The sequence below is a fragment of the Ambystoma mexicanum genome, chromosome 8 (genome assembly GCF_040938575.1).
Source record: "Ambystoma mexicanum isolate Mex_15411 chromosome 8, UKY_AmexF1_1, whole genome shotgun sequence".
Classification (NCBI taxonomy): domain Eukaryota; kingdom Metazoa; phylum Chordata; class Amphibia; order Caudata; family Ambystomatidae; genus Ambystoma; species Ambystoma mexicanum.
In genome coordinates, this window is record NC_090929.1 from 1,206,713,954 (window position 1) to 1,206,786,042 (window position 72,089).

Consider the following 72,089-nt stretch of genomic DNA (forward strand, 5'->3'; position numbering starts at 1 on the left):
TTAAACAAGGCATTAGGAAAAGGGGTATTGCCGGAATCCCTTAGGGAGGCAATCATCATCCCGCTCCTTAAACCTGATAAGCCGAGCATGGATTGTGGGTCGTACAGACCGCTATCCATGCTCAACCAAGATAGCAAGATACTCACCGCAGTAATGGCAAACAGGTTGAGAAGGGTAATTAATAGACTTAGACATCCTGATCAGACTGGGTATGTCCCGCAGAGGAACATATCTGATAACCTCAGAAGGCTCCATCACATCATTGCACAAACGGAACAGGACTCACAAGAGGTTGCAATCATTTTGTTAGATGCGGTAAAGGCCTTCAACTCTGTCAAGTGGCCTTGGATGCTGACAGCCTTAAAAGAATATGGGATGGGGCCTGTATATTTGAGGTGGGTACAGTTGCTATACAGCGCACCACTGGCTCAAGTTAAGACAGGGGCGAACATTTCTGACCGGTGGCAGCTTGGTATGAGCACCAGGCAGGGATGCCTGTGGTCCCCCATCTTGTTCATTCTGGCGCTGGAGCCCTGGCGATATATTTGAGGCAACATTATGGAGAAGTGGGAATTCCTACAAAGGAAGGGCTACATCTGATATCAATGTATGCTGATGATATGCTGCTGTATCTGAGATACCCCAAAGAGAATCTAGAATACATATTAGAAGTGATGGATAGATATGCTGCATTTTCGGGAATATCATTGAACCCCAAGAAGTCATGTATATTTCCCCTGGGTAGGTATAAAGGGACACCACGGGAGGAGTTGCCGGTACTCCAGATACATTGGGAGACCGTGACATTTAGATACCTGGGGATACCATACGACTGAGGTGGAATACAAAAATAATACAGAGAAGGCAGTGACAAACATCGAACGCAGTATGAAGTTCTGGGACAAGCTCCCCTTGATCATGATGGGGAAAGTGGCATTGTTAGAAATGGTGGTGTTACCTAGGCTGTTGCACTTCTTTGGGAACATACCTTATATGATACCCAAGCGATTCTTGTCAAATTCCACAGCCTGTGCAGGGGATTTATATGGCACAACACCAGAAATAGGATAGCACTGTGGAAATTGCAAAACACATATGACATGGGGGCCATTAAGTTGCCGAACCTTGAGATTTATTTTCTAGCCAGGCAATTGCAGTAAGTGGCCAGGTGGTTATCGGATGATACAACACCAGAGTCCAGGTTACTGAAGGCGGAATGTACCCCATTGTTTTTGAAAGAATGGGTTTGGCTGCCAAAGTCACTACAAAAGGGATGCATGAAAATGCTAGAATTGGGGGGGAGGATATGGCAGAGGGCGTGCCAGGTTATGGAGAACCCTGCCCTGTGTACCCCACAGATGCCGCTGGTGGCATTGTCTGGGGTGGATGGGCAGCTGAGGAAGATAATCCGGAAACTTTGGGAACCGAAGGGCATCGCAACGTTGGGGGACATGTGGCAGGATGGGATGGTGATGGAGTTTGACACGCTAGTAGGAAACACTGGTCCATGCCGGGGTCAATATATCACTTATACAAGATTGGTGTGGATGGTGAAAGATACATGGTCAGACATAGTACTGGAGGGTCAGCCCGACACAGTCATAGAAACAATCTATGATGTATCAGACGGAAGCCACAAGGTCTCCCGGATTTATGAACCACTCATGTCCAGGGTGGGTAAGGAAGTACTCCAGTTGAGACGGGATTGGAAGGAGGAACCTGGGGAACCAGTGGGTGATGGGTTGTGGGTAAGAGCCCAAAGATATCACAAAAAGGTGTCTAGAAATGCGAGACTGCAGCAGATCCAGTTGTATGTTACCCACAGGGTGTACTTGACCCCTCAGAGAATTGCAAGATTCAAGAATGCAGGGATACAAACAGGTCCTAAATGTGTAGAGGTGAATGCGGGCATGATACACATGTTTTGGGGATGCCCTGAAATACTGAGATTCTGGAGGGAGGTGGCCCACCGCCTGAATGAGAAAGGAATCAAACTGGAAGTGGAATCTTTGTGGGCGTGCATGGTAGGTGGGTTTCCCAGGCCGCGCAAGATGAGACATGTTAGTAAGCTGAAGGACTTGGCCTACAAACTAACCAAGTGCAGAATTGCTATGGGCTGGAAGGCTACCATTAGACCGAGAGTGGAAGTGTGGTGGCGCGATCTCCAGAAGTGGGTGGAGGCTGCAACAGCGGTGTGGGGCGAAGCAGTTAATAGGGGTGGGGAGCACCTAGGCAAATCTTTAATGGTCTGGAGGCAGCTGGTGGCAGAACTGTTTGAGTCGGCACAGACCGACTCTGGAAAAGAGGACTCCTCAACGGGGGTAGAAGGGGATACACCCTTAGAGGATATGATAGAGAATGGTGAAAGGGAATAAGCTTGGGGGGGTAACAGGAAACAATGAACATATCATGCTATTGTTATACCAATGACTGGTGTGTATTGTTTGGTTTAGTTTGGCTGGTTTTGTTGTTTTTGTTATTAAAATGAATACAAATATATATTTTTTAAAACAATGCGACCCTTCATCCAGCGTTCACAGCGTGTCACAGGGAGTTTTGTTTTGGGAACACATGACACAAAATTGAACAATAATAATGGCTAGCTGTGCAGTGAAAAACGATGAAGTATCCCGCATATGAAAATATTTACTTTCATTTGAATAATATAAATGTGCCTGGTCCCACAACATTTGCGTATTCTTTCAAAGATGACCCTGGGCAACATGAAGACAGGCTAGGATTTCCCTATACTTCAATAGGGCATGCGAGACAATTTTTTTAAAAGCAACACTGTGATGCAATTTGTGTGGCCAAAGTGGGACACTTCTTTTCTGAAATGAACAGTATTTGAATTCAAAAGTGGTGGGTTAATATATAGAGATGGCACGGACGGAACAGGAAGGAAGAGGGGGAGGGGCGATTTTGCACCAGGCTGGGTGAACTGTTGCAGCCAGGGTAACACGTGCAATGAGCAACAATAAAAAGAAAGTGGAGTGTTGGCAGAGGGTGGCAGTATACTGAAGGAGCAGCAGCGTTTCTGCAATTTCCCCAACCTCTACTGTGTGTCCAGTCTTTCTTCTCTGGCCTTTGCTTGGAAGCAGCCCACTAATACCTACAAATACCTCATTCCTGGAGCGTCGCAGAGTGTTGGCAGAGATTTTGCAGAGGGGGTGCCGACGGTGCCATGGAGCTGCCTCACACGCAAAGTAGAAAAAAAACTGCAACTACAGATGAGTTACTGGACTCTGCATGCCCCGACGGAGCAGGAAGATGCCCAGATGTCATGGCTTGCGTCTCGCATACACGTGGAAGAAAATCCCAAAGGTCCTGAAGGTACTCCCCGCACCCATTGTAGTCATTCCCATTTTTCTACTCACCTGGGAGAGCCTATGTCCTCTCATTCTGCATCTCCCTCCCGCCTACAAGCCGACGGCTTTGAAGTGGCTGTGTGGAATCGATGCACAGTGATTGAGCGAGATGCAGGATTGATGTCTTGGGTCTGGCGGGAGAAGGAGAGGGCGCGGAGGATGCTGAGCCCATAGAGGATGCGAGCCGTACGAAGAAAATTAACGAGGCAAATCTCATAAAAGAGCGGGATTTTGCTCAGATACAGTCTGGAAATGTGCCCAGTCATAATCAGCCCCGCCTGCGAATACAAGATACAGAACATATGGTTATACCTGGGCTTAACCACACAAACGCTTGTACAAATGACTTTAAATATCAAAGTTAAATGCCACAGTGTGAAAAAAAATATCAAAAATCACACAATAGTTTTCAAGGATCTAAACCATGAGATGTTCATTAATAAAGTTTTAAATGCACCACCTGATGAAAGAAATACAAAAATTAGTGCATTAGCAAAAATGAAGGGCCTGATACAGATATTCTCAATGGGCTCGAATGCAACTACAGCAAGCAACGTCGTGATTCAAACAACAAGAAAAATGAACGATGTAAGACCTGAAATAAAGACAATCAGATGGCACTTCAAAGCAAAGGAACCTGTTGCTAACACAGAGAACCTGCCTCCTAGTATGAACGACATGAGAAGCACTATAATGCGAGAAACTACTGAAGACACCTGGAAAGGAATTTCTGTTGCAGAACTCTTGACAGCATCGGGCTGTCGAGATACAATGAGAGAACAAATTGGGGGCTCCATGATAACAAATCTGGCAGAGCACCTCCTACCTTCAACGAAGGAATTAAAAAATAAACTCTGACTTGCCCAGAATATTTAACAACAAAATGTTGACAAGGGAACTCGACAACAGGTGTCTACCCTCATCAAAAAGTGCCGCGTTAAGTGAACTGATGATAGAGAATTTGATAGAGAGCAATAAAAGTGAACCCCCACATGCGGAATTACAAGAAACGGGAGAAAGCAATAGCGGGATAAAAATTCAAAATATATCCCGACAGCAGCTCAAATCAAAAGTGCCCATACAAGAGAGGGAGCTAGATATAGAAGGATGTACAAGGCACAAGCAAATCAACCTAATGGGGATAGAAAAACACACCCAGGATAATGTTCAAGCACCGATTGAAATCTATAATAGCTAGCAAAGTACTGAAAGTAATTTACCAATTAAAAGAGGAGAAAAGCAAGCAATCGCAGAAGTAGAAACTGATAAGTCCACCCTGATGATGGCACCTGGAAAAAAAGTAAATCTAAGAATAATTGGAGAAAGGGACATTGAAATGCCAATAATGAATAAAGACACGAGTGGAAAAATAGGAAAAGGCAACAAAATACCAGAAATAGGAGAGAGGTCAAGTTCCATCTCTTCAGATGACCCCGAAGATTATATAAGAGTCGAACAGAGATAGACTAAATGTTGAGATACGAGCAAAAACTCTCTAAAGAAACACTACCTAAAGGCAAGTGATGCAACTGCGGCAAGTGGAGTACTTCAAGAAGGACAATGTTCTAATCTACAAGCTGCCATGAGTTCTATGAAAACAATAACACTCGTGCCATTCCTCAAATTATACGAGGAATTGCAGGACAATTATAAAGATCAGACGTCCTTGAGTGCTCTAATGCCGTCAAAATTAACATTAATTGAAGGACACATCGAGGCCACAAGGGAAAAACGAGCATGAGAAAGAGGATCAGAAAACATCATATTTAAAATGTTAATCGACCTCTAATTGTAGAGGCAAGTGAAGATAAAAATCCTTCCTGGCCTGCTTCAGAGACACAGTCAAGTTATTAAGAAGTCAAAATGTGGAAAATACTAGGACAAACGTCCAGGACCAAATAACACCAGAAACAGTTCAAAACTGTGCCTTGCCACAAGTTGAGATAATTGACATAGCACTGGCTCCAGCAGCAGTGCTGGAACGAAAGGCACCAACCTGAGAAAAGAACGTGCAAGTACTTATCCCTCAACAAGCAATAATGCTGGAATGAAACACATTAACTATAGAAAAGACCGCACAAACATCAACCCCTCCCACAGAGGGGGACCGCGGTAACAAACAAAACTGTCAGAATCCTTATGGTTGAGCTTGTCGTGAAGAAATTAGTTCTTCCTACCAATGTGATTCTCAGGGGTACGAGAGGACAGACTGAGAAACCAATTGGTCGGAAGATGTTATAACGACACTAGGAGACCCCGATGACGGCACGATGTTATGGAGATACAGGAAACTCTCGATGGCTGAAGAGGAAGACACAACTAATTACCAACCATGTCTGACAATCTCCAAACAATACCTAACAAAAGTCAAAACACTGACCTGCAAACGAATGTAGAGTAAGCCAAAGTCTTGCAGTCAAAATCAATCATCAAGGAGGATGGGTTCTGCAGACCACAAAGAATATGTGTAGCGTAGCAAGTGACTAAGGTACCAAAGGACAGGAAGAAGAGTAGAAGCTCTTACAAGCGTGCACAGAATGCGAGTTGTTACCATCTGATGTCGTGGTCATGAAGTCTCTGTAAACTGGATGCAATCCGAGGACAACTTGACTCCAATGCACCTACACCGACGACACGAGGACGCCTACGGTGCCCAGGAAGTCTCTAGTCCAGCACCAATCCTGTACCCACCGGCACGAGGACGCCTACAGTGCCCAGGCAGTCTCTAGTCCAGCACCAATCCTGTACCCGCCGGCACGAGGACGCCTAATGCATTAACCAAGCCAGACCGAGATTCAGATAATAGGGGCGGGGAGAGTAGTAGCAATAGAGGCAAGTGGAAAAAAGGTCAGAAAAGATAGACAAAAGATGGGCCCAGAGAGCACCAGATGAGCTGGTGGTCAGGAACCCACCCAGAAAAAGGTATGTGAACCAGGTAAACACTGAACCAAAATGCAAGCCAATCCGGGAAGCAGTCCGAGGTCGAGGTATCCAAGAAAACAGCAATACAAGGGATGATCCAAGCCAAAGCCAGAGGAAACAGGCCGAGGTCCAGAATAACAAAATAATCCAAGAAAAACGCTGCTGACGGAACAACGATTAGAAGCGCCGACTGGAGAGCGAGGAGGAATTAAATACCGGAGTTCCGGTACTATTCCGATCACATGATCCGCAGCGTGCAGGGTCACGTGATATGTGACGTGACCATTGCCCCAGTCGCCATGGCAACTGCCAAACCAAGTGCCGAGAATGCAGGCCCAGACGGGAGCGTCTGTGAACGCCAGCTTGCAGACGAAATGCCGCGTTATGCCAGGTGACCGCGCCCGCTGTTGCCTACCAGAGGAAAAGGTACCGGGGGGAGTGTTATGTGTCTGGGAGCGTTTCCTGACAGTATCCTCCCCTAAAGGTACCCCTAAACCCCAGGATGCCAAAAAACGGGAAACCAACAGGGGGGCATGAATGTTAGCCTCCGGTTACCAAGTACGCTCCTCTGGACCATAGCCTTTCCAATCCACCAAGAAGAATCTCATCCCACGAGAGACTCCACGCCCTGGACTACCACCGGAGAAGGAGGAGCAGTAATCCTAGTCTGGTCTATGCAAGGCTCGACCAAAGATACATGAAACACTGGATGTATCCTCCGAGAGTGGGGCAAATCCAATTTGACCACCAAAGGGTTCAGTACGTCCTTGATAACATAAGGACCAACAAAATGTGGGAGAAAACATCGACGTCCCGGAATACGAAGATTTTTTGTGGAAAGCCAAACTCGCATTCCCGCGATGTAATTAGGTGACTGACGGCGTTTACGATCTGCGTATAACTTGGTTTGCGCTTGGGCTTGTACTAAGTGTTCCAAAACATTAGCATGAACCACTGATAAGTCTCTGATACATGAATATACAGCCAGGCAGTCTGCGGGGAGCACCAAGTCCAAAGGCAGGGTGCGAGGGTGCTGACCATATAATGCAAAAAAAGGTGACATTCCAGTAGAAGAATGGACCGAATTGTTATAGGCGAATTCATCCATAGGGAGAACCGTTAAGCAAGATTCTTGATGCTGGAGAATGAGGCATCTGAGATACTGTTCCATTGTAGCATTAACACGCTCAGTTTGGCCGTCAGTTTGTGGGTGGAAAGCCGAGGAACACTGGTCATCCAGTCCCAATGAGGACATGAGATGTCTCCAGAAACGTGACGCAAATTGGGACCCCCTGTCAGAAACCACTACTTCCGGAAGCCCAAAGAATTGGAACACATGTCGTAAAAACATTTCTGCAAGCTTAGGAGCCGACGGTAATCCTCGGCAAGGAACAAACAAGGACATCTTGGAAAAACTATCCACCACCACCCAGATGGCATCGTACCCTTCGACCAATGGAAGTTCCACTACAAAATCCATAGATATAATAGTCCATGGTTTGGTTGGTATCGGCAACGGTTGTAGCAACCCCATTGGCTTTGCCGCGGTAGACTTACACTGGGCACAGATTGCACAAGTCGAAATGTATTGGGTGATGTCTCGCTGCATTGAGGGCCACCAGCACCAGCATTTGAGAAGCTCCATGGTCTTGTGCGAACCGGGGTGAGCTGCGATAGCCGTGTCGTGATATAATGCAATAGCTGCATAGTGAGTATCATGATCGGGCATATAAACACGACCTTGGACGTATGGCAAACTCTGAACAACGTCCATGTTGTATTCCGCTATCTCAGCTTGTTCCTTAGCTACCCAGGCTTGGAGAGCTGTCTTTAAAGTAGGTTGTAACACACAACCGCAAACCACTTGAGTAGGCAACATCCGCAACCCATCCTGTACACGTGAAACAGGTTCCCCATGGATTCTAGATAAAGTGTCGGCCTTGGAATGCAACGCTCCTGGACGATAGGTCAAGACAAAATTGTACATAGAAAAGAACTCATACCAACAGGCATGCCTGGCAGTGGTACAAGTCAAAGATTGTAAAGCCAGTAGGTTTCTATGGTCAGTACATACCTGAACCGGAATATCCGTACCCAGGAGAGGATGCCGCCACACTGTGAAGGCTTCTCGAATCGCCAGTAATTCTCGCTCCGTGATAGTGTAGTTTTGCTCATAAGGTGTTAGCTTACGTGAATGGTAAGCAACTGGGTGGAGGTCCCCTGAATCAGAACACGGCTGTGACAAAACCGCTCCGATGGCAATATCGGAAGCATCAGCCTCAACAAAAAAAGGTCGCTTGACATCTGGATGTAGTAGTACAGGAGCAGAGGTGAAGGCTGATTTCAAAACTTCAAATGCTTGTTGACCCTTATTGCTCCAAACAAACGGTTTCATTTCTACTAGTTAGTTCAGTGAGTGGGGTTGTGATATTCGAGAATTGCCTGATAAAGCGGCGATAAAAGTTGGAAAAACCTAGGAAAGACTATAACTCCACTCCCGGGAGCGTCTGTGAATGCCAGTTTGCGGACGAAACGCTGCTCTTTGCCGTTTTATGCCAGGTGAGCGTGCCCGCTGTTGCCTACCAGAGGAAAAGGTACTGGTGTGAGCGTTACGTGTCTGGGAGCGTTTCCTGATACAAAACAAAGAAAAGGGTAGACTTGACCAGGATAACAACACATTGATAAAACCCCTCCAGCTAGATATACAAACAAAAGAAAGCACAGTACCAAACAATGAGGTCTTTGCAATTTTTGACACACAGGCCCCTCTGAATCATATACCAAAGGATTTGGGAGCTAGAAGAAAAGTTGTAGAGCCACAGTTTAAAAAGACCATGAACCAGCCAAAAAGCAAAACAACGACAAGTGGCAGTACTCAGAACTTCATACGAAATCTAAAACCAGCAGTAGCACAAACACAAAACAATGTGCCAATAACAGCAAAAGGAAAAGAGCTCTCGGTGAAAGTAGCAAAGAGAAAGTAAAATGATGAGATACAGATGGAGATGATTCTGCCACCAAGGGCTGGAGGAAGAGAGGATAATGAATCTGAAATGGCAGCACTACTACAACTATCTACCTATGAAAATATAGACTGCTCGGAGACAGAGAGTGACGACGCTAGTAATAACACCATAACGGACTCAGAGACAGACGAAATGGTTGAAATAGCTGAGGATGAGTATGCTAATTTCCAAACTCTAGATGTGAGACGAACACTGGTGGAGGCCAAAGCAGTCAAAGAAAATTCAAAGCATTGTTTGATGGAAAAAATGATCGGATACTCAAAACGGGAAAGACTAATTCAAAACAGACATGAAGGCGTACAAGAAAAAACAAACCAAACAGAAAGACAGTGGGGTCGAACATGGGCATGCACAGACAAGAAGCTCAGGATTGACAACGCTTCTTATCAAATCTGCTTAGAACAGATACTAAACGCAAATTATGTGCTAATTATGAATCATGCAAACCTACTGATACTTTTGCGTACCCAGATTGAGAGTAATAGAGCATAGAGACATCAAGATTGTGGCTTTCCCTAGAGAGTCGGAAAATGATGAAATTTGCATCCATATCACCACACAGGCAGTCATAAATCTCCTAAGATCAGACACTGATGAACTCAGAGCCCAAAGATTTGATCTTAAATCGTGTGCCGAAGATGAAATAGTGTACCCAAGGAAAAGGATTGACTCTAAAAAGGATGTAAAGCCAATAGCTCGAATAGGAAGGGATGAGGAAGACTCTGATAAACCAGGTAGAATGTCACCAACACTCCTTCGGGGACCAGACACTATATGCATTATCATAAAAGGCTGTACACGAAATGGACCACCGATGCTAGATGGAAAAAAGAATCACCTGGAAACTAGAATAAGACCACAAGAATCACGGAATTGGCTGCCAGCAACTTTGGCACATCGTAATTTAAACTAGATCGAAGATATTGGTCAAGGGAGAGGCTGGAGTATAGTCTCAAGGAACATGCGCAGATTCAAGGATTTGTTCCAACACCTAGATATGCAATTAACAAAGTAATTTGTATACAGGAATTCTTGCTATGTGAAATATCAATATTAGATGGCTTCACTGGATACCTGAATAAGGCAACGAAAGGGAAAGCTGGGAGACTGTCGGCTGGCTTACTTATGTTCCTTAAGAATAATATAGCTGGAAAAGTTCTGAGAGCGACAAATCCGTCGCTGCTGAAACTAATAGCTATAATCCAACATGAAAAAGATGCACAACCTTTCAAAGGTATTCAAGAAATTATCAATGTGTATTGGAACTCCAAGATAAAGGAAGAGTGAGAGCTTCCTCCGAATGGTCATGGATTGCATTGACGATCTGAGAGCGGAGTTTGAAGATCCGAGCATAATAATTTGTGGAGACCTAAACATTGATTGCCTAGAAAACACAAAGAAGGACATTAAAGCTTGCTTGAGTATCAAGAAAAAAATAAGAATAGAAAAATGGTTAGCAGAGACAAAGAATAGAGACATATCTGTAGTCAATGGAAAGCAGATGGCGACAAAAAAGGAGCCAAAACATGGGTCTCTGATAGAGCAACTGCAACCCTTGATTACTTTTTTGGGAATATATCAACCTTTGAAAAAGTGACTTCATTAAGGATTTTGCCTCTACTCCAAAGCGACCACAGACCCCTAATTTTACTGCGTGCAAAGGCAATCCAGAATGATCACACAATTAAAGGATAAACGAAAATAAGAAGCAGTGGCCGCACAAAGTAGAGCTTAATAACGGCCTAAATAGAATACAAATAAGTGCAAAATCTATCCCAGTACTAACTACAGCCATAAGGAAATGGCAGGCCCTTGCAGACTCAAGTATTAATTATGAATCGTGCCAGTTTGCCTTTAGAGTAACCCAAAATGGAAAAAAAAGCCGACTTATAGGCGCCTGCATAAAACCGAAGTCGGGATAATGGAATCGAAGAAACAACTCGCCATAGTAATATGACAACTAAAATATGAGCCGCTTGCTACTAGAGTGCAAAAAAAGAAAATTCTGAAGCAAAAACATCGCAACTGGGTAAAACTCCATCAAGCGAGCCTATATCAAAAAGACTCTTAGCAAATACTAATGGCCCTATCCACCAAAAACGCCAAATCCGTTTGGTCTTTGGTGAATGACAAGACAAATAACCTTGGAGCTCCCTTGTTAAACCTGATACAACAAAATGCATGGATAGATTATTTCACACAAATTTACAGTCACAACATCACGACAAGCTCAGAACCAAAGGAGATTCGGGCCAATAAAGTCTCCTCCATAGAATTCACTAAACCAGATATAAAGCTGCTAATAACAAAGGCAAGCACATCAAGAGCCCTGGGACCTGACGGGATGACAAACCTAATGCTAAAGGAAGCTCAAGATGTATGGACAGACTTTTTTTTTAATCTCTTTACTAGAATTAACAAATGCAAAAACGTACCTGAATCATGGAAAAGGGCGGTGGTAGTACCGATTCTCAAGAAGGGAGACAAAAGTAAACCAGAAAACTACTGCCCAATTTCCCTCCTAGATGTTTTGGGGAAATGATATGCTGGAATACTCCTAAAGCGACTAAAGGAGTGGATAAAGATCAGTGGAAACTACGGCCAGAGACAGATGGGTATTGTCAAAAACGTGGATTGTGGCTTAAACATCTTTCTAATCAATTTACTAAAAATGAAAACCCTAAAAGACAAAGAAAAACTTTACATAGCATGTATCGACATGGCAGCAGCTTTCGACAGAGTAAACTGGAGCATCCTATGGGCAAAGATACGCCAAAAAGGTTGTCCTGAAGATCTTCTAGCAGCAATCATAAATCTACATACTGAGACATCCCTGCCGGTCCGTCTAGACCAAATAGGCAAACTCACAAGAGATATACCAACTAGAAGGGGTATAAAGCAGGGGTGTCCGCTGGCCTCAGTACTGTATAATTTTTACATCTTTGACATGAAAGACATCTTCGAGAAAAATTATCAAAAAATAAACATGGAAAAATCAGAAATCTTGATCATTAAAAAGCCACTAGAAAAGGAATAAAACTCATTCAGATGGCGCATTGGAGACAAGATCATACCCCTAACAAGAGTGACAAAATATATGGGTATAATGATCAGTGCAGATGGAGGGGAAAAGCTCTGGATAGAAAATCTGGAATTGAAAATGAGACAGCTAACTGCACAAGCCCTAATTGTAATGAGAACATTTGGGAAGTTCTCCTTGCAGCCCACTATTGACTTTTACAATGCAAAAGTGGTACCCACGATTACCTATGCCGGCGAAACAGGACTAAGAATCCCATGGGACACCTGGGACAAACTTGAGGGATCATTTTGGAAGAGAGTACTTAGATTACCAAGATCAGTCCCAATGAGTGTTATACTACATGAATTGGGCTTGTAATCTCTGCAATATCAAATTATCTGGAAAGATGGAATCGACTGTGTGCCCGCCCCTATATTCAATTATCAACACAGGAAGCGAAACAAAGGAATACTGGCCACTGGTAGTATGGCGAGAAAGGTGTATGGAAATCTTAACATCCATAGATGGAGACTTAATACTCTTACGCGATAACCCGCAAAAGGTAAAGCTACGACTTATGAGCATGGATTAGGCAGGAACAGAAGCCACACAAGCAAATTAAAAAATACACACTCTCTCAAAGAATCTATTTGGCTTAATGGGAAGCACTCCAGGATACTTAAAACAATTTCCAAACCCTTAACATCGGAATCTAATCCTGAGATTCAAGCTCAATATACTAAGAACTAAAATGAACCTTTTTAAGTACGGCATAACAACTGACAACAGATGCCAACTATGTGGATCAGAAGCAGAATTGTTACAACGCCTAACTATATTCTGTAATGAACTAAGGCCACAAAGAATAAAGTTATTGCAGGACAATCTGCCAATCTGCCATCAGAATGTGGGCTGGTTTCTGATCGATGGCTGGAAGCAATCTATAATGGGACAAATCAAAAATCTATAAGAATGCTGGGCACATTCTTAGAAGCGATGCTAGCTATCCTAGAAGCCAAGCCTATAGACATGAGGAAAGCCCATACAAAGTAGAACATTAACATAGAGCCAAGAGTGATGATGGACTATGAGGATCAAAAACTTTGCATCATACGACTCTGGACTCCGATGTGCCAAGGGAAACAGACATAGATGAACAAAAACAAAATCATTGTGCTTTTCTATGTGGGAAATGAATCAAAGCAAAAAAAGTTTGTTTTTTAACTGAATGCTTAATAAAAAATAAAAAAGAAAAAAGAAAAATAAAGAAAAAAATGTTGACATCACTAAAATTCCAGCAAGCCTCGAATGAGTTCCGTTTTGAAAGGCTTACTGGCCTCTGTGTATATCTATTCCAGCAATCATATTGAATTCTGCATTGATGCATGCATGCCTGGTTGTCCTTCACACGTGGGCCTTCAGAGTAAGATGTAAATGTGCAAAGGCCACAGGCACTTGTTCATAGTGCACATTGGCAAGACATATTCCTTTGCTCGTTATTTCAATTTTTGCTAACACTGTGCAACATAAACCTTTGGTCTATTGCTATCTGCAGCCACTTATTATGATTCCTGGTTAGACTTCATGTATTTATTTAATGGCTATTTGTAAAGTGTCTGTACAAAAACGTATGTTTCAAGATACCACAAGACAAAAGGGGGTGGGGCCAGGGATGAAAAAAACAATAACGGTCCTACTAGGCCTTGTGGTATTTGGATCATGCAAGAGCAGTAACAAGAAGTTCAGGGGGAAAGAGCAGGGAGGGGGGAGGTGTAGGTTGGGGCAGAAGGGAGAATGCTAGGGTGGGAGGGAGGTGCAGGGCACGAGGAGGTATACAAGTGCAGGGGGGCAGGAGGAGGGGAAGAAGAGGGCCAAAGCGGCTAGGCAAGTGCTAAGGGGAGGCCAGAGGGAAAGTGACAGGGGAGGTAGGGAGTAAGGACCACATGTGAAGCGAAAAGATGGGGGTGGACCAGGCTCAGTAGCGCCGGAAACCCAACAGGCTTGTCAGGGGAAAGTGGCCCGCAAAGGCAAGTGCAGGTTGGGGGGGGGGGGCAGGAAGACAGGGTGCAGGGGTACTGTGGACGAGGAGGGCCTGGTGCCCTGTGGAGCTCAGAAGGGACCAGGCAGCCAGTCAATGTGACAGGGGGGCATTTGCAGGTGGGAGGGAATAAAGAAGAGAAACGTTCCACCTTGAGAATATACCATAACTTAAGGAGATCAGGCAGTAGCCTGAGAGGGACAGGTAGGCCATTACAGAGGGATACGCCTGCATACGCCTGCCGAGGAAAGAGATCTACCCCACAATCTCCACTTGGAATAGCGTCTGATCTGCAGAGAATTGCAGCTAGATGACTGAAGATCTCTAAGAGGGAGGTATTTATGGAAAGAGTCAGATGTAGTGGGTGTCCCTGGCCCCAGAAAGCCTTGTGGATAATGCAGAGGGTCTTGAAATTGATCCTCGCAGCCACCGGGAGCCATTGGAGATATTTTTGGGCTTGAGAGATGCGTTCCTAGGCTTGAGGCCAAGGATAAATCTTACAGTCCTATTCTGGATTAGTTGAAGTGGGTGAAGGGAGGATTTAGGCAGATTGAGGAACAGGTTGTTGCAGTAGTGCAGCCTGGAGAGGACCAGAGTTCTGGAGAAATTGATTTTCTATATTTTTGCTGCTCCAATTTTCTACTTAGATTCTTCAACTATTGTGAGTTAATTACAAATATGGCTCGAAATTAGGATTGGATAAGCAGAAATTACAAGCAGTGCCTGGCTATCCAGAAGTAACTGGTCATCAGGAGCTACCACTATGTAACACGGAGCTAGTTTATAGCATTACCCTGTACCTGTTCAATCCAGTATATCAGATTGGAACTGGGGTTGTTTTCCCTTAAAGCTATGATACTAATGCAGAGAGGTCTCCTCTCCTTCAAAGCGCTAACCCATCCTCAAAGTCCAGTACTACAAAGTGGCATATATACAGACCTATATAAAGAACAAGTAAATGAACTGTATTCAGAATTACATTGGTCTACGAACTTAGCGCGTTGTGGAAATTATAACATCTTGAAAGGAGCATTTATAAGAAGACTTTAGAGGTTGGATTGAGTAAATAATCATCTGAGTAATCTCCAAAACTATATACAAACAGAGGTAATTGTACATACCTATTTTCGTTTCCAAACTTATCTGTTAAAGTTTACAGATCAGCAGTCCACAAATTCTGATAACTTCTGCACACAAACCAACTTCCTGTAAGAGCACTATGGGGAGAAAAATGGGAATTATCCAAAGAATAAAGATTTTGTCGTATGTGCAAAAGTAACACTAACTTAGTCACAGCAAAACATGTACTAACAGTGTGCCTGAGTTTATGTTCAATCTATATGACGCTATATGCTAGATTTGTACATCCCTATGACATGATCAAAACTGTGATTTTTGGCAATAGTGTTTGGGCACTGATTAGGGAGAGATGCACATTGCACTTTTTAGAGTATGGCAAAATGTCATAATGCTTTTAAAACACAAATGTTAAAGAATAAATGAAATGATGAAATGTAAAAATGAAAAACCGATGACAATGATTTTAAATTCTCTATTTCATACTTTTGTTAAGATATAGATTCATATGATCTAATGTATTTGTATGTATTTTACTGCTTGAGTGAATATTTTAATGGAAATAGGAATTTTTATTTTAAGTTGTAAAAGTTAAATTTGAACTACATACAACTGTAAATAAGTAAATAAATAAATAGTGTTACATTAGTTGGCCTGGGGAGCCAAATGTAGCTCCTGTTGACAGGTGGTTTTAAGCTCACAAGCCTCTTTTTTTTTATTTCTTTATTTATTGCATAATAGACGAATATCTCGACTTTTCACAATTTTGTTTATCTTCAAACATACACATTTTTAAAACAATTTCATAAAACAGCACAGAAGTTAAAACACATAAAACACACAAAACTCAAATCAGTGATTATTTTACCACAATGCAACCAAGAGCAAACATTTAGGACGTCTATCATTAACACTCTTTTTATGTCCTGCTATCAAGAGTTCCCAAAAAGAGTCTATTGAAACCCAGTCTATGGACTCCACAAACTTTCCCAGTTGGACTTCCCGAAGGGTCTGAGTGCCTCTGCAGGATATCAATATATGGTATAAAGATTGTACTGAACAGTCACTACAGAGATTGCACATTTGGGTTCTTAGAGAACCTCGAGCACAATAAACCTTGGCCGTCTTCACTAAGTGTAAACGTACCCTTAAAAATTCCATCCTTAGATAGGATCCGGGAACCAAGTCAAATAGTTTGGTATGAAATGTTTGGGTTTATCTATAATTGAGAGACATTAGAATAATGTACAAACTCTCATTTGTGTTATGTTGAAATGCAGTCTGCTTGAGACAAGGCCAACTTAACTCCAACCGGGTTCATCACATCCCTCTAAGATAATAATCACATAATGTTTTTATTTAACTAGAAACATATTAGATCCTCCCTGCAGTTCTCGTAAAATGTTTCTGTATAGGGAATCCTCAGGGGCAGTTAATATGCATCTAAATGTCATCAGAATTCTCCAATCGAGACACATTTTTAAGGATGAAAGCCCTAATTCATATCTTAAGGTTCCCATAGGATAACTCAAAGGCACATGGAGAACCTGTTTCTGCTCTCGATACAGACCCGTTTTAGTATCTGGGATTTGGAAATTGTGTCAAAACCGTAGAATAATGATGCTAACACTTTTGATTTGTAGTATTTCAACAGCGGACTTATTGAAAATGTACATTAGGTCCCATATATTTTTTCATCTGAGCTATAAACAATATAGTTTTAAGCTCTAAATCTCCCATCCGATCACTCTTAGACTGAACAGATTTAACTTTAATGCTGAGGTATAATAGTTTGGTGACTTCTGGAACAGGCTGATTATACATCAGCCACTTACAGTCAATTGCATGCATGCCATGTTTCTTAAATATAAGGATTAGATATTGCCGGATTAACCAATAAATCATTCTCCTCAGCAAACTTCCCAAAAACATTCAGTAATCACTGTAGTCCCCTGGGTGTATAGTCCAGGAGGACAATATCATCCGTGTAAGCGATCCACTGGAGAGACTGTAAGCCGATCTTTGGGCTAGCCAATGAGTGTTTCACTAAAGCAGTAGGTAAGTCCGCCAAATAGATGTTGAAAAGGCAGGGGGCCGAGATGCACCCCTGCCTCACACCTCTTTCTGTAAGCATCTCACTTGACAAAACTCCTTGGGCATTCAGTCTAACCCGTAATATAGTTCCCTTTGTATAGACTCACCAGAATTGCTAGTAGCACTTTCTGTATTCCCCAGGAGTCAAGTTTGGCCAAGAGAATTCTTCTGTTGATAGTATCAAACACTCTAGAAAGATCCAACCAAGCTCCATAGAGCGGGTGGCCCTCTTTAGCGTAAGTGGACCCCAGACACGTGTTTCGGTCTGGTTGAACCTCACCAGTATGGTGTAGCTGTGTAACGCTCACCTGATTCCCACGGAGGCGCTGGTCTTGGCAGGAAGGTGTCTGTGACCCGAAAAGTGATGTGCAGGACTCGATTTGCTTCTGGGGCCGAACCTCTTCGCACTGTGTGTCGAACTCGAAGAGTGAGATTTCTGCAGGTGAAAGAATATGGGGGTTAATGATCTGGGTTGTTGAATGTCCCTCTCTCTTTCTCTTCTTAGCTTCTCCGTAGAGCCCCCAGGTCAACGTGCTCACCTTAGATAGGTGAATGCTGGACTCTCCATCTGCGTCTGGTGCAGGGTGCCGTTGCCAGTTCCTTCACTGGTGAAACATAGGCCTCTTGACATCAGAGGATCGCTACCGTCGTTAACTGCACGATCGGTGAGTTGCTGGACACCTTTTTAGTCCTTTTAGTCTTTAGGTGCGCGGGCACGTTAATATAGAACAGGACTCTGTATAATGCTTTTTCCTATTTGTCTTGCAGGGCTCTTGAGATAGGAGATGGTGTGAAGAGAGCCGAAGTTGGAGCCAGAGCCTTGGAATGAAGCACTTGGAAATGCGTAAGTAAATGCAAGCGCTCTGTCTCTTTTCCCTTGCAGCTGTGAGTTCGTGCTGAAGAGATGCTGGAAAACGCCGGAGTATTTGCAGGCGTTCTACTGTGGCGAGCGCGATGGACGTGAGTAAATACCTGTCTAATGTCTCTTCGTTTGTCTTTCAGATGCTGGGTTGCAGCGTTGAAGAAATCCGGAATTCGCGGAGTGCCGGTACGTAATAACAATGCTTTTGTCATCACAGGCGGAGGTGCAGCGTGAAGAAATGTTCGCTGCCGATGGATCAGGTGAGGAAAGCGCTGCGTGTAAAGGTTGCAGTGCTAACCTGTTGTTTCTTGTCTTTGCAGGTGCTGCTGAATACTGGATACAGCAGTGGTAAGTATTGTTCTTGCAGGTTCAGGATCGGAAGGAAGAAAGGCTGGAACAGACTCGGTGAGCGTTCTGCTGCAGATGCAGAATAACGCGAAGCACGTTTGTTCAATCGGGTGTGGTTTAAATAGCCTTGGAGTGATGAGGCGTCTTCCTCCACGGCCCCACCTAGGTAAGAAAAGAGTTCCAGTTCCAGAAGAGTTCCCGTGTTGTATCCAGGGAGTGGAGCTTGCCCCACCCAGGTAAGAAAGTAGTTCCTGTTCACAGAGGATTCCTAAGTGGCTGGTAAGTAAGCAGCATGGTCTGCTGCAGGTAAGTCCACCCAAGCATCTTCATACATATTATGAGCCCGGCGCTTCCAGTGCCGGGACCAATGGCTTTGATGAGCCTGGTGCCACCGGCGCCAGGACAAGGTCCAAAAGGTCCCAGTGGTGACCGGCTGGTGCCTAAGATAACGGTTAGGGGCCTGCTTCCAAGGACGTTGGGCTGTTCCTGACTCCTTGGAAGCAGTGATCATGACAGCACCCCCCCTCAAGGCCCCTCCCAAGCGTGTCTTCTCCGGGGGTTTTGGCTTGTCGGGGTGATTCAAATGGAATTTCTTGACCAGACGAGGTGCGTGGACATGCTCTGAGGGTTCCCAAGACCTTTCCTGGGGGCCGTATCCTTTCCAATCAACCAGGTAATATAATTTAGATTTGGCGATTTTGGAGTCTAGGATGTTCTTTACTTCGAACTCAAGTTCTCCATCTACTAAAACAGGTTCCGGGAGTTCGGTCAATCGGGTTCCTGGTTTCACTGGTTTTAGTAAGGAGACATGGAATACTGGATGTATTTTCATATGCGAAGGCAATTCCAATTTAACAGCCACAGGATTAATCATGGTAGAGATAAGATAGGGTCCAAGGTATCTCGGGATGAAAGTGCGGGGTCCTTTTAGAGGTAGGTGCTTAGTGGATAACCAGACCTGATCTCCCACGGCGTAGTGAGGGGCCTCTTTACGGTGCTGATCTGCTCCTTTCTTAAATTGAGCTTTAGCTCTTTGCAGATGGGCAGTGGCTTCCGTAAAAGCACGAGTGATCTCCGAGTGCAAGTGATCCACAGCAGGTGTTTCGAATTCTTGGGGAGGATCCAGGTTAGAGGTTCTAGGATGGTGTACGTATAATAGGAAGAAGGGAGTCTTCCCGGTTCCAGAATGAGTCGAATTGTTATAGGCGTATTCAGCGATCCAAAGAATGTCCTTCCAAGGGTTTTCAGTTTGTTGGAGCATGCAACGTAGATATTGCTCTAGAGTTTGATTTGTCCTCTCGGTTTGTCCGTCAGTTTGGGGATGGTGACTGGTAGAAAGTCTCACATCAATTTGGGGTAAACGACAGCAACTTCGCCAAAAGTGGGAGATGAATTGACTTCCCCTATCGGAGACCAAAACCGAGGGGAAACCGTGTAACCGAACGATGTTTTCTAAGAATTCTCGGGCTAATACTGAAGCTGAAGGTAGGCCCTTCAGGGGAATGAAGTGAGCCATCTTGGAGAATAGATCCACGACTACTAAAATGGTATTATACCCTGAGCATGGAGGTAAGTCCGTGATGAAATCCATGGACAGGGTATGCCATGGACAGGGAGGGATGTCTAGTGGGTGTAAGAGACCGGCTGGTTTCTCCTTCTGACTCTTATTCTGGGCACACACACCGCAGGAGATTACAAAGTCTCTAATGTCCTTCTTCCATGATGGCCACCAGAAATGTCTTTTGACCTTTTCCATGGTTTTGGTTATGCCAGGGTGACCCTCCATTAGTGAATCGTGATAACAGGAGATTACCTGTTTTTGTATTTTCTCACTGGGCAAGTACAATCGTCCTCAGAAATATGGTAGGTCTCGATCCACTGAGAATTCTTTTCCTTTTAATTGCCAGTCCTGTAAATCGACCGGAGTTAAAAGTGATTTGACTGTAGTCTTAATGTCTTCAAAGGTTTGAGCGCTGACCAAGCCCAAAATCCTTTGTTCTGGGATTATGGGTATTGGTTCTGGATTGGTCAAATGTTCATCTATTCCCATCCGGGAGAGGGCATCTGCTTTTCCATTTTTACTGCCTGGTCGATAAGTAATTATAAAGTCAAACTCAGCCAAAAACAGAGCCCAGCGAAGCTGCCTGGAAGACTGAGCTTTGGCTGTCTTCAGATACTGTAAGTTGCAGTGATCAGTCATTACGGTGACTGTGTGTCTGGCTCCCAAAAGATAATGCCGCCAGGCTTTAAAGGCAGATCTGAAAGCTAAAAGTTCCTTGTCTGTAATTGAATAGTTGATCTCGGGAGCCGAGAATTTGCGGGACCAAAAGGCTACAGGATGTAATTGGTGTGTGACCGGATCCCTTTGTGATAAAACTGCCCCCATAGCAAGACTAGAAGCATCTGTTTCTACGATGTAGGGGAGTTCTGGGCGAGGATGTTTTAGAACAGGTGCAGAAATGAATTTAGTCTTTAAATCCTGAAAAGCTTGTTCTGCCTCGGTAGACCACTCAAAACGTTTGTTTTTCTTTAACAGAGCGGTGATGGGCTGGACTATTCGAGAGAATTCAGGGATGAATCTGCGGTAAAAGTTAGCGAAGCCTAACATGCTTTGGACTCCTTTTACAGAGGTTGGTGAAGGCCACTTGATGTTTGCATAGACTTTCTTTGAATCCATATGGACTCCGTTAGGTGACAATATGAATCCCAGGAACTCAACTTCAGTTACGTTGAAAACGCATTTTTCGAGCTTAGCAAAAAGGTTATGTTGACGTAATCTCTCGAGGACCTCTCTAACGTGTTTCCGATGTTCTTCTTCAGATGATGAATAGACGAGGATGTCATCAATGTGGACAACAACACACACATCAATGAGTTCTCTAAGGACATCATTCATAAAATACTGGAAGGCGGCAGGAGCGTTGCAAAGTCCAAAGGGCATAACTTGATATTCAAACAGCCCATACTTGGTGTGGAAGGCCGTCTTCCATTCATCGCCCTCTTTTATTCGTACCAAATGGTAGGCTCCTCTGAGATCCAACTTTGTATATATACATGCGTCTTTGACTTGGTCCAGGAGTTCAGGGATCAAAGGTAACGGGTTTCTGTTTTTAACGGGGATTTGATTCAGGGCGCGGTAATCTATACAAGTCCTAAGGTCTCCTTCCTTTTTCGGAACGAAGAACAAAGCCGAGGAAGCTGGAGATTTTGAAGGACGGATAAACCCGTTAGCTAGGTACTGGTCCAGATATTGTCTGAGGTGAAGATTCTCTGGCTCGGTGAGGGCATAAATCCTACTGCAAGGAGGAGTTGTTCCGGGTATCAGATCTATTTGACAGTCGTAAGACCTATGAGGAGGCAGGGTGTTAGCTTGGTCCTTCTGAAAGACGTCTTGGAATTCCTGGTATTCGGGAGGTAATTTGGGAACCTCAGAAGAGATTGCCGCCAGTGAAACATCAGGCCGAGGATAACAAGTGGTAAAACATTCTGGAAACTGAACGGTCTTTGCTCGCCAATCGATCTGAGGATTGTGCTTCGCTAACCAAGGGGATCCCAGAATGATCTGGAACTGAGGGGCCTTGATCACATCGAACACTATTTTCTCCCGGTGTCCATCTTGGCTCACTAACGTCACTTCTTGGGTGGCGTGCGTTACTGGTCCGGAGGCTATCTCCGTGCCATCCACTGTAGTAATGATGTCTTTTACTGCCTGAGGGACAAGGGGTAGATTCATCCTTGATACCAGTTCACGGTCCACATAATTACCGATTGCTCCGCTGTCGATGTAAGCTTCAATTGCATGCAAACGATCCGGACGTTCAGGACTAATGAGGACCATAGGCACCACGAAATGCGAGGTCACGGGACAGATTTTAACGCTCGGCAAGAGGACCTCTACACTTGTCGGGCTAGGTCGTTTCCCTGCTCAGAATTTGTGGTACAGGTATCTGCGGCTCCTACAGCCTTCTTAGCTGGTTTCACTGGACAGTCTCGAAGAAAGTGCCCCGAGTTTCGGCAATAGAGGCATAATTGCAGCTGTCTTCTTCTTTCCCGCTCCTTTTGGGTTAAAGGTCCTTTCATGCCCCCTATTTGCATGGGTTCCACAGTGTCAGCTCCCCTAGTAGAGGTCTGTGGTTTAGAAAACATTTGGGTATCAAATTTGGAACGATCAGCCTTCCTGTTCTGTAATATGTGGTCCAATTGGACAACTAAGTCAATATAGTCTGAGCATTCTTGTGGAGGATTCACGACTTGAGCTAACACATCCTTGAGCTCTCCACGCAGGCCTCTGTAGAAGAGCGTTATCCTCTTATCCTCAGGCCATTGAGTTTCCACTATAAGTCTGTTGAATGAGGCTATATAAGTCAAGAGGTCTTGATTACCCTGTCGTAATGAAAGAAGTTCATTGTCCAAGGCCTGCCCTTGTGCATGTCTTGCGAACAGTTTCTCCATGCTGGACTGGAAGGCCTGGAAATCATGCAGAACCGGATCATCCTGAGTGACTAAAGGGATCGACCAATCTGCGGCGCTGCCACTGAGATAAGAAAGCACGAAAGCCACCTTGGTCTGATCTGTTGGGAAGGCAGCTGGTCGACATAAGAAGTGTAGGCGGCACTGGTTAATGAACACTGCAAATTTCTTTGGGTCACCAGAAAAGCGTTCGGGCGGAGCCAAGGGCACATTGCCGGGTAGATTGATTTGCACAGGATTTAAGGATGATGCAGAAGGATAACTTCCTCCTGGAGCGGGCAAAGGTGTCTGTCCTGCCTGCGTTTGTAGCAATTGCCTAGCGAGGTCCTCTGTTCGCTCCTTAGAAATTATCAGCTCTCTTCTTAGAGAGTTTGTTTCCTGACAAGCTGCATGTACTTCTGCTCTTAGTTCCCCAAGCAACTGGGCTAATTCATCAGTGTCTGAGGTTTCCATTGCGCCTGGGTAGGAGTTTTGCGGTGGGCTTCGCGTTCTGTAACGCTCACCTGATTCCCACAGAGGCGCTGGTCTTGGCAGGAAGGTGTCTGTGACCCGAAAAGTGATGTGCAGGACTCGATTTGCTTCTGGGGCCGAACCTCTTCGCACTGTGTGTCGAACTCGAAGAGTGAGATTTCTGCAGGTGAAAGAATATGGGGGTTAATGATCTGGGTTGTTGAATGTCCCTCTCTCTCTCTCTTCTTAGCTTCTCCGTAGAGCCCCCAGGTCAACGTGCTCACCTTAGATAGGTGAATGCTGGACTCTCCATCTGCGTCTGGTGCAGGGTGCCGTTGCCAGTTCCTTCACTGGTGAAACATAGGCCTCTTGACATCAGAGGATCGCTACCGTCGTTAACTGCACGAGCGGTGAGTTGCTGGACACCTTTTTAGTCCTTTTAGTCTTTAGGTGCGCGGGCACGTTAATATAGAACAGGACTCTGTATAATGCTTTTTCCTATTTGTCTTGCAGGGCTCTTGAGATAGGAGATGGTGTGAAGAGAGCCGAAGTTGGAGCCAGAGCCTTGGAATGAAGCGCTTGGAAATGCGTAAGTAAATGCAAGCGCTCTAACTGTCTCTTTTCCCTTGCAGCTGTGAGTTCGTGCTGAAGAGATGCTGGAAAACGCCGGAGTATTTGCAGGCGTTCTACTGTGGCGAGCGCGATGGACGTGAGTAAATACCTGTCTAATGTCTCTTCGTTTGTCTTTCAGATGCTGGGTTGCAGCGTTGAAGAAATCCGGAATTCGCGGAGTGCCGGTACGTAATAACAATGCTTTTGTCGTCACAGGCGGAGGTGCAGCGTGAAGAAATGTTCGCTGCCGATGGATCAGGTGAGGAAAGCGCTGCGTGTAAAGGTTGCAGTGCTAACCTGTTGTTTCTTGTCTTTGCAGGTGCTGCTGAATACTGGATACAGGAGTGGTAAGTATTGTTCTTGCAGGTTCAGGATCGTAAGGATGAAAGGCTGGAACAGACTCGGTGAGCGTTCTGCTGCAGATGCAGAATAACGCGAAGCACGTTTGTTCAATCGGGTGTGGTTTAAATAGCCTTGGAGTGATGAGGCGTCTTCCTCCACGGCCCCGCCTAGGTAAGAAAAGAGTTCCAGTTCCAGAAGAGTTCCCGTGTTGTATCCAGGGAGTGGAGCTTGCCCCACCCAGGTAAGAAAGTAGTTCCTGTTCACAGAGGATTCCTAAGTGGCTGGTAAGTAAGCAGCATGGTCTGCTGCAGGTAAGTCCACCCAAGCATCTTCATACATATTATGAGCCCGGCGCTTCCAGTGCCGGGACCAATGGCTTTGATGAGCCTGGTGCCACCGGCGCCAGGACAAGGTCCAAAAGGTCCCAGTGGTGACCGGCTGGTGCCTAAGATAACGGTTAGGGGCCTGCTTCCAAGGACGTTGGGCTGTTCCTGACTCCTTGGAAGCAGTGATCATGACAGCACCCCCCCTCAAGGCCCCTCCCAAGCGTGTCTTCTCCGGGGGTTTTGGCTTGTCGGGGTGATTCAAATGGAATTTCTTGACCAGACGAGGTGCGTGGACATGCTCTGAGGGTTCCCAAGACCTTTCCTGGGGGCCGTATCCTTTCCAATCAACCAGGTAATATAATTTAGATTTGGCGATTTTGGAGTCTAGGATGTTCTTTACTTCGAACTCAAGTTCTCCATCTACTAAAACAGGTTCCGGGAGTTCGGTCAATCGGGTTCCTGGTTTCACTGGTTTTAGTAAGGAGACATGGAATACTGGATGTATTTTCATATGCGAAGGCAATTCCAATTTAACAGCCACAGGATTAATCATGGTAGAGATAAGATAGGGTCCAAGGTATCTCGGGATGAAAGTGCGGGGTCCTTTTAGAGGTAGGTGCTTAGTGGATAACCAGACCTGATCTCCCACGGCGTAGTGAGGGGCCTCTTTACGGTGCTGATCTGCTCCTTTCTTAAATTGAGCTTTAGCTCTTTGCAGATGGGCAGTGGCTTCCGTAAAAGCACGAGTGATCTCCGAGTGCAAGTGATCCACAGCAGGTGTTTCGAATTCTTGGGGAGGATCCAGGTTAGAGGTTCTAGGATGGTGTACGTATAATAGGAAGAAGGGAGTCTTCCCGGTTCCAGAATGAGTCGAATTGTTATAGGCGTATTCAGCGATCCAAAGAATGTCCTTCCAAGGGTTTTCAGTTTGTTGGAGCATGCAACATAGATATTGCTCTAGAGTTTGATTTGTCCTCTCGGTTTGTCCGTCAGTTTGGGGATGGTGACTGGTAGAAAGTCTCACATCAATTTGGGGTAAACGACAGCAACTTCGCCAAAAGTGGGAGATGAATTGACTTCCCCTATCGGAGACCAAAACCGAGGGGAAACCGTGTAACCGAACGATGTTTTCTAAGAATTCTCGGGCTAATACTGAAGCTGAAGGTAGGCCCTTCAGGGGAATGAAGTGAGCCATCTTGGAGAATAGATCCACGACTACTAAAATGGTATTATACCCTGAGCATGGAGGTAAGTCCGTGATGAAATCCATGGACAGGGTATGCCATGGACAGGGAGGGATGTCTAGTGGGTGTAAGAGACCGGCTGGTTTCTCCTTCTGACTCTTATTCTGGGCACACACACCGCAGGAGATTACAAAGTCTCTAATGTCCTTCTTCCATGATGGCCACCAGAAATGTCTTTTGACCTTTTCCATGGTTTTGGTTATGCCAGGGTGACCCTCCATTAGTGAATCGTGATAACAGGAGATTACCTGTTTTTGTATTTTCTCACTGGGCAAGTACAATCGTCCTCAGAAATATGGTAGGTCTCGATCCACTGAGAATTCTTTTCCTTTTAATTGCCAGTCCTGTAAATCGACCGGAGTTAAAAGTGATTTGACTGTAGTCTTAATGTCTTCAAAGGTTTGAGCGCTGACCAAGCCCAAAATCCTTTGTTCTGGGATTATGGGTATTGGTTCTGGATTGGTCAAATGTTCATCTATTCCCATCCGGGAGAGGGCATCTGCTTTTCCATTTTTACTGCCTGGTCGATAAGTAATTATAAAGTCAAACTCAGCCAAAAACAGAGCCCAGCGAAGCTGCCTGGAAGACTGAGCTTTGGCTGTCTTCAGATACTGTAAGTTGCGGTGATCAGTCATTACGGTGACTGTGTGTCTGGCTCCCAAAAGATAATGCCGCCAGGCTTTAAAGGCAGATCTGAAAGCTAAAAGTTCCTTGTCTGTAATTGAATAGTTGATCTCGGGAGCCGAGAATTTGCGGGACCAAAAGGCTACAGGATGTAATTGGTGTGTGACCGGATCCCTTTGTGATAAAACTGCCCCCATAGCAAGACTAGAAGCATCTGTTTCTACGATGTAGGGGAGTTCTGGGCGAGGATGTTTTAGAACAGGTGCAGAAATGAATTTAGTCTTTAAATCCTGAAAAGCTTGTTCTGCCTCGGTAGACCACTCAAAACGTTTGTTTTTCTTTAACAGAGCGGTGATGGGCTGGACTATTCGAGAGAATTCAGGGATGAATCTGCGGTAAAAGTTAGCGAAGCCTAACATGCTTTGGACTCCTTTTACAGAGGTTGGTGAAGGCCACTTGATGTTTGCATAGACTTTCTTTGAATCCATATGGACTCCGTTAGGTGACAATATGAATCCCAGGAACTCAACTTCAGTTACGTTGAAAACGCATTTTTCGAGCTTAGCAAAAAGGTTATGTTGACGTAATCTCTCGAGGACCTCTCTAACGTGTTTCCGATGTTCTTCTTCAGATGATGAATAGACGAGGATGTCATCAATGTGGACAACAACACACACATCAATGAGTTCTCTAAGGACATCATTCATAAAATACTGGAAGGCGGCAGGAGCGTTGCAAAGTCCAAAGGGCATAACTTGATATTCAAACAGCCCATACTTGGTGTGGAAGGCCGTCTTCCATTCATCGCCCTCTTTTATTCGTACCAAATGGTAGGCTCCTCTGAGATCCAACTTTGTATATATACATGCGTCTTTGACTTGGTCCAGGAGTTCAGGGATCAAAGGTAACGGGTTTCTGTTTTTAACGGGGATTTGATTCAGGGCGCGGTAATCTATACAAGTCCTAAGGTCTCCTTCCTTTTTCGGAACGAAGAACAAAGCCGAGGAAGCTGGAGATTTTGAAGGACGGATAAACCCGTTAGCTAGGTACTGGTCCAGATATTGTCTGAGGTGAAGATTCTCTGGCTCGGTGAGGGCATAAATCCTACTGCAAGGAGGAGTTGTTCCGGGTATCAGATCTATTTGACAGTCGTAAGACCTATGAGGAGGCAGGGTGTTAGCTTGGTCCTTCTGAAAGACGTCTTGGAATTCCTGGTATTCGGGAGGTAATTTGGGAACCTCAGAAGAGATTGCCGCCAGTGAAACATCAGGCCGAGGATAACAAGTGGTAAAACATTCTGGAAACTGAACGGTCTTTGCTCGCCAATCGATCTGAGGATTGTGCTTCGCTAACCAAGGGGATCCCAGAATGATCTGGAACTGAGGGGCCTTGATCACATCGAACACTATTTTCTCCCGGTGTCCATCTTGGCTCACTAACGTCACTTCTTGGGTGGCGTGCGTTACTGGTCCGGAGGCTATCTCCGTGCCATCCACTGTAGTAATGATGTCTTTTACTGCCTGAGGGACAAGGGGTAGATTCATCCTTGATACCAGTTCACGGTCCACATAATTACCGATTGCTCCGCTGTCGATGTAAGCTTCAATTGCATGCAAACGATCCGGACGTTCAGGACTAATGAGGACCATAGGCACCACGAAATGCGAGGTCACGGGACAGATTTTAACGCTCGGCAAGAGGACCTCTACACTTGTCGGGCTAGGTCGTTTCCCTGCTCAGAATTTGTGGTACAGGTATCTGCGGCTCCTACAGCCTTCTTAGCTGGTTTCACTGGACAGTCTCGAAGAAAGTGCCCCGAGTTTCGGCAATAGAGGCATAATTGCAGCTGTCTTCTTCTTTCCCGCTCCTTTTGGGTTAAAGGTCCTTTCATGCCCCCTATTTGCATGGGTTCCACAGTGTCAGCTCCCCTAGTAGAGGTCTGTGGTTTAGAAAACATTTGGGTATCAAATTTGGAACGATCAGCCTTCCTGTTCTGTAATATGTGGTCCAATTGGACAACTAAGTCAATATAGTCTGAGCATTCTTGTGGAGGATTCACGACTTGAGCTAACACATCCTTGAGCTCTCCACGCAGGCCTCTGTAGAAGAGCGTTATCCTCTTATCCTCAGGCCATTGAGTTTCCACTATAAGTCTGTTGAATGAGGCTATATAAGTCAAGAGGTCTTGATTACCCTGTCGTAATGAAAGAAGTTCATTGTCCAAGGCCTGCCCTTGTGCATGTCTTGCGAACAGTTTCTCCATGCTGGACTGGAAGGCCTGGAAATCATGCAGAACCGGATCATCCTGAGTGACTAAAGGGATCGACCAATCTGCGGCGCTGCCACTGAGATAAGAAAGCACGAAAGCCACCTTGGTCTGATCTGTTGGGAAGGCAGCTGGTCGACATAAGAAGTGTAGGCGGCACTGGTTAATGAACACTGCAAATTTCTTTGGGTCACCAGAAAAGCGTTCGGGCGGAGCCAAGGGCACATTGCCGGGTAGATTGATTTGCACAGGATTTAAGGATGATGCAGAAGGATAACTTCCTCCTGGAGCGGGCAAAGGTGTCTGTCCTGCCTGCGTTTGTAGCAATTGCCTAGCGAGGTCCTCTGTTCGCTCCTTAGAAATTATCAGCTCTCTTCTTAGAGAGTTTGTTTCCTGACAAGCTGCATGTACTTCTGCTCTTAGTTCCCCAAGCAACTGGGCTAATTCATCAGTGTCTGAGGTTTCCATTGCGCCTGGGTAGGAGTTTTGCGGTGGGCTTCGCGTTCTGTAACGCTCACCTGATTCCCACAGAGGCGCTGGTCTTGGCAGGAAGGTGTCTGTGACCCGAAAAGTGATGTGCAGGACTCGATTTGCTTCTGGGGCCGAACCTCTTCGCACTGTGTGTCGAACTCGAAGAGTGAGATTTCTGCAGGTGAAAGAATATGGGGGTTAATGATCTGGGTTGTTGAATGTCCCTCTCTCTCTCTCTTCTTAGCTTCTCCGTAGAGCCCCCAGGTCAACGTGCTCACCTTAGATAGGTGAATGCTGGACTCTCCATCTGCGTCTGGTGCAGGGTGCCGTTGCCAGTTCCTTCACTGGTGAAACATAGGCCTCTTGACATCAGAGGATCGCTACCGTCGTTAACTGCACGAGCGGTGAGTTGCTGGACACCTTTTTAGTCCTTTTAGTCTTTAGGTGCGCGGGCACGTTAATATAGAACAGGACTCTGTATAATGCTTTTTCCTATTTGTCTTGCAGGGCTCTTGAGATAGGAGATGGTGTGAAGAGAGCCGAAGTTGGAGCCAGAGCCTTGGAATGAAGCGCTTGGAAATGCGTAAGTAAATGCAAGCGCTCTAACTGTCTCTTTTCCCTTGCAGCTGTGAGTTCGTGCTGAAGAGATGCTGGAAAACGCCGGAGTATTTGCAGGCGTTCTACTGTGGCGAGCGCGATGGACGTGAGTAAATACCTGTCTAATGTCTCTTCGTTTGTCTTTCAGATGCTGGGTTGCAGCGTTGAAGAAATCCGGAATTCGCGGAGTGCCGGTACGTAATAACAATGCTTTTGTCGTCACAGGCGGAGGTGCAGCGTGAAGAAATGTTCGCTGCCGATGGATCAGGTGAGGAAAGCGCTGCGTGTAAAGGTTGCAGTGCTAACCTGTTGTTTCTTGTCTTTGCAGGTGCTGCTGAATACTGGATACAGGAGTGGTAAGTATTGTTCTTGCAGGTTCAGGATCGTAAGGATGAAAGGCTGGAACAGACTCGGTGAGCGTTCTGCTGCAGATGCAGAATAACGCGAAGCACGTTTGTTCAATCGGGTGTGGTTTAAATAGCCTTGGAGTGATGAGGCGTCTTCCTCCACGGCCCCGCCTAGGTAAGAAAAGAGTTCCAGTTCCAGAAGAGTTCCCGTGTTGTATCCAGGGAGTGGAGCTTGCCCAACCCAGGTAAGAAAGTAGTTCCTGTTCACAGAGGATTCCTAAGTGGCTGGTAAGTAAGCAGCATGGTCTGCTGCAGGTAAGTCCACCCAAGCATCTTCATACATATTATGAGCCCGGCGCTTCCAGTGCCGGGACCGATGGCTTTGATGAGCCTGGTGCCACCGGCGCCAGGACAAGGTCCAAAAGGTCCCAGTGGGGACCGGCTGGTGCCTAAGATAACGGTTAGGGGCCTGCTTCCAAGGACATTGGGCTATTCCTGACTCCTTGGAAGCAGTGATCATGACAGCTGTGCCTCTCTAAGAATAATGATGCTGTTGGTACTCTTGTTCAGAGGAAAATTGCCTAGCATTTCGGTGCTGGACTGCCCCAGGGCAGGACAAAGACTGATATGTTTGGGATATTTCTTCTCTGTGAAAGATAGTGAGCTAAAGACTCTGGGTAAATCTCTCGTAACGAGGACTAATGTCTGGCAGAGGGACTCCCAGGACCCCCCTTGTTACTTTGCATATTCAAGTAACTTTGGGTCTCACCCTAAGTTACTAGGGGAATCCAGACGTGCACCCCTTGCTCACTACTCCTAGAGAGGCACAGCTCCTCCCTACTGATGAGGTCCAACCAGACCGAAACACGTGTCTGGGGTTGCTGTTGGTACTCTTGTTCAGAGGAGAATTGCCTAGCATTTCGTGCTGGACTGTCCCAGGGCAGGGCAAAGACTGATATGTTTGGGATGTTTCTTCTCTGTGAAAGATAGTGAGCTAAAGACTCTGGGTAAGTCTCTCGTAACCAGGACTAATGTCTGGCAGAGGGACACCGAGGAACACCCTTGTTACTTTGCATATTCAAGTAACTTTGGGTCTCACCGTAAGTTACTAGGGGAATCCAGACGTGGACCCCTTGCTCACTACTCTTAGAGAGGCACAGCTCCTCCCTACTGATGAGGTCCAACCAGACCGAAACACGTGTCTGGGGATGCTGTTGGTACTCTTGTTCAGAGGAGAACTGCCTAGCATTTCGGTGCTGGACTGCCCCAGGGCGGGACAAAGACTGATATGTTTGGGATATTTCTTCTCTGTGAAAGATAGTGAGCTAAAGACTCTGGGTAGGTCTCTCGTAACCAGGACTAATGTCTGGCAGAGGGACTCCCAGGACCCCCCTTGTTACTTTGCATATTCAAGTAACTTTGGGTCTCACCCTAAGTTACTAGGGGAATCCAGACGTGGACCCCTTGCTCAATACTCTTACAGAGGCACAGCTCCTCCCTACTGATGAGGTCCAGCCAGACCGAAACACATGTCTGGGGATGCTGTTGGTACTCTTGTTCAGAGGAGAATTGCCTAGCATTTCAGTGCTGGATTGCCCCAGGGCAGGACAAAGACTGATATGTTTGGGATATTTCTTCTCTGTGAAAGATAGTGAGCTAAAGACTCTGGGTAAGTCTCTCGTAACCAGAACTAATGTCTGGCAGAGGGATTCCCAGGACCCCCCTTGTTACACTGCAAATTATACTGCTGAGGTCAAGGTACTGTCTGTAGACATCCACAGTACTGTCCGTGGTCACTGGGGAATTCATCATGTTTAGCTTGAACCACATAGACAGGTATTACGCGTCTAACACAAAATCCCAGTCTTCCATGAATCCACCATGTAAAGGCATGATATGCCACAAGCCTGTACCACCTCTGTAAGAGTTACAGAAATAGTTTACTTGAATGAACCCAATAATACAATCTCTTTTGTTTGCACTACTTGGTAAAATGTAAGGCATTATTATGCTTTAATAAGTACCTTTTTGTGCGAAGTACTGACTGCACTTGTGATTTCAAGTAGGGATCAATTAAAAATGTGAACGCCCATTCCAGCAAAAACAATTTGGGAATTACTTAAATATTATTGTTCAGATGATACATCTAAAGATGAACACTTTGTTTTGAGATTACAATGAGTAATTTATTCATTTTATAGAAACAATATTTTTGACAGTGATCCATCGAAGTTATATTGATGTAGGGGAACAACATATTATGTTAGGCGTATCGGTCAGCAAACACACAACATAAATAGAGTGAACTTACTTGTTACTTGGATTAAGATGGCAAACTGTAGCTCAATGTTTGTGCATAAGGACCAACATCATTCGCAACATGGATCTTGTAAATCAAGCAGCCCTGAAGTCATTCATCTAGGTACCGCATAGTGATGGTGTGTCTTCTTCGGCAATAAAGACCAAGCAGCCAAAGTTTTCTCTGCAACAGCAGTTCGCCACCAGAGTAGGCATAAGCTCACAAGGATGACAGGTACATCAGGTGGAAACGTGTTCCATACGACAGGTTTCAGGCTCCGGTGATTGATTCTCATGACTTTTATCTGATTTCACATTGTCTCGAGTTTTTTTCTTTCAAGCATTTCCTCTTCTGAATATTCAGGCTTGTACAGGTAGGGCTAAATCGTTGCAATAGTTCCTGAATAGTGAAGTAGCACAGAATCAACCACGAGGTAAATAAAAACGTTTTAGTTTGTATACAGTAAAGAAAAGAGGTTTCCGAGTAACATTGAATGTTAAAGAAAGACACATGCATTGAATGTTAAAGAAAGACATGTAATGAACAGCCATGTTACAAAAACAAATAGTGAAAAGACAAGATTAAAATGCTGAAACGTTAAAGGTTTGCAAGGACACATGTTTAAATATGGTTTGGTAAAGACGTGTCCACAATACAAGAAATGAAAAGCAACTACTGAGTCAATTCACTTTAGGCAGTATAAGTACCGATTCTCAGTGTGTTGTACTTGGTACATAGCTGAACAGAGCAGAAACAAGTCAGGGAAACTTGAAATGAAATACACTGACACAAAGGAAAAAGAAACTTCAATGTAGTGTGATCATAAAGGGTTTGTTTACACTTGTCAACGAATGAGGCATCTTTGTATTTCCATGGAGACACGTCAATAGATTTCACAGAGAGGACGTTGACATGAGACGTGCATTGATGTTGTGAAATGGGGCATGAGCGTTTAGTGATGTCAGCATTAGGGGCGGGTGATCTGAATTAGTGCTGCAAGGGCACTTGAATTTAGGGCGATGGATCAACAGATAAGATTAGCACAAGATGGTGGTACCCAACCCATCGTTTTCACATGTGCTAAAGTGATGTAAGGGTGTCCCTAATAACGTTCATACCGGAATAAATACACCCCGCTAGCGAAATAAGGCCAAAGACGATCGTATAAGGATAACAAGTTTAATCTTACAAATGAGGATGGTAGCAAAGGACTCTGCTGCCTGAACGTTCTTCTCCTGTCCCTCTTCCCGTTCCTTCCTGCCAAAGTGGTTTCAAGCCGAGGTTTATATAGGTCCAGCTTGCCATGGTGATGTCACTGGAGCTGGATCATGACTTGAGCCCAATCCATCCTTTTTCCATAATAGGGATGTTTCAAAGTCTTCTTTCTTCATTGTCAGCGGTTTTGTCAAGAAATGCTGTTGTACATTTTGCTAGCTATGCAAAAACACACCGCATCTCATGCTTTCCTCCATTTTGCTAACTATGCAAAAACACACTGCAGCTCTACAGATTTTTTACAAATCTTGAGGCCTAGCCCAAGGAAAACTAAACATTGTTTTCCATCTGCAAACATATTTCAGGCACTCAAAAAGGAAAAACCAGTTACCCCTCACTCTGTCCAAGTTATGTTAACTGATTAGCCAAAAACAATCCTTCTACATTTCTCTGCCATGAAGCATAGGTGGGACGAAATCAAACATTAACAATTTATTTTCAAAAACATTTGTACGTTTATTTTTCACATAAAAAACTATGTTAAGATGTTTTTATGTGAAAAATAAATGTACAAATGTTTTTGAAAATAAATTGTTAATGTTTGATTTCATCCCACCTATGCTTCATGGCGGAGAATTGTAGAAGGATTGTTCTTGGCTAATCAGTTAACATAAGTTGGACAGATAGAGGGGTAACTGGTTTTTCCTTTTTGAGTGCCTAATTCATAATCTTTCCCATTCTAAAACCAGTCCCCCGAAATCAAAAAAAGAGGGAAAGAACCCAAATCTTAAATCCAAACATATTTCATCCATTGTATCCATATTCCACTCATCCTGCTCACATTACCTGGGTCCATAGTTTCCTCCCCATTTTCAACTTAGATTTTATCCCATTCTGCACTTTGCCGCACAACACATGCATGTCCTAATATTAACCCGCATGGACCCTTGATGGACAGTGGGCATCTGGTGAGTCAGTTCGTACTTCGGCTATGGTGAACAACACTGCACACTAAGCGCCTGTGGTCTATTTAGATCCCACAGGCCGCATTCCTTCTGGGGAGGAGGGGGAGTTCTACTCCTCTACAGCACTAACTAAGCTTTTACAGTGCCTGGGATCTGGCATCACAAATCTATCCAACTAATAGTTAATTGCGCCTATGTAACCTTCTGTACACAATAACTACCTTCTTCAGTGCTTGCCTATGTCTATGTGTATGGGATTATGATTGCATGAGAGAGCCTTCCCAGTGCCCCATCTCCTCCCTAGTCCATTATAGTGCCTTGAAGATGCCTTGACTAACTCTGAAGCACTTGGGGGATCGGGAGGACCCTGGTTCCGGAATGATTTTATTTTAAAATAAAAGTGTAGGAAGCAGTTGAAACTTGAACTTTCCGTGCAATGCACTGAACGTTCACTTAAACGGCAAGCGCATTTGTTTGGGGATTTGTATAGTGCGTGTAAGGGGGTGTGATGATGGGGTTTGTGGGAAGCGGGCAGGCCAGCGGAGAACAAAGTTCCACTACTTCTTTTGATACACTTTGACCACTGTGGACAGCCTTGTGTTTCTAAAAATATTTGCCTGACAGATGGTTGAATCAGTCTATATTGCACTGGTTCTGGTTGGAGTATTTATTTGAAGAGTTTGCTGAAGGAATGGCAAAAGTGCAGCTTTCCTGGTAATTAGGAGTTTTTAATTTCATGTGGTAATGTATGGGCAGTCCGTGCAGTTTAAGGAGGGCTGCTCAGAGATGGCCTCTTTTCTTAAGACCCTAAATCATGCAAGTCGTTATGATTTGTATGGTATGTTGTTTGGTGAACTCTTTTTTTAGACTGATGTTGCAGCAATCCAGTTTTGATAGGACTCATGCTTTGATAAGTAGTGTCTATGTTGTGTGACTTGGACTGGAAAGGTTTTTCTATAATAAATTAAGTTGGTTGTGGCAATTATTGGAAAGGGCTAATCATTTGGGGGATAAGGAGGAGTTAATGATGACAGCTGAAAACTAGATTCTGAGCCTTAATTACAGAAAAGGGGGGATACACCAAGGGCTGTGGGCCAGAGCCTCGGCATGTCTGATGCCAGAGCTAACTAAATCACTTAGGAGCATTGCAACCTTAGATACCTTCAGGCACAATCAGCTGGCCGGCATCCATTGGGTAGGTCAGGGAGATTTTATCTAGGCTGATTCTCTGCTAAGCGTCATCTTCATTGATAGTGAATGACTAGGTAAAGTGAATGATGAGTGTAGCCAGAGAGCCTAAGGAAACATTAAACAGCCGAGCAGGTAGCAGCAAGTTTTAGGTGATCTTGAGGTCTGGGTTGATGCTTTTGAGGTGACAAATCTCAGTTCCATTTGTGCTCTGTGGTCAGGTATGAGGGGTAGTAGAACATTGCAACATGGCAATTTATTGGAAGCAGGGCAAGTTTGTATTCCCTTTTTTCCGTATTTTAATTTAGAGGGAAAATCTTGTTGTGTGCTATGCCGTGTGCTACATTTTGGGTAGAACTCACACAAGGTTGCATGCACCTCTCCTAACTTAGCTCCCAACTTAGCTTCATATGGCAAGCCTGTAGATGCCATCATGAGAAGCATTATGGTTTAATTAGAAATCTATAAACTACATGAAAAATACAGTTAACATATCTAATACATAAATAAAGACAGTTCATTGCCCATCAATGCACTTATGCATACAACTATCTAAACAAACATCAATTACACCAGGAACAATTCACACAAAAACCACGAAACCCTACAAATCATTTGTGAACTACCACCAGGTACAGCTTGGCAAAGGCCCCACAATGGATAGATTATACAACAACTGTGTTCTGAGTCAGTGGCTCCTAGTCCTTAGCTGTGTCTTATTTCGAACAATTACCTTTACAGCAAAGTAGCCACTTCCAAGTGTCACCTTTGCCATCATACACAGATAATACACACCTCATTACATGAGTAATGGACGTTAATACACATCAGAAATGTGTAATTCAGCCTGCTGCATATGCAACAGCATTCTATCTATTGTCGCCATTGATCCATGGCATGTCTTTTCATCCTTAGTGACCATAGTGGCCCATCCCAGTAATCGCTTTCCAAAGTGCACTTTTGTAAAAACAGGGCATAGATGTGTATGGCAGAAAATCAAGCAATGGCTCACAGCCCCAGAGCAGTTCATCATCCCAGCAAAAACCCTAAATTCCATCCATATATAGGCCGGCTATCAATTACTTTGTGTTGTATAATTCTTTTGTGGCGCTCACAATCGTTCAACCCAGTCAAAAATGAAATGCTTGTTTTCTTCCAGCAACTCACGTTAACGAGCTTGTACTTTTCTCAACATGATTGCCCCACGACCGAATTGTTGAGAATCCGACAATGAGGTTATAATACTGAGTACCCTTTCCATAATCAAACCCCTTTTAGGGCCCCATCTTGGATGTGGCCCCTTGACCCAGGGCCAGCACTTTAGACATTATTTAATTGACCCTGAAGCACTTTGCACAACGAGGGCATTCAAACTCCAAAAGCGACCTGAAGGATTTTCCGTCTGTCCCTCCTATAATAACTGTATTCTGCAGAGAGCAGTATTGGTCACCAACCCATTAAATCAAACTCTGCAGCCCGGGAGGCATGTTGCTGAGATAAATGTTGAATAAGGTAGGGGTCAGACACTGCTGTTTCCCACGAGAAACCGTCAAGTCCATTCTCCCTCCTACCCACATCTCACTATGGTTGAACTGCGTGAATTGAAGTTTTGGATACCACCAATCAGAGCACATTTCAGCTCTTCCCCCATCCTCCCCTGCCCCCCATCTAACGTTTAGATGTAAGGCTCCTTCTGTAGGAGCTCATTGGGGGTCTCATTTTCTCGGAAAAACCCCACCTGCCTTATCTGAGGCAGCTGATTCATTCCTTAACGTAAGCAGTAAAAATGGCACTACAACCCTTGGCTTGAGGCCCTTGCCTTTGCTCCTGGTGCGAGAAGGGCTGGCTTTTTAAAACTTCCACTATATCCCAAAAGCAGGACACAGACATGACACTGAATATATCTCCAAGAGCTCCAAACCTACCTGTCAAACAGAGGTGTACAGTTAGCTTCCCACAACCCGCTAGTCACATGCAAGATTCTGTGGAAAATCTCTCCATGTTCAAGGCTAAGCCACACTGCCCGGTCTCCTGGCTACACCTGTTCCCCTAAGCTTCATCCTGGCTACGCCTGTTCCCCTAAGCTTCATCTAAGACTCGATAGTCACTCCAAGGTGTGCTTCGCCTGCGCCTGTTCCCCTATGCTTCAACTAAGACTCGACAGTCACTCCAAGGTGTGCTTTGCCTGCGCATGTTCCCCTATGCTTCAACTAAGACTCGACAGTCACTCCAAGGTGTGCTTAGCCTGCGCATGTTCCCCTATGCTTCAACTAAGACTCGACAATCACTCCAAGGTGTGCTTCGCCTGTTCCCCTACGCTTCAACTAAGACTCGACAGTCACTCCAAGGTGTGCTTCGCCTGTTCCCCTACGCTTCATCTAAGACTCGACAGTCACTCCAAGGTGTGCTTCGCCTGTTCCCCTACGCTTCAACTAAGACTCGACAGTCACTCCAAGGTGTGCTTCGCCTGCGCATGTTCCCCTATGCTTCAACTAAGACTCGACAGTCACTCCAAGGTGTGCGTCGCCTGCGCCTGTTCCCCTAAGCTTCATCTAAGACTCGACAGTCACTCCAAGGTGTGCTTTGCCTGCGCATGTTCCCCTATGCTTCAACTAAGACTCGACAGTCACTCCAAGGTGTGCTTCGCCTGCGCATGTTCCCCTATGCTTCAACTAAGACTCGACAGTCACTCCAAGGTGTGCTTCGCCTGCGCATGTTCCCCTATGCTTCAACTAAGACTCGACAGTCACTCCAAGGTGTGCTTCGCCTGCGCATGTTCCCCTATGCTTCACCTAAGACTCGACAGTCACTCCAAGGTGTGCTTCGCCTGTTCCCCTACGCTTCAACTAAGACTCGACAGTCACTCCAAGGTGTGCTTCGCCTGTTTCCCTACGCTTCATCTAAGACTCGACAGTCACTCCAAGGTGTGCTTCGCCTGTTCCCCTACGCTTCATCTAAGACTCGACAGTCACTCCAAGGTGTGCTCCGCCTGTTCCCCTACGCTTCAACTAAGACTCGACTGTCACTCCAAGGTGTGCTTCACCTGTTCCCCTACGCTTCAACTAAGACTCGACAGTCACTCCAAGGTTTTTTTACACAGGTTTCATTCCCACCTACCCAACTGCTGTGATACTGAAACCTAAGGACAATATTTACTCACTATTAATTTATAGAAAACAATAGAATGTCTATATAAAAGCGAAAAAGGAAGTAATAAAAAAGACTTCCAATGTGGGACATGTAATGAAACAATAATTAAAAAATATGGCCTGCTAAAAATGTAAACCTCTGATGATGTCATGGTATTTCTCAGCAGAGCATTTGAAAGATAGGTGTGATTAGCAACGTTTAAATGGTGCGTGACAATACATTGCCTCCTCCTCTTGGAATGAAGGCATGCGGTATCAGTAAACATCAGCAAATATTGGTTTTGGCCCTAGCTAGGCCAGAAACCGAATGGAATTTCTTAGCATTGAAGATCAAACACAGGCCCAGATTACCAGAAAACATTTTCAACTAATGGCTTAAAGACACGTGTGGTTGTTCCTATCCTGATATAATAACTTGAAAGCAAGCATGCAAAACAAAGATGTTAGGGGGAAGCGAAGTGAGCTCACTGCGGAATGGCCAGAATGAAAAACAACGAAAAACAGACCTTTTACAATGACAGAAATGAGAAAACATGCCACAATTGTGTTTTTTGGATCTTGTCCTGGTAAAAAGCTGCGGCCCTTGCATCTTCTCCCACAGGCTGCTCGCCTTCTCTGTGAAGTTCCCAGCATGCTCTCGCCTTGCTCGAGTATTCTTTACATTGCAATTCAGATTACAGGTCACGCATTACAGATTTCTTCCATATACTTAAAGTGCCAAAGATTACATATCCGTCCACATGCAAGGCACATAAATCGTTTTAGATAAGAATGAAGACTAACAGGGGGACTCTACAGAACGGCCCTCATTACGAGTTCGGCGGTGACAATGCCGCTATTGGCGGCCTGGCTGCCGCCGAAATCGCGTCGGGGTGCCGGTCCTCGGAATGAGGACTTACCGGCCATTCTGAGTTCGGAAGGCCTGGTAATTTCTCCCTGCAAGGACCCGGACACGGTCCTTCCCAATTCCCATTTCAGCCCCCATAGGGCTGAATGGGAATGGGAGAGGGAGCAAACAACTGGCCATTACGAGATGGCCCGTTGTTTTCTCCCTCTTCCCCTCGCGGGACCCGGTAAGCACGCCTGGTTTTCCCAGGCGTGCTTACCATGTCCCACGAGGGGAACTCGTAATGCGGCGGTACGGAGTGAACGGCGCCGGCACCTTTTACGGCGCCGTTCACTCTGTACCGCCAGGGTCGTATTGAGGCCCAACATCTCGAAATTCTGGAAGTAAGTTTAATTTATTTTGTTGAAACAGATGAATCAAGCAATGGCAGAGCAAGCAGCTTTGGCTTAGATGTGAGAATTGGAAATAAGGTCTGCAGGGAGTTAAGGAAAGAGGGGCGCGATGAGAAGTTGGGAGAAGTAGTTATGGGGGAGCGAGGGGCGATGAGAGAAAGAGGGAAGAGGAAGGCAGGATAAAGTGGAACTGGCGGGTCTATGCCTGCAGAGGTAAGGGCTGGGAGAGGAAGAGTGCTGGAGTGCAAAGGGAGGTTAAAACATCACCTCTGGTACGCAGGTTCAGAAGGTGTATAAAAAAACTCACATATCAATAATTGGATATAATAGAAACCATTTATAAATGCTCCCCTTCAATTTCCACCAAGACATTATGCCTTCAAATAAACCAGCACTGGTAAAACCGATAGTTTGCCTATTTGAAGTTGTTTGTTGCATCTTGCGTTGATAGTTCGGCTACTTGGGCACTGCCCACCCAGCAACTCCTAACCTGTTATACTCATTCCAATTTTACGGGTAATCTAAGGAGGCTGGGTTGGGGTGAGCAGGAGTGACCTAGAGTGGCTGAGCAGAGACAGTCATGGGTGGGTTAGTTTAGTTTGTGTGAGCTCAGATTACTTCGGTGTAAGTGGAATGAGCTGGGGTGATGTAGAGGGGGTGCATTAAGTGTGCTTGCTTGAGCAGGGTGAGCTGCGTGGGTGAGTTGTGTGGCCCCTCCCCCGGATTCCACCTCGACCAATTCCCCTGCAGGAACCAGATCACAAAACAATAATTGTGCTTCCTAACATCAGTAATCACAATAAATTAACTGCTCACCCTCATCAATGCCTGAATCTTTTTTTTATTAAGTGCATCTGGAAGATAGCTGTCAACTTTTTACACTGTCACAGTTAATACAATTAATATAATACATTTTATACAATACATTCTACTCTTCGAGATTTTTTTTAAACAATACATTCATTACAATATATTACAATACATTCTAAAATCAATACCAAAATTAATTTCCTCATTCTATGAACATCAATATATCCTAAAACTAATTTGATTAAAACTTTAAAACTGCACTTGTGTACCAAGATTACTGCTATGTGCTATTACATCACTTAAGTGACTGTTTCGTTACTGGAGAGTTAAAAGGGCCACTAGTTTGCTGTTCTGTTAGTCTATTCATCTTTGCCAGAGCCTGTTGCCAGATGTGGTGGGCAGGTGAAGCTATTACCAAGGATTCACCACTAAAAATCATGCCCCAGCCTTGCTCTGATGAGAATAACCTGAACTTTGCATGACCCTTCTCATATTCCCTATTAAGGGTCCCACAATTAGTAAGGATATGCCTCTGAGCTTCCACTTGATTGGAGCACAGTCTGCATACTGGGTCTCCCCGTGGGGTACCCAAGCAGGATCCATTGTGTTCTGGCACCGGGAGGGTATTCAGGCATGGGGCAAGATTGAATCTGGGTAGCCGGAGAGTGCTGAGTTTGGTCAAGTAGCTCCTAGGGGTGTCCGCAGTGAAGCCCTGGTGGGAGAATTCTACATATTTCCGCAGCTTTAGATATGTTGTTGACCACTTGGGATATATACAAGGATCCTGACTTTTGCTAATTTGTTTGGACAAAGAATGCCTGAATCCTCACTTCCACATCCTTCCCCAACATCATTTACTATTAACCCACGGCCAAGATAATGTCAAATGATGCTGTGCGGTTCTTTTTATTATGGCCACCTGTTCTTCTCAAGCCACCTATTCATCTCAAGCAGGTAACAATGCACCTATTATTGAGATGACAGCCCTTGCATTTAGTGAGCCCCTGCTCCCCTCCAATAGTGACATGCGTTGTTTCCAAACCTCCCAGTTGCAATTTAATTGGCTCTAACCTATTGAACCTTATTTGCAGCGTGACCAACCCTTTTGTCTTGCTTTGCCCGCATCTGGGCCCCTTCAATGTTTCAACTATAACTATGCTCGAACCATTTTTTTTCACTACGCAAAATTTTACCCACACCTCTCCCTGGAGGTGACGTCACAACTATCAACTACTCTTCTCCAGAACCTCCACCTGAGTTCCAATAGGCAAAATCTTCCACCAGAATTACCACCCAGATTATGAGGTTATAAATGTGCTGCCTAGCAGAGTAACGTCTATTGACGGAACACATGGATAACATCAAATCCCGACACCCTTCCTACACTATATTGTGTGTACGACTGAAAATGGACCTTCATTTTTGGCCCCGCCAGGTCACCCTCAATTGACGCGCAATGCATTTGTGCTCAATGCCATCTAATCCTGCCAGATTTACACATTGTCATTTCCAACAAGATTTAATTGCTGAGTGTAACGAATCAACTTCCGGGGCACCAGTGGTCCAGGGATGAATATTGGTTTCTAAACCATCAATCAGCCCCACACCTCTAGTACACCAGAAGGGATCTGAACGGATTGGAAACACAAGCAAATTATAAACCTCCTGGTCCAGTTTTCGTAACGTGGACGGAACAGCAGGCTTATCTCTGAAAGGTTGTGGATCGTTTGTTAGTTGCAACACAGTGAAAATACAATTATTACCCAATGATAAAAGGGACTGTCCAGTCAAGTTGTACACAAATATCTACTTTATTATTGTCACAACAGACAGTCCTAGAACACTATGAAATACACCCCACCTGTAAAGGAATGCAGAGAACAGTTTCAAAAAAGGAAAAGAGATGTACCCTAGGTACTGACACAAGGGTAGTCATTATAGTAAATAATTACAATAGTTCAAAGAAACTTGGTTTCAACACAAAGGGAGTAACGGGTCGTAAACTGTTTCTAGGGGCCTTCAGAGAAGGACTGGGGGACAGAAACACAATGTACCTAGTGCTGTAGGAGTTCTTGGTGTTTGACAGGCTAGCGTCGGTTTCAGGGCACTCTGCAGCTTCTGTGACAGTGTTCAAGATGGAAGACAGCTGTGGGTATCAGATGGCAGGCAGTTCGGAGAGCGAAGCTGGATGGATGGTTGCAGGCTGGCCTACATGGTGGCTCAGGGTCAGCAATCATTATCTCAGTGCTGGTCGGCGGTTCTGAAGCACTGGTCAAGGTGTCTCGGTCAGCAGTGCAGTCGGTTGCAGCTCAAGGTGTCCATTACCTACAGGCCCCATATCTCTCTAATCAAGGTGATGCAACCCGATAATCAACCGATAGGTGAGACAACTCCATAGTCCCTCATCACTGCCGTCCAACACTGCCAGCCATCTTTCTAAGAAATATGGGTTGCACTGGTCTGGCCATAACCACAGGCCACTGTATCACTAAATTGAAAGGCCAGCAGCAGACCATTCCCAAACGCCATTGTGCCGGGTGGCACTTGTGAGTTGTATTTATGTTAACTTGTTACCTAAGTGAATATTCTGTAACAGCGCCACGATGCCTGAGGGCAGTTGCGTGCTTTATGAATGGAAATAAATACATACAAATAAATAAAGGAACGCCCCTTGCAGATACAAACATGCAGTTCCCCATCCATCCCCAATGAGCCATATAAGGCTTGGGAAGCAAAAACAAGCTGGGGAATAGAGCTGTCGAAAGAAAACCGTATTTTCCTTTCACAGTTCACGCCAGCCAGGAAATCTCCCTCCCCTGCTGAAAGCAGCTGCGGGAGCGCTCACTGTTTACGCTGTGATGGCTCTTCGGCTCCTCCCTAATGGGAGAGGGTGCCAATGAATCGACACTAAAAATCAAGATAATAAGGAACACAAATTAGTGAACACTTATGGATTAGATTCTTACTTTATGGGCCCACCACAACATAGGAGTAAATGCATATAAACATGTTTAGGTACTGTGGAAGAAAAACAGGAATGACGTTCTTCATGTTAAAGCATCATTTTCAAACAGAAAATTACTTGCCCTGGTGCTGGAATTCTGTTTTCCCAGTTTCACTCGGTGGACACACAATGTACTGCATATGTGTTAATGCTAAACATGTAACGTGCAAGCTCCACTTCATCTCCGTAAAGACAGATAGTTTTTTCATTCCCAATAGTATGGGAATCCCTGTCCTACAAAGCCCGGTATTATGGGTTAATTAATCGTTATTGCGCACAGGCTGGTCCAAAACATGTAACATTTGTAAATTATTTCTTTTTCTGTTTATTCATTGTGTGAAGCACAGTTTCCACCTTTGCTGGCCTCTTGGTGTTTTGAAATTAAGACACTTCAGTTGTAAGAAATAATACACCTCTAGCGGTGGTTTGTCAATCACTCCATCCTTAATCATGGTTATAATGGTTGCATGTGTGCGAAGGTAAGTTAATTTCTGAAGTATAGTAGACTCATATAAACTACAGGTTTTGAATCAGATGTGCACAAATGGTAGCACAAGTTGGATACCCCTATCTCCTCAGCATATCCTCCTGCTGTTGGTAATTGATTTGCGTGACCATGCAGCAGTGAAACCAGATGATGTGCCTTAGACTAAGCTCCAACTAATAAGTCTTAACTCCCTCTCAGTAGTTAATCTGAAAAACATGTGAAACACATATAGGGTGTCTTACCTTCTGAATACAGATGGCACACTCTCTTCATCAGTCTAATTAAATTGTACTTTACCCTACACTGCTTTGCTACGCCTCATCCCTCCTTACTTTCAATCTTCTCCACTGCCTTCAGGAGGCAACAGAGCTCCTCCATTTCCTGGTCTTCCTGCCTCTGCTCTGTGCTGCAGAGCCTCTCCAGCATTGCTTAGGGGTTCTAACAAGGATGAGACCCCCACACACTGGTGTTCCTCTAACCCCAGAAGGCAGTGGTGGTGTTGGATGGATGGTCCTGCACTAACTACTAATAATATTTCAACAATGACCCCATCATCATCAGCAGTGCTGTAAAGGGGGTCATTGTGATATTGATGGTGGGTATCTTCTTCTGAAATACACTGCCATGGATGGTATGAGCACCTGTATCTGCTTATTCCTCAACTACCATCTCTATTGGCGCCTATTGTCCATGCTCAATATGGTGCAGATGATCCTTGCATCCTGATAGTGGGGCTGGCGATAGACGAGGTGCAGATACAGGGATGGAAGTAGCTGGGGCCTATTGGCAGGTGGCATCTGAAATAATAGCCAGCTGTACTGAGGATTCAGGCCACTTAAGGCTGCAGGGATGGTCACTGAAGCAGGAGTAGAGGCAGTGTGGATGGTCACAAGTGCAGGAATTGTGACAGTATATGGGCTGGTGCATGTGATCATAGGGGCGCAGGTCACAGTGGCAATTGAGGTAGTGGTAGTGCAGGTGTAGTGGTGTCGATGACAACCCTATTCAAGTGGTGGTCTCATGTGCCCTGTGGCTGCTGGTTTCTGCTGGGATGTTCTCTGTGTCACTGACAGTGTCATTGGTGATGCATTAAGTTGCAAATGCTGGTTCGGGACATGCCTGATGCACATGAAACTATTTTTTATTTTATTTTATTGTTTAAAGCGCGGACCTAGCTCGAGAGCAGCAGAGAGCTGTACAGAGTGTGAATAGCCAGCATTTGGGCTGGCATCTTTTAACAGTAGCACATAACTGTGAGGTCAGTGCATCAATATGTGTGTCCATTGGAAGTAGTCCTTGGTCGGTGTTGTTAACATTTGAAGGTCGCTCTGTCTCTCAGGTAATGTGCACCTTTAGGGCAACATGCCTGTTTTGCAGAGTCCATATCTGGCAACCATGCTCTGTAACTTTTGACATGTGGATGATAACCCTATGCTGATCATGTAATTTTGTTATTGGTGCCATGTAGAACTACAAATAAGTTAAGATGGCCTGAAAAGTACCAAAATTACACACATGTTCTGATGCCAGGACAAACCAGAGTCAATGACAGAAATAGACAAAGTGCAAGGCAAACCCCAGCTTTGTTAACATCTAAATAAATCAGGGACAGCATACAAGCATAAAATGTCGCTCTCAGTGTGCTTATCAAAAACAACAGTTTGTATACTCAATATTTGTCATAACTGACATCATACTGTAATCCTAACTACCAAAACCTACAGGTTGCAGGCGATTGACTACATATACATTCTGTGAAGCTTAAACCTTTGAATGGGTAACAACAATCTGATGGCTCCTCCCGAGACCACCTAAATTGATAATAGTAAAAAGACAGCATCTCGCTAATAAACTATTGGTTAGCATAATATGTACAGGGCTGCCTAACATTGGGGGTTTGGATTGGTTGGCTTTCTACTAACCAACTTTGGCAGATCATTGAGACATGAGCCAATTAAAGAAAATACCATCCCTCATTCATAGGCCATGAGCCAGGGTGATTTCTTTGCATTCAATCTTGCGTGGCACAGTATGTCTGGGAATATGTGTGAGGAGTGAGGCAGGTACCCTATCTGTGCTTGTTGCTAATGAATAGATAGTGTTAATAGACAGTGTTCTTCAATTATAGGTAATGTGTGATGAGACAGCGTTTGGAATTATTTCACTCTACATTTATTGGGATTTTAGCTAATACTAGAGTGAGTGTTATGGTTCCTTTTACCACTGGGGACACTCTTGAATTATTCATTGTGGGGTCTTCTTAGGTTTAAGGTCCGCTCCCACCTGGCTTACAAAGTCTGGTTGTTCATTTAATTAATCTATGAATATATGGCTTGTGTCTTGGGAATTATTATCTCATGCTTTCACAGCAATGTTCCTAGCCTACCTTTTTCATGGTAACTTTGGCTTGAGTTGCTAGCTACAGTCTAAGCTCTGCACGGAACTGTATTTTTGTTATTTCAGTACTTAGAGTTTTCATGAATTCTTGAGGCCTTCCATTTACTTAGAAGTATGTTGCGGCTTCCATTTTGGAAAATATGGCTTTGCATTACTCTTGTGTTTCTGAGTTAGTAAGCTACGGTCACGTGTCATTTATGTTGCATTCAGCTCATACATTGCTTATGTTTCGTTCTTCATGTTTTATGGATGCCATGTTCATTTTCTTCATGTATAAATGCATGTTTACCTAGTGTTTGTATTCTTCAAGTTGAGTGCACATTTGCTTTGTGTCTAATGCATTCACATGTAATCTACATTTCAGCCTTCCTTCTGTCCTCATCCTCCTTGACCTCTCCTCTACTTTTGACATGGTCAGTCACGCCAATCTGATCGATCGACTCAATGAGAACCTGGGCATCACGATCAGGCCCTGGGTTGTTTGACATCCTTGCTCCTGGACCAACCCTCCCAGGTCCAACTTGAGTTTTTTCTCTCCACCACCTCCCAATGTCTACTTGTCCCCTTTGGCCCACCTGATCTCTACCTTCTCTAACTTTCAGTGTAGTGCGGATGACACTCAGCTCTCTTTCAGGCACTTTTGGCCCACCTGATCTCTACCTTCTCTAACTTTCAGTGTAATGCGGATGACACTCAGTTCTCTTTCAGGCTCCCCTCAGCCCATGCTCGTCTCTCGCTCATTGCTGACTGTCTATCCGCAGTTCAGGATTGGTGCGCCTCCAACAATATCTGCCTTAATGCCAGTAAAACGGGTATCCTTCTCATTGGGACCTCTGCTCCCGGTTTCCCTCCTCTCACTCTGGCCACCCACCTTGGGCCCTCTTCCTTCACCTTCCTGTGAGGCAAAAAACGATGGTGCTATCTTTGACTCCCCTCTCTCCTTCTCTCCTCACATCACGGACCTTGCCAAGAAGGCCCACTACCAGCTGCACCTCCTCAGAGGTATTCTTCCTTTTCTCACTATCCCCTAGAAGCTCACTGTCTCCTGAGCCCTGGTTCTCTCTAGGCTGGACTACTGCAACAGTGTCTTTCTCAATCTGCCTTCCTCTACTCTCTGCAACTAATCCAGAATAGAACTGCAAGACTTAACCTTGGACCAGGGACTGTATCTCCCCTGCCCTGAAATGTCTCCACTGGCTCCCGGTGGCTGCAAGGATCAGGTTCAAGACCCTCTGCATCGTCCAGAAGCTTTTTGGGGCTAGGAACTGCACTACACCCAACTCTCTTTTCCGAAATGCATTTCTTCTTGAGCCTTTCGCTTAACCACCTCCAACTCTCTGAGTGTCAGACGCTTCTCCAGACAGAAAGGGGGGCTATAACTCTCTCCTCTGCAGGTGCCTCTCTCTGGAATGGCCTTCATAACCTTCTCAAACTTGAGCCGGATCACCTAATGTTCTGGAAGCAGCTAACAACCTTCCTTTTCTCCTCTGCTTTCTCTCTCTCCCTCTGCTGCTGACCTACCTGTCTGCTGCACCAGCCTGTTGCTTGGATACCCTCGGAGTCCCACTGTGTACCAGGCTCCTCCATGACCAGTCCTCTCTGCACTGCCTCCTGACCTACCACGCACTTAGAGGCTGTAACTGTAACCCTTACAGTCCCCCTACTCTGGCACTTACCCAGAGCCGCGCTGCCCTGGCTGCATTTACTCAGAGCATTGCTGCCCTGATTGCACTTCCCCCTTCCCTCTCACTGGCACTTTCCCATCTCCTTCCCCCTGCATTTTTGCATTGTGTACTTGCACGATCTCAATGACACAAAGTCCAGTAAGATCGTTTGTCTTGTCCTCCCTCTGTCCACTTGTGTACAGGCACGTTATAAATGACATGTCATATCATATAATGTATTGTTTCATTGTCAGTTTGTTTATTCTTACCATCTTTATTTAGCTTAGATTGTGTCCATCTCCTGTTGCACCTGTCTGTGATGTGGGCAGTACAGTTGACTTAGCGAGTAATGTTTCTCACCTGTGCGTTATTGGGCCGGGAGCGGGGCAGTAGCTATTGATGACAAATCATCCGTCTACCAACAAAAAGATGACAGTGTTCTAGCAAAACCTGAATTGATATTTTACATTTTATATGTTACTGTACAAGAGGGGCAACCATGGGAATAAAATGGATGCTGATTAACTTTGTTTTATAGGGTTAGCAGTATGTTAAATCCCTGAGTAGTTAACATTCAACACATATTCATTTAGCTTCTGGGTCTGGGGTGAAGTTTTGTGTGGTGAGATTAGAGCATTCTGAAGCATATACTGCTCCCGGCTATTATTTATTTTGCACAATATGTCCCAGACTGTAATGGGTGCACATGTGCTCCAGGGTTAGGTGGGCCAGACGATCTAATTTTAGGGCTGAGTTAGCTATGACTGATACAGGATTTCCATATGGCATATGTTCAGGTGCACACATTTGAACTAGTCAGAGTTGAATATATTTGGTTTGTATTTACCACCGCTTGTAGAAGTTCCAACTCCCAACTTCTGGGGCAAATTCCCAAGATCACTCCAATGTGAAGGACTAATAATGCTCTCACCACCCACATTCGCTGGACCAGTTGTGGAGGGATACCTCCACAGTTGGCCTTTTTCTCCCACTGGTGCTCAGCAACAAGAGAGTGCTTGTGGTCATTCCACGATGGCCACTATTCAGCTTTTGGTGGCTTTTCAGTTTGGTCTCCTTATCAGCATATGTCTTCTTCATAAGGTGGCCAAATAGCTGGGATGCTTCTTTTTCTGCCTCCTCCACCAGCACCCATTACAGTGGTATGCTTCACCAAATGTTAACTAGCATCTCCTCCTTCCACTCCAGATTGTGATTGGCAGCCCGTTTTGCCTGGAAAGCAAAAGGAAATTTAGGTGAATTGAGTTTTTCAAATTGCTTACCACAATTCATCAGTGTGCACGTGGTCATTTTTTTCCAGTATGTGTGGCAACAGTCTTTGCTATTACGGCATGCACACTTGTTGTCCTCACTGCATGTGAGCATTCCACTACTGCAACACCATTGGATTTCTCCTGTTCAGACACATTTGCTCACAAATCCTCACATATTTGATATTAAAAGAAAACTTTAATGTAACTAACAGCACAGTTGTGGATACATGATGTACGACAGACGGGCTTCGTAAAAGGGGTCGGCTGAGGCCTAAACCTTTTGCTAATAAATTTGCTAAAGATGGAAGCAATTAGATCTGGAAGAAAGGTCTATTTAGCCCTGATAGACTTCTCCCATGCTTTCGACTCCATCGACCGAGAACTACTGTGGACAAAGATGATCAACTGGGGCTGTCCTGAGAGTCTATTAGCCGCCATCAAAGAAATTCACACTGCTACTACCATCAGAGTGCGCCTCGACCAACGCGGATCTCTTACAGAGGAAATTAACACCTTCTGCGGAGTTAAACAGGGCTGCCCTCTGGCGGCTATCATATTTAACTTGTTTCTCTCGGACATTGGCATCTCAATTAACGAGCCTCGATCCTTTTCCCCAAAAATACATGGCTCTGCTCTAAGCTGGATGCTGTATGCTGACGACTTAATCTTGTTAGATACCACCCCAATCGGCCTCCAGCGTAAAATGAATGCAGTGGAACGTTATGTGGAAACCAATGGTCTGCACATCAATAACACAAAAAGTGAAATATTGACGCTGCAAAACCTGCAAACGGGCCGCCATCAGAAAAACAACAAATTTAGATGGCATCTGGGAAAAGAAAAACTTACCACGGTGGAAAGCACTAGATATCTTGGCATGCAAATTAACACAAACATAAATGATAGCCCTTGGATGGAGATTGCGAAAACAAAATGCCAACACTTTGCATCTCAAGCACTAATCCTAAACAAAAAATACGGGAAGTTCTCGCTTAAGCCAGTGATAACCTTTTACCAGCAGAAGGTGGTCCCGTCCCTCATATATGGAGCTGAAAATGCTTTTGGATGCCCAGCTGAATTCTGGCCAACCCTAGAACACATCTTCTGGGTGAAAATTTTACACCTACCAAATAGCATCTCAACAGCCTGCCTACGTTATGAGTTAGGCTTGATATCTATTGAGGCACGGATCACGTGGAATGCCCTGGCCTTATTTAGGAAAACTACGCTGCCAGACGCTGCTCCACAATTTAAAATACTGAGCAAACCTGGAAATGCGAACCCAGACTGTCTGTTAGCTTTATGGTTTAAGAAATGTGAAGAGCTTCTGACCATGTATGAGACCAACATCAAAACGCTGCAGGACAATCCGCTTTTGCTAAAGAAAAAGATCTGGGAATTAGATTGAATCCAAACCAGCGAAGACCGAAGGATTTCCAAAACAATGAGGGACGCTCCTAGTGAAGTAAGAGCGTTCAATAAACTGCAAAATGATGTGGTCTTACTCCCAGACAACAGGAGGAGGGCCACATACATGAGATTCCGCCTAAACCTGATTAGAACTAAAGATCGAACAAAGAACTGGGCTGGAAAGGATAAGTCCAATATCGTATGTAGGTTTTGTAAAGCCTGCGACGAAATGCTTAAACATCGCGTCATCTCGTCTTATTCTGTCCCTTCTTTAGATCTCTAAGAACTAAACATCTTGGCCAAATGTTAAATGAATATCCACTGAGGAATGCCGAAGAATGGTGGCAGCAGATGTTCATGGGTTCAAACACAAAACTGACAAGGGTGTTAACCTTGTTTTTGCATGAGATTGAAAGGAGCCTTGAGATATCTGACACCGAAGTACAAGGACATTAGGGTAGTGTTTAACATGGCTTAGTCATCACACGAAGCAAACTAATCACTCCCTGACAAGGCTCCTTCGGCACTAAAGACACAAACCCTGTCAAAAGGATGGAACTTTATCTCATGCTTATGTTTTGTTTTGTATTGGGTCTGGACTAATTTGATGTGTTTTAAAGGTTTGTACAAACCAATAAAATAAAAAAATAAAAAATAAATAAAATTTTAAAAAAAGGATACATGTAGCATGGCTGTCCCAGCCTTCAAAAAGTTCTCTCTTTAATGAACTAGCTGTTCACACAGAAACTGCAAATAGATTTCATTACAAAGTGTCTCTTCCTGGACACACATTTGGTAATTTATAAAAGATAGAATCTCATTTGCTAACGTTTTTTCATATTATCTGTCCATGCAAGCTGCAAAAGGAGCTTTGTATTTGGAGCCATTCCATGTGTCCTAATGACAGATGACCACATACACTTTGACTGCGCAAAAGAGGATGCTGGCCACATAGTAGACCCTTGGTGCTTATGTGCCCCTGCCTACAAGCACAGCAGCCAAGTGTAAAGGACAGCAACATCGATACTGTTCCATGTGAGTAACAACTCAGCATGAAATCAACGAAAACTCTTTGCTTCCACAACAATACTTGCTTAATATTGCACACATAATTTTTGTTCGATTTACAGAAATAATGTGCCCATTTTCAATATCAGACATTGTGAAAGTTGAAGAAATATAACACAAAGACAACATATTTTTGTGGGATGACCAGTGTTTCTGATCCTTCACTAGTTATTGTTATTGTTATTGTTATTTTGCATTTATATAGCACCTTATATACCATTGGTATGGTCTGAAGGCGCTGGTAGGTTGAACGCCCTTGGGAACCGAAGTTCATATCAGTAGAGGGAGTAGAGAGAGTCAAAAGGGTGCGTGTGGGCACCGGGTATGTGTGCAGCTTGTGCGGTATCCGTGTAATAGCTGCATTCTAGCGGTAGGTGTGCTGGTTGAGAGGTCAGGAGTATGTGTTCGTTCTGGGAGGATTTATCCAGAACGGATGTGGCTACGTTAGGCCTGAGGAGAACGCCTGGCTGGGGGGTGTGTTACCAGCAGTGATTACTTAGAATGATGTGGAGTGAGCGGCGAGTGTTGGTATGAGAACAGTTATACCGAATGGTGTCATTATCTTCAACGTATTGTGCATGCTAGACCATGCAGCCACCCAGTAAATCTTGGTGTGTCACAAAAACTCTATTGTTACGCCTGGCAAATGTTTTCAACTTCAAAAAGCTTCATTAAAAATTGCGATGTCCTTTTTTCACAATAATGGGACGCTCCTCCAATTGCATCTGACATTTACTGCCAACATCAAAATGCAAATGTTCAGATGCAATATAAAGTTTTGCATTCCTAAGAACACAAAGCATTCAAAACAAGTGGTAATGACCATTCTAGATTCTTAACTGTTCACTTTACAATAGTTAAACCTACAAATATGCTGAGTGCAGTAATGCATTAACTGATCCTGTACGAATTATATTTCAATGCTACAATAGAACTTCTCACGGAACATTCACCAAGACCAAAACACATAAAAACTTGATAAAAGGACAGCATACATCTCACACCATTATAAGTGATAAAAATCATTACAATATTTAACTCAAAACAGGCCTGCACTTAAAACAACAAAACAGACCAAAACAATCACATGTCTCTAAAGCCTTGGAATCTGGAATGCCCAACATTAAGGTGACATCAGAGGTAACGAAATGCAACTAAGCTAAACACGAATATTCTTCGTCCAAGAAATAAAAAGGAAGTGACAGAAAAAAGCAAATGGTCGGAATACAGACTGGCCCTATATTATCCAAATATACTTTTTACTAGGGCCAAAACTAAAATCATGCTCCCGCCGAGGAGTGATAGTTAGGACAGCGTATTAGTTCATGATATATATTGTAGCTTTCATGCCCTGCCTGGAGGGTGGACATGGCCTATAATGGCCTCTCGGGCTTCAGCTCGGGCGGTGGGCCGTTAAATGCTGCATGCGCCGGACAGACAGGGCATGAAAGCCATTCGCACCCCGGGGTTCGACCGGGTGTGAATAGTTTTCACAATTTTTGATCAGGAAATCTGCGCTACTTGTGCAGCCGATCTCCCGATGGAAAATGAAAAGTATATGAAATAAAGATGCCTGCCTTCATATGGAAAAGGGACAAAGTCCCTATTCCAAGTCTATGGCGGCCAGACGGGAGGAGCTCGGGACCGCAGTGCAATGTTCCAGTCCCGCAGGTAAGTCGAGGGGTGGGGAGGGGAAGTGGGACATTTTGGGGTGCCTCCCCGCAGTGGAAGAAAAAAAGAAAAACGCCAACCGGGGAAGCGTCTCTGGTGGCCCCCTGTTCCAGCAACCAGATTGGCTGAGCGCTCATCCCCGAGTGCAAATGCAATTTACTCTTAGTGAAACGAAACTGAAACTCAAATCCCCCAAATTGCATAACAGGTGGTAACATAACCAGCAGATGTAATAGTTGTTACCTTCAGGAATGTCATACCACTGATTGGTAACCACGTTTACCACCTAGTCAAGAGGTATTTAACATCCATCAAAGAATTCCTGGCAGATCTGAGCGACGTGCTTCAATATCTAAAATTTCCAAGCAGTTGAGAACTCATCTCAGCTCCAACTGGCTGTTTGTAGGGTACTAGTGTGGGGCATGCTCGCGTGTAATTGTCAGAAAGGAAACTGATGAGCGTTGAAGTGGGCCTATTTGCTTCGCATAATTCCTTTCTATTCAGGATCAATGCACTGGTTTAATGCCCTTAATGGGTTCTGGAATTTCTCAAGTATTTCTTTGGAATACAGTGGGTACAGCAGATATCAACATTAACTTGGGTATATTATCAGTTTGGGCTATTGGGTGTCACTTGTGACACCTAGAAGCCTAAACGATTGCATTAGAGTACAGATAGGGAGAAAATGCATGAGGAGAGACACAAGCTTGTACGTGTTGTTTGACTATTTGCCCACCCATTTACTGCACATGTCCATGCTAATCCCTATGGCAATTCCTACCCAGTGCCTGTCCCTCCCTGCCCAAAACACCTCCACCTGGGAACTCTTTGGCCTGGCTTTAATCAAACCTTTCCATCAAAATTTGCACTCGAAGTGCCTGGCAGTGTTTTTTTCAAAGCAGTCTTCCGCCAGTTAATGACCTAATTGGAGTTGTAAACCCGCTACTGGTTTAATACAAATGTCAACCAGGTCTTCCTTCAGCCACTCGATTTATAAGCACTCTGTGTGTCCTTCACTCTAGTCCTGTTCAATACAAACAATGGCTAAGCCAACAGGTTTGGCTTGTGTACAAGTATTAGTCATTTGCCTTGCTATTAGATGCCCAGGTACTCGCACCACTTTGCACCTGCTAGCAACAATCTGCAGTTAATACCCCTATGGCAGTGCCTGGCAAGTTTCTTTAGCAATGCGTAACTAAAACCCAAACTGTTGGGATTGCAAGTGCTTGTTAGATTGTGGTTTGGGACTGTATGATCAATCTGAAAAAAAGAACGTGTTCATTTGCTGATCAGTACACAGTAGAACTGATTTGGTCTCTAACAGACAGAGGGCAGTCGAATTAAATGGGAAGAGTGGTGACCGAACAGACAGAGCATAGGGCCCAGGCAGCACAAGGGCTCAGGGAAGAGGTGCACCATCATTAAGGGGCCAGTGGAGGTGATGGTTGGTGCACACCGGAATGTGCCTGGGGTTAAAGTGATGAATACATCAATTAGATCGAACACGGGGGATGGAGAAGTTACCACAACCAAATAGCCCTGTTAATGACCCACACCTCGGCACAGAAAATAGGAGTGGGAAGTGTAGCACACCACATTGTGCAACATCGACAGGGATAAGTGGCACAGGTGGCCAAAACTGAGGGGGTACGATAAAGTATCACCACTAACCAACCCCACTAAAAAAACTCATCCATCTGCATACACCTCTCAAACTCTAAACCAAACACAACCATACCTCTACAGCACAACAAACTGCATGAACTACACTGCACCACAACAACGAAACAAACCGCAATAGCCCTGCACAACAGCACATAATGGCTACCGTCCGAAAAGTCATACCCACGCTCAGCAAACGGTGTAAACCGAACTGAAGTTGCCCATAGCACCTCACAGCTCCCTTGCTCTTTATACCACTCAGGCCTACCAATTTACCACCCCCCCCACATCTTACAATCTTGCTTTACAGATCCACCAAAGTGTCAGGGGACCATACAGGTGGTGATAGTGCATGGTATAAAAATCCTTTAATATAACTTAACATTCTGAACTCAAAGACTTCCAGTGTCCGACCTTACAGTTTTTGCACTTCCTTCAACGAATGTGTGCACTTTGGCGAATTTTTGTTTATCAGAATTCCCAAAAACACCACATTTCTAAAAATGTAACTGTTGTACGTTCAACTGGTCTGTGGCTCCTATGCTAGACACATTACTTTAGCACTAAACAGTGTGTACGATCACTCATTCACTTTTGTAAATGCTGAAATAGGATTGGTAAAAGATGGCACCCATCATTTTCCCGAAATGTACATCCAACAAAGGATTCTAAATTAGTACTTTTTGGAAATAGTTAATTTACTAGATGATTCAAATGTAGGCAGTTCTCAAAAGGGTAAACAGCATCTTTTAAAACATAGCTACCGTGAAGAAAGCATTTTTAGTTATTTTCTTAGATTGCTTATATTTAAATGCCATCTTCACAAGTCACTATTTGTTTGAGCTATTAGGTAGCGCTGACAGGGCTACCTTTAAAGCCAAAACTATTGTCATTAACATAAAAGCATCAAATGTGGCCTTGAGGGTCTGTAATGCTTTCTCAATGGAGATGATATTTGAGGAGGGATACACAGTTGTAATCCCTCCCATTCCATGCCCCTAGCGAATGTAATTCCTATGGCTAATCCCACCCATTCCTGCCCATCTCTGAACACTTTGATTTTGTGTGAGTTCTTCCATAGAGGAAGCCATCATGGATGACTGTTTCTAAGGAAGCTCTCTGAAAAAAAGCCGGCCATTTTTGGATGGGAAATATTTGTATACATGAGTGCACTGCATAAATTGGATTGTATTATGTGTGTGAGGAAGGCAATTTCAGCATTTTGTCTTAAAAGAAAACAGCTAACAAATGATGCATTATAAAAATGAAAACCCCAGAATTACTGTCAACAAAAACAGGTTCACGCTAATCGTCTGCCAGCCACCATTAAGCAGGCATTCCAAAGCCTACTCACTGCTCAGGCTGTAGTGAGAATCTTCAGCAGAGTGAGGGCTCTGGGGTGAAGTCTCCTCACTGTAGGTGAATGAGGAGCATTCCAGCACCCGCCTCCCAAACCCACGTTCATCCGGGCACTGTGCACGACTAGTGTGCAGCATGTGGTCCGTTGCAAGGTTAGAGCGATAAGAGGAGGGGAGGCCGATTAGATGAGGAGGCCTTGGGGGAAGAGGAGGAAGAAGAAGCAGTGCATCGCAAGCCCAACGGGTCCAGCTCTGCGAGCCGGTGTCCCACTTTTTCAAGTCTGGCTAAATGCATTGCCACTCTGACCCCACCTTCTCTGAGTCTTTGAACTGGTGACTGTGATGATCCCTCCCAATCCCTACCGACACACTGCCTGATGCAGTGTGGTTTCACCGCGCTCTGTCCCCAGACTCCTCTGGTAAAATGTGCATTGAGAACTGCGCACTGTGGCCAGGGAGGGCTTGCCCAGTAAAGTGTGAGAGCAAGAGCCGCAACAAGCCTGCATGGGGAGATTGCGTGGGGGTGCCCCCACTTGTCAGAGCATGCCAGGGGGATGTTGGTCGGTGACTGAAGTAATCCCCTGCGGCCCATTTTATTTTCCATTCTGACTGCGCTGCTGTCCTAAACCATTTCACCAACCCGTTCCCAGCCCACTTTATGTAAAAAAGCAGCATTATGTAATGAGACTGAGCTGTGGGACACCTGACATGTTCTCAGTCTGGGCATGAGAAGTATGTTTGGGCAGCACTAGTGCAGTGTGCATAAATTGACAGTGCCACCCATGAGCCTTGTTCTACATTAGCACATCATTTATTTTAATATACAGGGCCATGCATAGTGTTGACGAGGAGAGGAAATTACTGACGGGCCCATTGGTCAGTACTCACCCTCGAAAACTAGTAATGCATGATAGCTGCACCATGTGAGGACAGGGTGCAGGGTTCACATACTCCAGCAAGCTTCAATAATCAGGACTCAGTAAATTGGCAAAGGGAAGTCTGTTTAATGATACATACATCAGCAGATGGAAAACCGCAGCATCACGAACACCTGCCTCACCCCTACTTCCCCGAACTTTAGTCAAACAGCCTCTTTTATGAGCAAAATCCGTCATCATTGAAGTCTAATTCTACAAAAAATCATCATGCAATATAATTGGTTGGGAAAGGTAACTTAAGTATAGGTGCTATATCTGTATATGGAAATAACGCAAGTGGATTGGATAACTCTTATCGGGTGGGCGTCTACGCCCTTCCCTCTACAACACACGTGATTGACGTCACTACAAGTATGGCGTTTCATTGGTTACAGTGGCTATAGAACCCTAGATTACATGGTCCCTTGTGATTGGGCAAGTTATACCCCTAAACATAAATCTCCACTTTAATTAGCAGCATGCAGAGTAGACACCCAGGTGCCTAGTGTCCTAAAATTCACCCTTCCTTCCTTCCATCAATCAGTGTTTTAGGTCTATGTGTCAATTAGTTGGCTGGGTATGGCCTCGGATCTGTAGTCTCTTATCAGGAAAAGTTATGGCACCCTCTGGTTCTGGATGACATCAGGCGGTGGTACATCTTCGCGCCTGTCCGGTCACGTGCTGGTCCACCGTGAATCTGCTTCAGTTTCCAACCTTTTGTGCATTTAATTCTGTGTGCGCTTGGCCACCTGCATGGGCCTCTCTTATCTTGACCTTCACTCGCGGGCTGGTATTCTCTGTAGTTGGAGTCTCGTGAGCTCATGCTCACCTCCCCTTCTCTGGTTGACCTCGATCTCCCCGGCATAAGCCTCTCTTTGTTGAGTTTTGATTCTGCTCCTTCTCTGGTCTTTGCTGGGTTTCTAAACTCGGCCTGTCAGGCCTTTGGCTGCCTGGGTACATTTCTGCTTTCACAAAATGGAGTTGCACGTGTACATTGTGCAGTGTTGAGATAGATATATGGTTGGCGCTTGCCGCTCTATTCTTCTACTAAGCATTGCAGGCAGTATCTATTTCTTAGCATCTTGCGTTTCAACCTTATTTACAAACATTCAACAGGGCTGTTGCTTCCATCTTGTCTCATGGCACCATTCTCTTACGTTTTAACAGTGTCTCTCCCCTGTATCCTTTATCATTATCCTTGTAGTTACTAGTACTGGCATACATGCTTTCAGTAGCCAATTCCGTTTGTTCTCGGGGCTGCTCGGGCCCTTGGTTTATTTTCATTGGCCTTCCATTAAGGCTTTAGGGGTCTCCTCGTGGACCATGTGCAGGTATTCCTCACTTCGCATCAGTGGGTGGTAAGGCTGTCTGATAGGGTACCGTGCTGCCCAGGGTTGTTGCGTTATGGCTGCTTCAACCAGTAATGATCTCCTTATGTACACGGGGCAGAGTCCCAGTGCGGCTCTCTGTTGGTTCATTTGCTCCTCATACGTCACATACTTCGGCGATTACCTTACTGACAACTCGCAATGGGGGGCAGGGGTGCATGTCATATCTGGGACCTCCTCTACACTCCCCCCTCTGGTTGGTTCATCGACCACTCCTACTTCCTCCTTTATATTCAGTTTCTTTGATTCCTCAGATTCTTGCTCATCGTCTCCTGGGTTTACACAAGAAGGCGTGAAAGTATACAATGTTGGTGTCTATATCTTTATCACCCCTTTCAAGCTTCCTGCTGTTCTCACATGCTTATCTTTGTTCCAGGTCATCAACTGGCATTGTCCATTTGGACTGCAGTAAATCCATTTGCCTTCGTACCTTCTTCGCTTCTTGGGATAAGTGAATTTTGTTACTTCTGGTGCAAACTCACTGGCCTTCACAAAGTCCTTTATCTCCTCATCTGTCAGGTCTCTGGGCTTCTAGCCTGGCTCGACATCGACCATGATTTTCATCCCAATGGCCTTCTTTGCCGTTTTATGGCATTGTGTGATGATAATCTTGATTACACAGAATCCTAGCAGCACCATTGCTAGCAAGGCTCCCAGAAACTTTAATATATCAGCCATCCATTGCGGGACCCATGAAAATAGGTTCCCAAACCAGATGTCATCGTCCATTTCATCTGTCTCATCGGTCATCTGGTTTTTCAGGGTTTTTAACATGTCTATGGCCTCTGTGAGGGTTCCATTTTCTTTGTCGTGTGATAGTATAAATGTGCAACATGATTCTCCAATTATTGCGCAAACACCTCCTTCCATTGCAGTGATCATGTCAAGCACATATATGTTCTGGAGGGTCATCAATCTGACTGCTCTCAGTTCTTCCTTGATTGTGTTGAACCCTTTTATGGTGGTATTGATGGTCTGCAGTAACTCCCATCTCGTTATCTGCAACCACTTGGTATTTGCACCAACCTGGATGTGCGGTAAAAGTATTGTTGTAAATACGGATGAAGTTAGGCTAAACAGCCTGTGTTCATAGGGAATGGCATAAAATGCGTCCTCTGATTTGGCGGAGAAGTAATTCTCTCTCTTCATCCTTAACATTAGTTCCACAGACCTCCTTTTCCTCAGGTGAGTGTCTGCTTTCGGGAAGCTGTCCAAATTCAGTTCATTTTTTGGGATCACTAGTGCAGGAACGTGGACGTTCACCAGTGTGCATATGCCTCCCCAGTTCCTTAGTAGTTTTATGTAGGCTTTGGATCCACATGCCCAATAGTGGTCCATCAGGACTGCAGTCCCTTGCGACATCCCTGGGGCTTCGTATATTCGCCCGCAGTTTTGATTCTCGCCCATTTTCCTTGTGCCATTACTTCTAAAGCACAGTTTCGGGTTTTCCAGCGGTACTATTTGCAGGGGGCCTCCTCTGTCTTCGACCCACGTTAACCGCTTTACCAATTTTGGCCAGAGTGGTTTACATAGTCTTTGAGATTTTTCTATGGCTTCTTGGCAAGCTCCAAGGACCATCCAAGCTCAGCAGATTACAACTCCTTCTTCCCAACCGTCGGGGGAAACAACTGATCTCCAGATCTGCATTTGGCCTTGGTTCTTCCATATTTGCACTTCTTCTGCCATTTTCCCTTGGACGTTCAGTCTTGAGTTTATTTCCCACCTTATTCCTGATCCTTTGATGTCAGGGTTCTCATATCTAATCACATGATTCTTGGTGTGCGCCCTGTTTCTTGTTTTGATGTCCTGGACATATCGTCTTCATCAGGGTAGTCCTTTTCGTTGGCCCATATCAACGAGGCGTCTCTCCCCATGAATTGTCCTCTGGTGTTACACATTGCCACATGTGACATGCAGTGTGCTGTGGGGACATCTATTTCTACAGCCACAAAGATTTTGGACTTGCCCATGCTGTACGGCAGGAGTGCACAGACAAAACATTCTCCTTCTGATTAACTTCGTCCAACTTCCTTCATGTGCTGGTACCATATGTTGTTTCCAAGATGGGCCAAGTAATCGTTTAACTCATTATCGGTTTCATATGGACTTCTCTTGATCCTTGGCGTTTTTTTGTAGTTGGCTATCACTATGTCTCTGAATGCGTCTGTACTGCTCTTTCGTTCAGGCAGACTCTCGGGTGTTATCCTTGGAGGAGCAGGTTTCATTTCCTGCCCTGCAGTAATAGGGGGTGGTGTTGCCCTTCTTTTCCTTCCCTCCTGCATTCTTTTGTAGACCTCCTCCCACCACAAGTGACTTATCATACTTCCAACACGTGGCTGTGTCGAAGGCTCAGTAGTTACTTCTGGCGTTGAAGCTGGCATGCTCGCTATCACAGTTGTGGTGGTTGTCTTGCTCAGCTCCTCATGTAGCTTCTTTGCTCTAAGTATGAGTGGAAACACATACTCAACTACCGCATGTGTTTTCTCAGTGAGTTCTTTCGTTGCTTCCTCTGTTCCATTGAGTGATTTTGCAATTTCACTTCGGTTTGGTTTCTCACGTTGCTCCCTGCTTTCTGGAGCTGCTTGTTCCACAGGTGATTTCTCTCTTTCAGTTGGTTTGGCCTGCGGTTTCGTAGCCATTGACACTTGCCCTTGTTCGTGTGCACTCAGTGTATGGGTGCGTGTCGTTGACAGTGCTATGTTATCATTCATTCCGTGCGGACTCTGTCTCCAGCCCTTCTCACCATTCATTACTTCAAGTGTATACATATTACTGCTAATTACATTCAACTGTAAACCGTTTGCTTTATCATCAGTTTTTCTTGGAACAGGTATGACAATATAAGGTCTGGGTGCTTTTGTGGGCCCCAGATGTTCATTACCTGATGGATGCACAGACATTGGGATGCTTCATGCACCAATAAAAATGCAGTTCTAATAGTTAACGATAAAAATACTACAATAATCCCAATGCATATACATATGACAGCCTTGAAAGACAGCTTGCAGCATCTCCTTCCAGGAAACCGTGGGCGCCCTTCCACTGGTGGCACGACTAAGTTACTGTTTTGGGCCCCCATTTCAAATACGTCCACAGTCAATAGTTCAATTTTCTTCTCATTCTGTTTTCATCATTCAATGTTCAATAAACACTAAAGTGACAAGTGCAGTTCAATGTCCCCCCCTCTTACGAGTGATGATGATGATAGTCTCTGAGTACGGAGTACAGTTCCTTTGCTAGACTATGGAAAAAGGTTAGACTATCTGACTATCTTTTTCAACACATCATAATTATCCTGTATTTGTATGGCCAGCATATTCCCAGGGAACTCTTCCAACTCGCCTTGGCCCTGGGGACATACAGGACTTTGTTTGCAGTGACACCATGAAAGGATGGATTCGCTACAAAGCACGCAAAATAAAATTTTGAAAAAATAAAAATAAAAATAAAAATAAAAGTGAACATATGAGAAGGTAGGAAAAAATAAGAAAAAGGTTGAAAAAAGTAAACACGGCAGTGAAGTACTTGTCTCTGTTCCTTTCACTTGGTCTTTCGATGTCTAGTTGGTGAACAGTCTCTCTCTCCCCCATTTACTCCACTACGGAACGATGATGCAAAAATAGAAAAAATAAGAAAAATAGGAAAAGAAGTTCAAGATGTTGTTGTCCTTGTTTCCGCATTTCCGGTCCATTCTACGTTGGAAGCATGAAGAACTGTGTCTTTGTTTCCTTGCTCTGTCCCCGGCTGGGGGACGGGGGATGATGGAAAGTTTTATCTTGGATCTCCCCCTTCTAAGGCTCTTCTTAGCAATGGATGTCCATAATTGCTTCTTATTTGTGATGCAATAGCCCTCAGGAGCCGATTCAATTGGGCATTTTTTGTTGGATCATTAAGAAAAGCAGGCACATCAATGTTGTGGGGTCTGCCCACTAGTTCTGGAAAGTTTTGAATAAGATGAAAGAAAACACGAAACGCATACCAACTGTCTTCGGGTGTTAATGACATTTGCTCTGACTCTTTGGCTCTTAGGTCACAGGCCTTTCATGCAGTGTGATCAGTCTTCGCCTCCTCGATATGTCCCTCGCCGAATAGTCTCACAGGAATCTCCTTAGGAATTCTCGCTGGAAGTTGGACAGTTCCACTTGAAGCATAATGCCATGGAGAAGAGTCTTCATGTGTGGGAAATTGACTGGATCTCTAAGGAAGGTAGCAACATCGACATCAGCAGGCCTTCCCACCATTTCTGATCGGGACCTTGTGGGCTAGCTTTGTGTCTGCAGGGGACAGGGACATTTGCTTTGTTTTGCTGGGCCCCGATCACAAGTCTTTTTGTTGTCGTGAACAGGTCTTGCACTTTCCTGCTGCGTGGTCTGCTACCAAATTGTTCAGTTTACTCCATATTTGATTCAGGATGTGATTATTTCAGGGAGCTCTGATGAAAGTCAGGGTATCTGTGGTTCTCCCGACAAGTTCTGGGCACTCCTTAATGATTCGAAAGAATAAAATGTAGGTAACTTCGTCAATAACTGCTTGAGGCGGGAGCATTAGTCTTTTGTTCACTGTGCTCGGGCAACTCGGCGAAGACCTCTGCGATGACAGTCAGTAGTTTCCTGATTACCTTTCTTATTTTCTGGATCGATCTTGAATATATTCTGTGACACTTGTTTCTCTCCCTATGAGTGATGGATAGGACAGTACTACTAGCTGAAAATAGGTGAGCACATCCCACTTGAGACTTCTGCTGGGGTGACCTACCCCAGGCCCTAGATGAAGGCTCCAAGCCGAAACGTCCCTTTGACCAGTACCTCAATACTTTGCCTGGTCACAACATCTTTCCTGATCCATATCTAGACGTCGACCACCTGTTAGGTCACCCTCCAGCCTGGATACACATAACCCAAAGCTTTTCCATTTATTGCTTTTGTTTTGGTTGTTATGTTTGTTATGTATGTTTTATATCTTAATCACTAGTCACTTTAGGTGGTGGTTATAAATTTGTTTTGTCAAAAACAGCTGTTTGAGGAAATATTAAGAATTAATCGTTTTTGCAAACTCTGTTTTTGTGATTGAACCCTTTGCAGCTCGCAACTGTTCTTTTTAACAATATACTTTTTTTCTTACTTTCTGATGCATGATTATTAAATGCATCCAGCAGCAAAATAAATTTAAAAAGCTGACAGCTCAATATCAAAAAATGCACGATTAATAAATGCATTCATCAGCGAAATAAATTTAAAAAGCTGACAGCTCAATATATATCTGTGTCTAAAATTCCTTCTTGTGCATCTTTCACATTTAAAGTGTTTATGTACTGATTTTGACATAATAGAAATAATCCAGGTCTACTTTAGCACAATAGTAGTCCCCAGAAAACGCTACACGTCAGAACAGACCCCCATTGTTGACCTAGTATCTTTAGCCCAATGTTCTGACGTATTCGGGCTATCCCTTCAGTTACCAGGGGTGAACCATATGTCTGTGAACAGAGTCTTGGTACTGGATACTTCAGGATACCAGTTTTAGTTTACAAGAGTGTCCTATTTTTACAGTTTATCAGAGTCTGAGAGTTTGTGTTCAATGCTTTGTGGCTCAACGTGATCAAGCTATCAGTGTCACTGCAGGTTCAGAGTATGCAACTTTTTTCCTTTACCCCGTGAGTTCAGCTGCACTTTGCGTTCGTTTGAAGGTCTTGTACCTCATTCAGTGTCTGGAGGAGAAGTTCAGTGTACAGCCACAATTTTCACAGTGCGTTCCTTAGTTTGTGTTTTCTGCTCGCGCGTCTTTCTTCCTCATCATAGACCTTGTCTGCACGTGCTCTGGTCCTTCCCCGTTGTCTGTGGGTTCCCCGGTAGTAGATGCAGTAGGAGTGCTCTCTCCTATAAAGGGTTTTATGTCGTTCAGGAAGATCAGGCTCTTCTGCCCACAAGCTCTTAACAGCGGACGGGGTGCAGTCCTCTACGATGAAGGGGCCGTTAAACCTCGGCTCATCCCATTTATTTCTCATAAAGTTTTTTACCAGAACTCTGTCTCCAGGGAAGACAAGGGGTGCGCCAAGGCTGAGAGCTACGCTTGCATCAGCACTATCTGCAGTGGTTCGTGCTGTGCTGTCCCCTTTCCGCCGTTGCTGCAGCTGGCCTGAAATGACAGTGGTACTGGATGTGAGACAGTCCAGGTAAGCTTTCATCTCTTCTCCCAGAACCTCCCTAGTCGACTGGGCATCATATCTAGCTCTGTCTCGGGTGGTAAGGGGAGTCCTCATTCTTCTCCCAGTAACTATTTCGTGCGGCGTAAGATGATGGTCGGAGCCTGGTTGGTTCCGAAGAGCATACAATGCCAGTGGTAGACAGCGCACCCATCCCTTTCTTAATGTGAGTTTCAACTTAACTATCCTTTCCTTAAGCAAGCCGTTGATCCGTTCACATATCCCATTTCCCTCTGGATGATACGCCGACGAGAACTTGTGCTTTATACCAAGCAACAAGCTAATCTGTTCGAACACTGCGTTCATGAAATGAGGCCCATTGTCTGATCTCATAACCTCACACACCCCCCATCTAGGGAAGACCTCCCTCACCAGGAATTTAGCAGCACAGGCGGCATCGGGGTGTGTACAGAGACCTGCTTCCACCCATCTGGAAAAGGGACACACCACCACAATTAAATACCTGTACCCATTACAAACCTGAATCATATCGACATAATCGATATGCAGGTGCCGGAAAGGTCCACTTGGTCTGGGGATGACTCCACTCACTACTTTTAATGTGTGCCCAGAGGTGAATTGTTGGCAGACAATGCAATTTACCATAAAGAATGCAACATGCTCTGCTAAATTCGGTGTAAACCAGTCTTCGGCAAGCGTTGCGGCAAGATTTTCTCTTGTCATGTGATTGGGGTAATGAAGCTGTTCTAGTGCTACTTTTAGAAGGGCGACAGGCATTACTGGTTTACCAGTGCTGTCTTGCCTCCACAATCCGTCTGAGGGGTTTAAAGAAAACCCTTGACGCTTGCACAGATTTTTCTCCTCCTGAGGTGCCTCCCCCTTGAGCTCCTTTAACTGAGACTGCCCCATATTACTATAGGCTTCTGGTGTGGCTCGCGCCGCCATCATACGTTCATGGGTACGTGCCACATCCACGTCCATGATTGTTTCAGCTTTGGATGCCATGCGCTTGGCTTCCGTGTCCGCTTCATGGTTTCCACGTGACACAAAATCTGTCCCTTTGGTGTGAGCGGCGCATTTTACGACCGCTATGGAGCTGTAGTGCTTTTATCAGAGTGTCTAGTAAGGCCGCGTGCTGCACTGGCGTGCCGTCCGCTTGGAGGTAGCCCCTCCTTTTCCTGCGTGCCAGTCCTGCATGCACTGTTGACAGCACATAGGCAAAGTCACTGTACACTGTTACTTCCTGGTCCGCGTGATTCTCAATGGCGAGTATCAATGCCACTAGTTCTCCAGCCTTTGCCGAATAGTGGGATGGTATTCGTGCACTGACAAGTACTTGGAATTCTCCATTCGCCATGTGTTTGATCACGGCCATGCCTGTATACCTTTGCCCGTCCTCTTGGTCAATCCTCGAAGACCCATCAATAAAGACGATCTCTACACTTGGCAGAGCATTTTCCTTGACCCTGGGGATCTCATCATAGTATTCTTCATAGTTCGCACAGTCATGCACAGATTCTCCCTCTGTGACTGGCTCAGCAATAAACATAGCAGGGTTCACCGTTTTGCATCGCACTATTTTGATCGATAGATTGGAGATAATCACCTCGTAGGCTGATGCTCTCTGAGAAGTCAGCGTGCCCTTTGGCTTCTCTAGTATGGCGAAAAATGAGTGCTCAACATATAATGTCATGGAGCAACCATCACAATGGATGATGCCTTCTCAATGGTGAACGCAGCGGCAGCTAAATTTTGTTTGCACAGGAAGTGGCCTTTCATAACCGGGTCCAAACTTCCACTGTAATATGCTAGGGGTTTATATCCCAGTAAGGTTCGCTGCGCGAGTACTGCCGTCATAAAATCGCCATCAGCATGAGAAAACAGATAGAATTCCTCAGCATAATTAGGAATCCCGAGGACTCGGGCCCTACAAATTGCCCCCTTGAGTTCTATAAACTGTTTCTCCATCGTTTCATTCCATTCAATTTCTTCTCTCGTCGCCTGGGCCTTTTTAAGGGCCTGCAACAAGGGCTTGATATACGAGCTGTAGACAAAGATCCATGCTCTGACATAGTTGCACAGGCCTAGGAAGCTTTGCATTTGCATTACTGTGCGCGGCTTGGCCGTGTTCATGATAGCCTCAGCCCTTTCTGGGGTTATCTTTTTCCCCTCATGTGAGATCAGTTGCCCTATGTACAGCACCTCCTGTTGGCAGTACTGCAACTTGTCCTTGTCCACTTTGTACCCCTTCTCTGCCAATATAGTCAATAGCTGGACAGAGTCGTGTCGGCATTGCTCTTCAGTGATGCTGCAGATTAGAATGCCATCTACATACTGCAAACCAACACTGTCCACTGCAATATTGCTTAGGTCCATTTGCAGGACTCTGTTGAAAATAGATGGAGACTCGCAATACCCCTGTGGCAGCCTTGTACTTTTCAGGCGTCACGGTGTAATGGAATATAGAAGAATGCATTCTTCAAATCGATCACCGTGAAGTATTTTGCTTCAGTGGGTACATTGCACAAAATTGTGGATGGATTAGGGACTAGAGGGAACTCGGCTTCGACTATGTTGTTCAATGCTCGTAAGTCCTGGATTAAACGTCACAACCCCCCTTTAGATTTCTTGACAGGGTAAATCACCGTGTTGCATGGTGATTCTGACGTCACCAGGATGCCCTGTTCCATCAGGGCAGAGATTGTCTTTGCGATCCCTTCATCGGCTTCCCTGGACATGGGATACTGTCGTGCCCATGGCAGAATTGCTCCTGGTTTCAATTTAGTTTTTACTTCTCCAGCCCCCTTCAGGAGATCTACATCATTGGGCCCTGTAGTACATACTTTGGCCGGCACTAATGCCATGTCGTTATAAAAGTATTCTGGGCGTACCAATGCTAACATCATTCTCTGTGGTACCTCCTGCTTGATCATTTTGACCCAAAATATGAGACTCACTTCCACCCATGTCTCTTCTAGGTCAGGGTGTTCTTCGAACAGATCGTCATCGGTGACGTCAGTCACTCGATACCCTTCTTCAATGGCGACAATCGCACACCAAGGTCTGCCCTCGTCGTCACATCCTTCAACTAATACTACCTTTCCTCGCACCGCGGCAGATTGTATCATTAAGGGAAATACTTCCCTCTTCTTCGTGCATGGGTATTCTTTGCCTGAATAGAAACTCATCCGGGGTTCTCATAGTTTTGTCTGCGAGGCCTGGCAGTCCCGCCATAAGCACTCGCATGCCATCTGTGAACACTTCTGGTTCCAGTGGTATAGCTCTCATGGCTGCATGTCCAGAATATGCTGTGATCATTTTGCACACGTTTGAATAATGCATTCCTGGAGTGGAGCATACTATGCCATCCTCAGTGAACGAGATGGTCATTATCAACTTTGTCATCAAGTCCCGACCCATGATATTCACTGGGGACTGACGAGAATACAATAAGGATACATTCATGTCGTACTCTCCCACTGAGACTGGGAGTGCATCAGTAAAGGGATCTCTGCTATGAGCTCCAGTAAAACTCTGGGTATCTAGGCCTCGCCGGACAAGGAGAACCTTCCTTCACGTATGCACGAGCACGTTGCACCCGTGTCAACTAAAAAGGAATATTCTTCCCCCCTATGGTGACATTTACCCTAGGTTCCCTGTTAGGGTCTGGTGTCACTGATAGGATAGAACACATCAGAGTTCCCTGTGAGCCGTCCTATTTTATATATAGGTTCGGTCCACTGTATACCTGTGGGTTTCCCCCACCAGAATTAGTGCCCTCAGCCTCTTGCGGCAGTGTCTGCTGGGGTTGTCCCTGTGGTACAATGGACCATTTGCTGTGCACCTTGCTGCAAGCCAACCGCCTGCTGCTGCACGGTATAGTTGTGTGCACTGCCCTGTTGGGGGTAGCAGGTTGGTTCACCATGCCTGTCCCCAACCCTTGGTTGATCTGCCACATGCTTTGGCTTCTGCACATGCGTGCTATGTGTCCTGTTACTCCACACAACCAAAACACTGGCGGTGGTCGGGCCATCTGCCCATCTGGCATAGTCAGACTGGCCATCGGTGCATTCTGGATACCATTTTGAACATTCTGTAAAACTCCTTGGTTACCTCTAAATCCTCCCTCATTGCTCTGCCATCCTCTTCCTCCAAATCCCCTTCCTCTCTGGTAATATCCTGCGTTACCCTGATTGCTTTGTGGTGGGTGAGAGGCATACTTTGAGAGCTTCCTTTGCACTAGCTTCGCCTACTCTCCCTTACGCGTTGCCTCTTTCTTCCATTTCTTTTCTTGCAACAGTCTACAGTAATGGGCAATCGTCAACTGGATTTCGGCCCACGGTTTAGCTTCTATTCCTACCAATTTTTTTAGATGTTTTTGCACCGGTTCTGGTAGCCCTTGGCACAATATATGATAGAATACAGGGATAGATTTCGTCCAAGACTCATGCGTTTCGAGCACCCACGCATCTTGAAAATTCTGGATATAAAGCAAAGGATCCTCTGACTCCTTCATTTTTTGAGTCATTATAGCTCCCATATCAGATGTGACTGTATATAGCGTACGCAGCGCTTTCCACACTGCTGCTCTACAGTTGTTGAATGGCGCTCCGTCATGAGAGGTGTTAGTTATGGTTACCCTGGGGTATCCTGCCCTTTTCCACACGTCGTCTGCTCTTTCACCAAGTATAGCAATTAGAAGACCCTTGATGTCCTCTATGGCTAGAGTGACGCCCCCGTCATTTTCTCTAGCTCATGTATCCACTTTCCGGCTCCCAATGTCAGCATTGGAAGCGTATTTTTAAGATTCTCTCGGTCCATGTGTGGACATGGAATATATTGCGGTCTTGCTCCCCCCTTTTCTAACAATGGGAATTGGAATGCGCAATCCTCCTTTTCCTTCTCTATACCTCCTCGGTCTCTTGCCTGGGCGGCGTTCCCACCTTGCCTTCTACCTGGCAATGCCCTTAACCTATCTGTATAGGCAGGTGCCGACACCCCCCTCAGACCGTGGGGTGTCTCTTCATGTTGGCTGGACCGTCCAGCGGGCTTCGGTGTCCTATTTATGGACCTGCTATCATCTGACCATCGTATCTCTCGGTTCCCTGGGAGTCGCTTTTCACACCGCCTCCCTTCGTCATACACCACTTCCTCCGCTTCCCCATCGGAGTCTGATTCCGAGTACTCCCAATTTGCACAACTTCTCGCATCATCTTCGTTCTGCCTAACTTCTAGTCTATCTAGGGAACGTCCCCTACTCCCACTACTTTGGGTGACATCCTCAGTGTCATATAGCTGAGTGCTCTCTAAGCGCTCATCTTCCCTTCCCTCTTGGGAGATTCGTTCCAGTCCCATCTCATCATATATTTTGTCAATCGCTTCCCTGATGCTTCTGGTGTCGAAGTCATCATTAATATTTGTCCCACTTGTACCTGGTACCGCATCGCTTGCAGGAAAGAACTCTTCTATGTCTTCCCAGTCTACAACAGGATTGGGTTTTTCCAATTCCTGTTGCAAATATTCTAAATCTCGCGCCCTTTGCCTGTGTTTACGTTCTGATTCCTCATCCATTTCTCTTCACTTCTTCGCTTCCTTTCTAGCCTTATCAACTTCCCTCATCCGTTCATCTCTACGTTCCTTTGTCCTTCTACTTTCCTCTTCTTCTCGCTTTTTTACCTTTTTAGGCTGCACATTGAGTGCGACTGAGTGGTATACTTTGCTCTTCGCGATATAGTTGTTCTCGCCTCAACCTATCCTTCTTTCTTGCCCTCTCGTTTCTTATGTTCACTTCTTCTTCCCTTTCCTTTCTTTGCACTTCATCAGACTGTTCACTCGGTCTTGCACCATCACTTCCTTTTCCATCTAACTTCAACAGTATCTGCCCTCCCATCCATTCGTCCTTTGTAAATGTTAACTCATCGGTTCCTTTCCGCTTCTTTCCCTCTCTCTCTCTATCGAGAGGTGCACTCGTTTGTGCATGGTCCTTCCTTTCCTCACCTCGCCCCTTTTTTTCCCATGTAACTGTGGAGGCCGAGTAAATTTCCTGTTCCTTCTCTTTCGTCTCGTTACTGCAACACGCAGGTGACTCATATGCAGGGTTGCTAAAACCTGTGGCTGCCTTAAATTCTCTTAGTGGGTAAAGACCCTCCGACTTACTTCCCTCAACAACTGGTTCCGGCAGGGCAGGTGGCGCGGTAGGCATCTCACCCCCCTCCGTACATACATTTAATATCCAGTCTCCGGGGGGTTCTTCTACTT